This window comes from Rhinatrema bivittatum, chromosome 14 (genome assembly GCF_901001135.1).
Source record: "Rhinatrema bivittatum chromosome 14, aRhiBiv1.1, whole genome shotgun sequence".
NCBI classification, from domain to species: Eukaryota; Metazoa; Chordata; class Amphibia; order Gymnophiona; family Rhinatrematidae; genus Rhinatrema; species Rhinatrema bivittatum.
The window spans coordinates 38,627,258-38,699,346 of record NC_042628.1 but is presented as its reverse complement, the minus strand read 5'-3'; the positions used below and the strand labels follow the sequence as shown (position 1 = coordinate 38,699,346).

Sequence of the window (72,089 nt, the reverse complement as noted above, 5' to 3'; positions counted from 1 at the left end):
ATGGAGGGCGAAATTTAAATTTAATGGATTGTTTGGCTTCTGTATCTGAGCTATCGATTAGAGTTAGCTTAGTGTGAATTAAGAAATGGTCTGACCATGGAACTGGTAGGTACTGTCAGTTTGCATTGCTTCTTATTTTTGAATTAATGAAAATAAGATCCTGCTTTATGTGTGGCTTCAGTAGTGATTAAGTCAAAACCTAATGCTGAGAGTGTTTCTATAAGTTTATGACAGGTATTGGAAAGGGATTTAACATCCATGTGCAAGTTAAAATCACAAGCAATTATTGTAGGTTTGTCTGGGTTAAGATTAGATACAACAAATTCCATGAGAGGTGATATATTCAGATCAAGTAAACCCGGAGGGCAATATAAAAGACATAGCTGTAGATTAAGTGCATCAAATAAAGCAATTTCATAATTTTGAGAAACGTTATGAGGGAGAAGTTTAAAACTGAGTTCTTTTTTTGCAATGAGCGTAAGTCTACCTCCTCTGCAATGCTCTCTTGGTATCGAGAAGGTCTCATAATTTCCTAGCGCAATTTGATGTATGATAACAGAGTCTGTATTCTTTAACCATGTTTCAGTAATTGCAAGGATGTCTGGTTTGTCATCTTGTAGTAAATTTGAGATAATTGGCCACTTTTTTGCAATTGATTGTGCATTTTCTAGGAGAAACGATATTAATAACATATTACCGATGAAAGCAGGTCCTTTAGTGTTGATGGATATTAAGTTGCTCATATTGTTTTTTTCCTTAGCGCGATTCCATATCTTTATTTTACTTGAGTAGTGATTATTGTATATTCCTTGATTTACACATATCATGATTGGCATTGCAGATTGATTATTACACGACATTGTTCAGTCACTTACTTCGGTGTAGCAGATGATGAAGGTTCTGTACGAGGGGGCGTAGAAAGGGGCCTGCCCCTTTGTCGCGCAATGCCGCCTGGCCCTGTGCTTTGCTTACAACCCCCTCGGCGCGCTTTGGTGACGTCAGTGGCAGCAGCCGAAGGGGGATCGGCGAAGCACGATGTTTACCTGTCCAGCGCTCGCTCTCAGAGGTAGGCAGGCAGGCAATGGAGAGCCTCAGTTATCTGTGGAGGCAGAAAGGAACAGCAGTAAATTAGCTTTCCCATGGCCCTGTGCTTCGCTTATGACCCCCTCGGCACGCATTGGTGATGTCAGTGGCAGCAGCCGAGGGGGGAACGGTGAAGTGCGGTGTTTACCAGTCCAGCGGTCGCTCTTGGAGGTAGGCAGGCAATGGAGATCCTCAGTTGTAGTTCAGCAGTATTCTCTTTCTCTCCTCTGGCTCTCCTGTTCCCTCGACTAGTTATACACCTTCCCAGGGACCTCTGCCTGGACCAGGATTCCCTTCCTGCTCAGCATCCCCCAACATCCACTCCCATCTCCCCCAACCTAGCCACCCCACACCTCCATTTCTCCATTTCCATCTCTCGTCCCTGCCCAGCACCCCCCAACCCCTCCCTCCTGTGCCTTTCCCTACCCAGCAACCTCAACCTCCTTTCCCCCACCCCTGAATCCCTACTTCCCCTTGCCTACCTGCCCATCAGACTCTTGAACTCCTATCTTCCTATGCCTTCCTGCCCAGTACATTTCCCCCTCATCCTGAATCCCAGCCAGCAGAAAAGTCTTGTCCAATCCAGTCTCCCTCCCTCTTTATTAGAAGCAGATGAGGGCAAGAAGCATTGAGAGAAAGATGAGAAGACAGCAGCAGTGGATCTACAGAGCATGCACCTTTCTCCCTTATGCTCCTGCTTTCACAATCAGGCCCCATGGGGTGAAGAGAGCATCAGCAGCCTCAATGCCAGGCAAAGGAAGATAAAGTTGGTGTCCTGGTGAGAGTTGGTAATATCGCACTTTGATCTGGGTGAAGGAGGAAAGAACAACCTCCCACTAGCCAGGAAGAGGTGAAGGAAGCAAAAAGTTGATTCCTGTCATACCCAGTCATTCTATTACACTGTTATAATGTGAATGTTACAATGTATAAATAGTATGACCTCCAGTCATACTATTACTCTGTTATAATGTGAACCGATGTGATGTACGCCAACGAATGTCAGTATATAAAAGCAAATAAATAAATAAATTTTATTTATTTAAGTCAGCCAACTCCTGCCCAGACTGATGAGGAAAGATCAGTCTTCTGATGGCCTTGCGACACACCTCCCAGGATTTCACAACACACTAGTGTGTCTCGAAACACCTGTTGAGAAACACTGGTCTATGGTACCTAAAGACTGGAGGGTTGCTAATGTAATGCCAGTGAACCAGGGGTGATCCGGTAAACTACAAACCAGTGAGTCTGACATTTGTACCAGCAAAAGAGTAGAAACTATCATAGAAACATACAAATGATGGCAGAAAAAGACCAATCTGCCCATCCAGTCTGCCCAGCAAGCTCCCACACTTATTTTCCCATTCTTATCTGTTTCATCAACCACTAAGTTCAGGGCCCTTGTTGGTAACTGTTTGATTCAAATTTCCTGCCATCCCCTGCCATTGATGCAGAGGGTAATGTTGGAGTTGCATCCAAGGTGAGCATAAGAACATAAGTGCATAAGAAATTGCCATGCTGGGTCAGACCAAGGGTCCATCAAGCCCAGCATCCTGTTTCCAACAGAGGCCAAAACCAGGCCACAAGAACCTGGCAATTACCCAAACATTAAGAAGATCCCATGCTACTGATGCAATTAATAGCAGTGGCTATTCCCTAAGTAAAATTGATTAATAGCCATTAATGGACTTCTCCAAGAACTTATCCAAACCTTTTTTGAACCCAGCTACACTAACTGCACTAACCACATCCTCTGGCAACAAATTCCAGAGCTTTATTGTGCATTGAGTTAAAAAGAATTTTCTCCGATTAGTCTTAAATGTGCTACTTGCTAACTTCATGGAATGCCCCCTAGTCCTTCTATTATTTGAAAGTGTAAATAACCGAGTCACATCTACTCGTTCAAGACCTCTCATGATCTTAAAGACCTCAATCATATCCCCCCCTCAGCCATCTCTTCTCCAAGCTGAACAGCCCTAACCTCTTCAGCCTTTCCTCATAGGGGAGCTGTTCCATCCCCTTTATCATTTTGGTTGCCCTTCTCTGTACCTTCTCCATCGCAACTATATCTTTTTTGAGATGTGGCGAGCAGAATTGTACACAGTATTCAAGGTGCGGTCTCACCATGGAGCGATACAGAGGCATTATGACATTTTCCGTTCTATTAACCATTCCCTTCCTAATAATTCTTAACATTCTATTTGCTTTTTTGACTGCTGCAGCACACTGAGCCAACGATTTTAAAGTATTATCCACTATGATGCCTAGATCTTTTTCCTGGGTGGTAGCTCCTAATATGGAACCTAACATCGTGTAACTACAGCAAGGGTTATTTTCCCTATATGCAACACCTTGCACTTGTCCACATTAAATTTCATCTGCCATTTGGATGCCCAATCTTTCAGTCTTGCAAGGTGGTCCTATAATGTATCACAGTCTGCTTGTGAGTTAACTACTCTGGCTTAATGGTTAAGGGTAGTAACTGCCGCATTAAACAAGTTATCCCAATGCTTGGTTACCCAGACTACACAGATCAATGCCTTGTTGGATGTTGTCTGAATGTAAATCCTGTTTTCCACATTTCCCCCTACCGTTGAAGCAAAGAGCAGTGCTGTATATGCATTTAAAGTGATGTATCAGGCTTAATTGGTTTAGGGTAGTAACCACTGTAATAAGCAAGCTACCCCTAAGCTTATTTGTTTACCCAGATTGTGAAGTTCAGTCCTTGTTGATTATTGTCTGAATGCAAATCCTCTTTTCCACATTTCCCCTTGCCGTTGAAGCAGAGAGCAATGTTGGAGTTGCATTAACCGTGTGAAGGCTTATTGAGTAACGGTAGTAATAATCAGGTAGTAGCCTCCACTCCAGTACTCCACCCCCAGGGCTCTTCTCTTCAATCCCATCCTCTAGCCTTTATGGATCCATCATAAAGAACAATTGACTGAGCAGATAGATAGGTATAGTATAATGGGACAAAGCCAACATGGATTTAGCCAAGAGAAGTCTTGCTTCACCAATTTGCTACATTTTTTTGAGGGTGTAAATAAACATGTGGATAAAGGTGAATCAGTTAATACAGTGTATCTGGATTTCCAGAAAGTGTCTCTCATGAGGAACTTTGTGAAATGTCTTAGGAAATTAAAAAGTCATGGGATATGGAACAGTGTCCTATTGAAGATTGGGAACTGGTTAAAAGAGAGAAAAGGGCTAAATGGTAAATTTTCTCAATGGAGAAAGGTGAATAATGGAGTTCCCCAGGGATCTGTTCTGGAACCACTGCTTTTTAACATATTTATAAACGGCAGCAATGAATGAGGTGATCAAATTTACCAATGACACAAAATTATTCAAAATTGTTAAATCACATGAGGATTGTGAAAATTTGCAAGAGGATCTTGCAAAACTGGGAAACTAGGTATGCAAATGAAATTTAATGTGGACAAATGCAAAGTGTTGTACTTAGAATAATCTAAATTATAGCTATACAATGCAAGGTTCCACTTAGGAGTCACCATTCAGGAAAAGGTTTTAGGCATCATGGTTCATAATACGTTGAAATCTTCTGCTCAGTATCAGTCCCATGGTGGGAAAAGTCCTTGAGGCACCCTGTGATGATGTTGGCATGGCTGGGTATTTAAACCCCAGTTGCGCTCTTAGCCCTCACCTTAATAACAGGTCCTCCTGTGCTCCACAGTGTGTGTTGCCTTCCAACCTTGCCTTGTCCAGCCTTCTAGGCTTGCCTCATCCAACCTTGCTTTGTCCAGCCTTCCTGCTTTACCTCTTCCTTGTTTCCATTCCTTATCTTGCTTGCCAGTATCAACCTCTGCTATGACTACTGACTATGCCTTGCTTGCCACCTGCCCTGACCCCGGCCCATACATGGTATCTGATTGCTGCCTGCCCTGACTTTGGCCTGTTCCTTGATACTCTCTGACTGCCCTCAGGACCCTCCTAAGTCCAGCCGGCCCCTGGAACCCACAGATCAACCTGCTGGGAAACCGGGCTGCTACAGGCAAAGCTCCAGCTTGTCCCAGACCAGGGTATGTTCACCAGCTCTTGGTGTGAGCCTAGTAGGTTCACTTACTAGGCTGCGCCAACCACGCCACAGCACAAGAGCTCATAATAAGTACAGTGAATCAGTTGTTTACTCTTTCAAAAAGTTCAAAGACTAGGGGACACACAATGAAGTTACTAAGTTGTACATTTAAAACAATAAAATATTTTTTTACTCAATGCATAATTAAGCTCTGAAATTCATTGCCAGAGGATGTGGTGAAAGCTTTTAGTGTAGCTGTGTTTAAAAAAAGGGTTGGTCAAGATCCTGAAGGAAAAGTCCATAAAGCATTGTTAAGTTGGGGTTGCAGAAATCCGCTGCTTATTCCTGGGATAAGCACCATTGATTCTATCTACCCTTTGGGATCCTACCAGGTACTTATGATCTGGATTGGCCACTGTTGGAAACAGGATACTGGGCTTGATGGTAAATCTTATGTTATTATGTTATGTTCTAAGAACTGGGTGTGAGAGACACTAGCAATGGATCATGATATATTTCTTGGACAAATTAGTTCAATCCATGTCTTCATCCGTTTAAAATTAGGGATAACCAGCAACTGACCTCATTTGTTAAAAGAACTGGTAAGTGTGTAAACTAATCAGGCCGGATCCAGGTAATTTAGAGCCTTGCAGAATAAAAGTAAGATACTCTTTTTTTTTTTTTTTTTTTTTCTTGTTCACATCCACATTACATTGCATCAAGCATCCATTGAGGTAACTTGTACAGAGCAGGTTTTTGTCATCCTCTAGGAATGCAGGATACAAGCAGACAATTTTTTTTTTTTTTTTTTAAATAAAGCAATAAATATAGGGGCGGATTTTCAGAGCCCTGCTCGCGTAAATCCGCCCAAAACCGGGCGGATTTACGCGAGCAGGGCCCTGCGCGCCGGGAAGCCTATTTTACATAGGCCTCCCGGCGCGCGCAGAGCCCCGGGACTCGCGTAAGTCCCGGGGTTCTCGGAGGGGGGCGTGTCGGGGGCGTGTCGGGGGCGGGCCCGGTCATCGCGGCGTTCCGGGGGCGTGTCGGCAGCGTTTTGGGGGCAGGTACGGGGGCGTGGCTACGGCCCGGGGGCGTGGCCGCGCCCTCCGTACCCGCCCCCAGGTCGCGGCCCGGCGCGCAGCAGGCCCGCTGGCGCGCGGGGATTTACGTCTCCCTCCGGGAGGCGTAAATCCCCCGACAAAGGTAAGGGGGGGGGTGTAGACAGGGCCGGGTGGGTGGGTTAGGTAGGGGAAGGGAGGGTAAGGTGAGGGGTGGGCAAAGGAAAGTTCCCTCCGAGGCCGCTCCGATTTCGGAGCGGCCTTGGAGGGAACGGGGGGAGGCAGCGCGGCTCGGCGCGCGCAGGCTATACAAAATCGATAGCCTTGCGCGCGCCGATCCAGGATTTTAGTGGATATGCGCGGCTCCGCGCGTATCTACTAAAATCCAGCGTACTTTTGCTTGAGTCTGATGCGCAAGCAAAAGTAGGCTGATCGCGCTTCTTTTAAAATCTACCCCATAATGCATCAGGCTTCCAAAAGGGTTTGGGATGACCAGCAAGGGGAGGAGACCTGGTTAAAAAAGAAACTTCAATGAGCTTGGGAAGGCTGGATTGGAAGGTCAGGTGAATGATATGGGGAGTAGGGAACTGGTCTTTCTTTGCTTATGGGAATGTATATGAGCAACTACCCAAGAGGATGAATCTCAGCTGGGCAGACTGCCTCAGCTATTTTGGTCTTTGTCTGCCATCATACACTACGTTACTATGATATACATTCCAAATTGCAAATGTTGAAAGCATTTTGGATGTGAAAAGTATCACGCTTTTAATATTGTGTTGTAGACTTTTGAGCAACTTACTGCAATTATAAAATGGATGAATAGGAAAAAAAAATCCAAGCCAATATTTAACTGTTTAAATTAAGTTTACATTACAAGTTCAGTTCTTTGAATTTGAGCTTGAGGGAAGCATAGTTGCTTTGTAATGTGATCAAGTCTTGTTAAAGCGATTTTCAGATTGGTTAGTGGCAGTAATGAGCATTACATGTTTGAACAGTGCACTGTTGCCATTATAAACACCATCCAATCTATAAGTGTGCCCATATCATAGTGGCGTAACCGTGCTTGATGACATTAAAAAGGAAAATAACTGGCTCAAACTCCTATTCATACTGTTCCTATTCATCCATTCTACCATCTAATTGTAACAGAACAATTTGATACCTCTATGGTAATGGAATTTTGTCTGTTTAGGTTTAGTCAGCTCTGTTCATCCTGTGGCTTTGTGCCTAACAACACACCAGTGAATGCAAAATTAGGTTGCAGTACGCAGCCACTGCTTGAGCAGCAAGCAGTCTACAAAGATAATCTTGTTTTTCGGCTTCACAATTACATAAAGGCATATTCTTTTAACTTTTACTGCCTCCCCAGGCCATGTGCTTGTCAACTCCAGACTGGGCTTTTGCAGTGAAAAACCTCTTTCCCACTCTATATGGCTTGAGGTCTAGGAATGCTGTCACGGGGAACACTGAATATTTCATCCATCTCCAGAACAAATCTAAGGCTTGAGTTAAAATCCAAGATAGGTGCACATGCCAAATTATCCATTCACACATCACATGTGATTACACACTCCAAAAACTGTTAGGACACAAAAAGCAATTAAAAATCCATTTTATTAGAAAGATAGATAAATAATAAGACAAAACACTTTAGAGAGACATGTTGCATTGAAGACCCTGGCATGTTTTGACAACAAGCTTCTTTTTCAGCTGTAATATATATCGGATAAGTGTGGCTTGCTACCACACATTTGACCCCCTAGTTCACATCTAGCCCTGACTAGTAGTAACCAAACGTTTCTAGATTCTGGTAGTTTATGTGAAATGCCTCAGTTTGTTTCCTAGTTCATAAATGTCCTCATTATTTGAAATGATCAAACTCCTTGTCTCGTTTGGCAGTTTCATTGTACAGGCAAAGCTTGAACGAGTGAAGGGATTGAACTGCTCTCAAACCCTCCCCCGAAAAAAAAACATTGACAAGTCTTTGGTGAGGCAGCAGGCATGCTCTGCTTGGGCTTATTCTGAATCTCTTCTCTGGATAAACGGAGGACTTCAGTCTCCAGTGCTATAGCATTCTGGCACCCTTCGCTATCCCCATACGCAAATCATCCTAGTAACTTTACCTCGGTCCTCCAAATCTCCCTCTGGCTGTGGCAGATGTGTGCTTGTCCTGAGCAAACCCACCCAATCCCAGTCGTGGTAAAGCGTGGATTTGTTCAGGACAAGAAGAGCACATCCCGAATACCCTTCAGCAGCAGAAATAAATACCTGCAATGTATCACTTTATACTTTGAGTGATATCCTTTTGCCATTTTGGACAGGTCAGCTCTTTCTTTACCTGCTATTAAGTTCACTTAGAGAATAGCCACTGCCATTAGCAATGGTTACATGGAATAGACTTAGTGTTTGGGTACTTGCCAGGTTCTTATGGCCTGGATTGGCCACTGTTGGAAACAGGATGCTGGGCTTGATGGACCCTTGGTCTGACCCAGTATGGCATGTTCTTATGTTCTTACCTTCCCCCTTCCCTGAATTACTTATTTAACAGTTGCTGCTATTCTTGTTCCCACTTTGGGGCCTGTGTGTGTGACTGGATATATTAATTTATACGGTGCCAAACTTTAGGCAGAGCAAGGATGGAACCACAGGGTTCTTCTAAGTCTCGAACGACAGTCCTTCTGGTTTCCCAGTTTCAGATGTTTCCATTCCTTTCACCAACAGTTGAGTGGCCCCACACTCTACTCAGAGACCATGTGAGCAAAATCTTGGATTTGGGTCTTCTGGCTGCTTACATTATTCCTTCTCCTACTTTAAGGTAAAGATAAAAAGAAACTCTGGCCACCATTACCTCCCGGAGGCTGCCTTTAAGAACATAAGAACATAAGAAAATACCATACTGGGTCAGACCAAGGGTCCATCAAGCCCAGCATCCTGTTTCCTGTTTCCCGCTCTTGCTGTAGGTGGTAGCTGACATTTCTCTCCCCCCCCCCCCCCCCCCCCACCCCGGTTTGTCAATGGCCGGGCCTGCCTGCCTCTCACAGCAGCAGGAGCGTCCTCGGCCCTTCTGCGAAGAAGGAAAAACCGTAAGATTGGGGGTGGTAGGGGAAGAGCCTTTATTACGGGAGCTGCTGGAGCCTCTTAAGAGTTCCAACCAGTAACTTGGGCGCGCCCCCTACCCCACTCCCACCTTAAATCTCCTTTCCCCTCCCCACCTCTTCCTGATAATGAGCTGTTGTCTTGCCACTATTCGAAGCTAAGCAAGCATGAAAAACCCAGACAATACAGAAGCAGTTAAGGGACAGATAAGCCCCTTGTTTGACAAGGCTAATTTCCACCCCCACCCCCCCTCCACCCCACCTTTCATTTTCTTTCAGCCCCCCCCCCCCCTCCTTCTTTTATTAAATGAGCGAGCTTTTATTAGGATAGGGGGGAAGTTATTTCCTTTGCTCGCTTTCTGTTCACATGTAATTTAGAGACTTAATCGCAGGAAGCAAGAATTCTTTCATTCCTTCGCTCATTCTGCATGTCAGTCTCTTTGGGGTGGGTTTTTTTTTGTTTTTTTTTAATTGGCGTCGTGCGGAATCGAAGGGGATGATTTGGAGCCAGCAGGTCCGAGGCAGGAAATAGTGTAGGGGTGCGATATAGAAACTTAACCTCTCCATCTAGAGAAATAATGTGAAGGCTTCATGCGGATTTGCTTTATGTGTCTGAAGCTTGCATTCTCTCTCTTCCATCTTATCCCACAGATTTGTTTCTTTTAAGTAATTGTGTTAATTTTGGTTATTTTAAGTTTGCATTAACTTTTATTGTGATGATGCATTCTTATATGACGGCTTCTTAATGGTCATAAACTGTAAAATGCATCTGGTGACTCTGTGGGACAGGATAGTGGTATATAAATTGAATGAATGAATGAATGAATAATAACTTTTTTTGATGAACTGATGCCTGAAAATTAGATGATTTCTGGAGCACACAGAATATTAAAGTAGGTGCTGATGTAAGACCTTACCAAACAGGAAAAGCTGCAATAGAATCCAGAAAAGCTGCAATAGAATCCAGAATTCATGGTCTAAAAATATATAGGTACATTTATATTACAAAACTGTGTTTCTGATTATTTCTTACAATAATAGTAAAATAAACAGTGTGTTACAATAATAAAAATGAGCATCCTAGCTTTGCTCAGGCATTTACGTATTATTGGGGGGGAGGGGGAAGGTCCTTTTTCAACCCCTGCTGCAAGCTTACATGACTGGGGAGATTCCCTCTTGAAAATGTGAGGCCTGCTTGGAGTAGGTGCCAAGGCTGCACCAGAAATCACGCACCGCTCCACCTTTGCCGTGCCCCTCCATGGCACAAGGAAAAGTACCGCTGCTGTTTATCTACAGAGGGGCAATTCTCAGCCCCCAGTTTTACCTAGTGGGGAAAATCTTGTGAAATTTGCCTTCTAGAAGTTTTCCCATTTGAGGGGCAGGAGGCCCCTAATTCTTTAACGTCTGTGCCATGAGCTTTGAGTTCCTCAAATGATAGCTGATTCCTATTTACTGCTAAACACTACAAGCTGTAAGAATTCAGGCAGTCAGAATGCAGTGCTTCATGAGTGGTGTTGCACAAACACCTGATTCTATTCTCTCAGATTATACTTGACCAGCAAATAGTGGCAGATCTTCAGGTTGGGTTGAATATCATTCTGCTGAAAAGCAGGCATTCAGTCCAAAAAAACCAAAATACTGGACTTCTCTGAAAAATAAAAGGGAGGGATCTATATTCAGGCTATGTTCGGAGGTATTAGCTATATCTGAGGAGTGCCATTTTCAGGCAAATCATTTTACCAAGATAAATACTTATCTACCCAGGTAAACTCCTTTGAAAATGGTCCTCTGTTAGTTATAAATTTAAATGAATCAAGTGCTATACTTTCTGGAATGACATACTAGCCAAATGGATTTGGGGAAGACAATAATCAAAACCATGTTTATGTGATTGTTGCATTCGGCGATCTGGGGGGGGGGGGGGGGGATATGCCCGTGGACGGTTGTTCTTACCTCCAGCCCCATGCCCTCTCCAAAAGCCTACGATGTCGGGGACAGCCCCCAAACGACCACACAGCTGACCACTGCATCTGAGAGGCCAGCGCAGTGGAAGGAAGTGAGACGCTGACTCCAGGCTGCCCTAGGCACATGCGCTCCCGCCATCCTACAATTTAAAGGGCCTGCAGCAGGAACTTCCTGTTGACATCAGGGCTCCCCTCCTATTTAAGGCTTTTTCTTCTTGCACCCTATGCTTCAGCAATAGGCCGTCTCTTCAGAGAAGTGCATTGCCTCAGCGTTCTTCATTCCTGCTCTGTTCCTGACTTCCTGTGTCTTGGTCCTGGTTCTGTTGGCTGTCTGGTTCACCTTGAGTTCTTGTCTTCCTGGTCAGTTTTCCTTGTCTGTCTTCAGTGTCCCTCCTTGCTCGATTGGCCCCTCATCCTTCTCTTCATTCTTTGTCTCCTTGGCACTTCTGGCTTGACCTCGGATTGGACTTTGACGCTGCTTGACCTCTGCCTGCCTCTTACCAACACCTGACTGAACTCTGCCTGTCCAACCTGTCTGAATGTTGACCGTGAGAGAACTCTGCCCGCCTTGACCACTATTACATAACATTTCTATAGCGCTACACAACATACGCATCACTGAACCGACTCGGATTGCCTGCCGCCTGCCCTGACTGCTGCTTGACCTAACTCTGATTTCCTCTATGTTGGCCCACAACATCTTCCACGTGATGTGTCTTCACACACACACACACACCCCCCCCCCCAGAGGCCTGCACCTAAGTCCAGCTGGCTCCGGCACCCGATGGCCCAACTTAAGGGGAACAAGGGCTGGTATTGGTGAAGCTCCAGTTGGGCCTCTGCTTCAGCCAGTTCCGCCTGCCAGTGGTGGGGACCTGCAGCACTCCTCCTCAGCCAAAGTTCCACTACTGCAACAGAGATAAACTGGTGTTTCTGAAAATTGACTATCCTCTTTGCAGGTAAAGGTCTGTGCATGCTTTTCCCCATATAAAGTTGAGGCATCCCTGGGACTGGGGTGATATTGGGTGGGAGGGAGTGCAGTGGCATACCTAAAGTATTTGGCACCCGGGGTGGATACTTCCTTTGGCACCCCCACCAGATTCACTTCTCCGCCCCTCTTCCCCCCTCCCCCACCCAGTAATCTCCAGTTCTCCTCTCCCTCACACAGTCTCTCTCTCTCTCTCTCTTGCGCACACCCCTGCACACAGGCTCCCTCCATTTCTCTCTCTCATATATACATACCCCTTCACACAGCTCCCTCTCTCACACACAAACATGCACCCTCACTCTCATACACACACACACAGTGACATACTCTAACACACACATAGAAACAAATACACTCTCACTTCCTACCCCGTTCCCCATCAGAAGCACAGCAGCAGTTTCCTCTTTCAGTCCCCGCGTCAGACAGGGACTCTTCATTTTTCTTGAGGCAGCACGGGGACTAGTGCGGCTCTACTTCCTTCATCTGCAGTGGGGAGGATGGGGGCCAGCACTGTTGCTCTTCCTCCTGCTTTGGGCCATAACCGCATGACCTTTCTTTCTTCCTGTCCGCGCAGACCCACCACTTCCTCTTCCGGGCCATTGGGGGGGGGGGGGGGGGCGGGAAGAAGAAAAGGCTGTGCAGTTGCTGGCTCCAGACCCGCAGCCGCCCAGTGCTCCCACCACTTGTGGCCCAGAGGCCTCCCTCTTCTTCTAGCATGAGCAGGATGGACTCCGCTCGCAGTCGCCGACCTCCCGGCTGTCACCCAAGGTGGGCTGCACCCCCACACCCCCCCTTAGTACGCCACTGGGTGGATGGAAGCAACAATGTGCATAGTTTGGGTCAGAAAACTGCTAACAGAAAAAAGCAGGTAGAAATCTCTGCAGGCACTTGTCCAAAGCAAAACTCCCCATATAGTTTTGATTTGATGAATGGTGCAAAACCCACAGATTAAAAACTACTTGCAGAGTATGCACCAGTGCAAGCAGTTTGATTGTTGCCCCCTAAATCTGAATTGCTAAAAGACTGTCTGTGTTACTGAAATTTAGGATCAAGTTCAGAACATTTCTGTAGAAATTTATCTTGATGACAACTTAGTCTCTGCTGGCTGTTTTAAAAAGCATTTCCTTACCACTATGAGTCAGATATACTGAAGGGTCTATAGGAAAAATATTTAATACATATGGTTCTATGTGTTGTAAATCAGCTCTTAATTGTATTATTGTTTTCCATTTCTTTATTAAATCAAATGAAACTGCGATAGCTATTTTCAGCACTGTGTGAGTGAGGCAGTCTTGGCAGGATCTGCATCCTCAGACATATAAAAGAAGTGTATGCCGATTGGCTTTGGATTCAGAATGACTCATTTTTCAACAGAGAGGCGTCTTCTTGGTGGATCTTAATCAACACCGAAGAAGAAAAGAAAAACTGTTATACTCTAGGTTTTGGCAGCTTCTGAGTGTAAATGGTAGTTTTTTTTTCATTTACACTCCACTGAGGCTGAATACGTGTTGTGTTTAATTTAGTCAAAAACCATGAACTAGTCAAACAAATATGCAGACGGATATCTTTGAATGTCCTAAAAATAAAGTCTGGTTAACCAAACTACCATTCTTTTGCAATCTTTTTATGTCTAGGCATTTTTCAAAAGCACGGGCAAAGAGATCATTTGTGGAGAAAAAAGGATTTTCAATAAGATTTGGTGGATATTAACATATAAATATAGATTGGAAGTGCCACATAAAGTGCCCCTTGATGGTATTATAGGGTGGCTCTCACTCCTAGTTATACACTGTTTTATCAGCCTTATTTCAATATGCATAAGCCTCATTACCCTTTTCCAACATGTGTCTGTGCTGTGAATAGGGCCAGAGAAGCATATTAAGACCCTGTTGTCAGCATGGAGGGTAGAATGGATTTCCACATGTCATAAATCTTTTTTGTTCTTTCTACACACAGTTTCAGCTACACAATTCCATAGATACTATTAGGAAGGAGAGAAACCAACGCATGGTTCGGAGGGAGGTATCTTCAAAGGATACTAATGAAGCATTAGAGTTAAGGCATCCCAACAGAGAAGTTCCAATAATAAGAAAAGCAGTCCAAGTGCCTATGATTAAAAACTCACCTGAGCTAAAAGATTTCAATTTATCCCTGTCAACTGAAAAGCAGAATGTAAATACAAACAGAAGTCTAAGAAGTAAGATGGGAGAAATAGAGTATATAGCAGTGAATGATGACTTAGACTTAATTGGCATCTCAGAGACATGGTGGAAAGAGGATAACCAATGGGATAGTGTAATAGGATACAAATTATATCACAGTGACAGAGACGAGCATCTTGGTGGCGGGGAGGCGCTTTATGTCTGGTATGGCATAGAGTCCAACAGGATAAAGATCCTGCATGAAACTAAGGGGCAGATTTATAAACCTGCACGCGGGCGCAGATTTGTTCGTGCAACCCGACGCAAACAAATCTACGCCCGATTTTATAACATGTGCGCGCAGCTGTGCACATGTTATAAAATCCAGGGTTGGCGCGCGCAAGGGGTTGCACAATTGTGCAACTTGTGCGTGCCGAGCCGCGCAGCCTGCCTCCGCGCAGCCTGCCTCCGTTCCCTCCGAGGCCGATCCGGAGCGGCCTCGGAGGGAACTATCCTTCCGCCCCCCCCCCCCCCTCCCCTTTCACTCCCTTCCCCTACCTAAACCGCTCCCCAGTCCTACCTAGAACCCCTCCTTACCTTTGTTGAGGTAGTTACGCCTGCCTCCTGGCAGGCGTAACTTACGAGCGCCGGCCAATGGCCGGCCCTCGATCCTGGGCACAGCGGCAAATGGCCGCTGTGCCTGGAGGCGCAGGCCACACCCCGCCCCACCCCGGACCAGACCGCCCACGCCCCGCCCCTTTTTGAAAGCCCTGGGACATACGCGCATCCAGGGGTTTGCGCGCGCTGCCGAGCCCATTCAAAATAGGCTCGGCGCACGCAGGGGTTTTTTTTAAACGGTTACACGCGTAACTCTTTTAAAATCCGCCCCTAGATGCACAATTGAATCTTTATGGGTAGAAATCCCTTGTGTGTTGGGGAAGAGAATAAGTGATAGGAGCCAAAACAGTGAGACAGACAGTGAAATGCTAAGAGAGATTAGGGAAGCTAACCAAACTGGTAGTGCAGTAATAATGGGAGACTTCAATTACCAAACACAAAAAATCTCTTAATGAACAATCCCACGATTGGAATAACTTGGTATAGAAAAACGTGGTATTTGATAGTTTTAGCCAATCACAACGCTATATAAATCTTTGTCAATATTTATACTATGTGTTTGAAGACAGAATCTTTGTCAATATTTATACTATATATTTAAGGACCATCATACCACCCCCAGTGCTTACAAGTTATACTTGCACTTTCTGCACTTTCACAGGGTCATGTTTAATCAATTGGTCCGACCAATATCAATGTTCAATTTTTTCTTTTTCTTTTTCTGCTATATAGTAAAAAAGGCAACTTTCCTTATTCTCGGGGTTATTAGTCCCAGGGCTATCGGAGGCACTTGTCCCAGGGCTATCGGAGGACAAGTGCCTCCGATAGCCCTGGGACTAATAACCCCGAGAATAAGGAAAGTTGCCTTTTTTACTATATAGCAGAAAAAGAAAAAGAAAAAATTGAACATTGATATTGGTCGGACCAATTGATTAAACATGACCCTGTGAAAGTGCAGAAAGTGCAAGTATAACTTGTAAGCACTGGGGGTGGTATGATGGTCCTTAAATATATAGTATAAATATTGACAAAGATTCTGTCTTCAAACACATAGTATAAATATTGACAAAGATTTATATAGCGTTGTGATTGGCTAAAACTATCAGACTTCAATTACCCCAATATTGACTGGGTAAGTGAAACATCAGGGCATGATAGAGGGATAAAGTTCCTGGATGGAATAAATGACAGTTTTATGGAGCAATTGGTACAGGAACCAATGAGAGAGGGAGCAATTTTAGATCAAATTCTTAGTGGAACGCAGAATTTGGTGAGAGAGGTAAAGGTGGTGGGGCCGCTTGGCAATAGAGATCATAATATGATCAAATTTGAATTAATGACTAAAAGGGGGACACTAAGTAAATCCATGGCTCTAGCGCTAAATGTTCAAAAGGGAAACTTTGATAAAAATGAGAAAATTAATTAGAAAAAAACTGAAAGGAGCAGCTACAAAAGTACAAAATGTTCAACAGGCATGGACATTGTTAAAAAATGCCATCCTAGAAGCACAGTGCAAATGTATTCCACACATTAAGAAAGGTGTAAGGAAAGTAAAATGATTACTGGCATGGTTAAAAGTAAAAGGGAAGGTGAAAGAGGCTATTTTAGCCAAAAGATCTTCATTCAAAAATTGGAAGAAGGATCCATCAGAAGAAAATAGGATAAAGCATAAGCATTAGCAAATTAAATGTAAGACATTGATAAAACAGGCTTAGAGAGAATTTGAAAAGAAGTTGGCCATAGAGGCAAAAGTTCACAATAAAAACTTTTAAAAATATATCTGAAGCAGAAAGTCTACAAGGGAGCTGGTTGGACCATTGGATCACCAAGGGGTTAAAGGAGCACTTAGAGAAGATAAGGCCATTGCGGAAAGATTAAACAATTTCTTTGCTTTGGTGTTTGCTGAGGATGTTGGAGAGAGAGCTGTTCCAGTGAAGGTTTTCATGGGTGATGATTCAGATGAACTGAACCAAATTATGGTGAACCTGGAAGATGTGGTAGCCCTAATTGACAAACTGAAGAGTAGTGAATCATCTGGACTGGATGATATACATCCCAGGATTCTGAAAGAACTAAAAAATGAAATTTTAGACGTATTTCATTTAATTTGTAACCTTTCTTTAAAATCATCCAATGTACCTGAAGATCGGAAGATGACCAATGTAACCCCTATATTTAAATAGAGATTCAGGGATGATCCAGGAAACTATAGACTTCAGTGCTGGGAAAAATCATGGAAACTGTTATAAAGAATAAAATCTCAAAACATTTAGATAGACATGGTTTGATGAGACACAGCAACATGGATTTACCCTGGGGAAGTCTTGCCTCACAAATCTCCTGCATTTTTTTGAAGGGGTGAATAAACATGTGGACAAAGGTGAGCCAGTGAATATGGTGTATTTGGATTTTCAGAAAGCGTTCGACAAAGTCCCGCATGAGAGGCTTCTAAGAAAACTTAAAAATCATGGGATAAGAGACGATGTCCTTTTGTGGATTGCAAATTGGTTAAAAGACAGGAAACAGAGAGTAGGATTAAATGATCAGTTTTCACACTGGAAAAAGGTAAACAGTGGAGTGCCTCAGGGATCTGTACTTGGACCAGTGATTTTAATATATTTATAAATGATCTGGAAAGGGGTATGATAAGTGAGGTGATCAAATTTGAGGATGACACTAAATTGTGCAGAGTTGTTAAATCTCAAGCAGATTGTGATGAATTGCAGGAAGACCTTGTAAGATTGGGCTTCCAAATGGCAGATGAAATTTAACGTGAGCAAGTGCAAAGTGATGCATAAAGGGAAAAATAAAATGGAGGATGTCATAACGCCTCTGTATCGATCCATGGTGAGACCGCATCTTGAATACTGTGTGCAATTCTGGTCACCGCATCTCAAAAAAGATATAGCTGCACTGGAGAGAGTGCAGAGAAGGGCGACCGAAATAGGGGCATGGAATGATTCCCCTATGAGGAAAGACTAAGGAAGTTAGGGCTGTTCAGTTTGGAGAAGAGACACCTGAGGGGGGGATATGATAGAAGTCTACAAAATCATGAAAGGACTTGAGCAAGTTAATTTAAATCAGTTATTTACTCTCTCAGATAATAGAAGGACCAGGGGGCACTCCATGAAGTTAGCAAGTAGCTCATTTAAAACAATCTGGAGACTTATCATGGTGGATCTAGTGACTTTCTTCAAGTTGGCAACACTGCATTGGCATCAGAACGGGGTGGCCACCCAGGCCCTGGCCTAACCAACTTTACCTCAGGGGTAGGCCATCCCTGCCTGAAGGCAGAAAGAAGAACGCAGTTGCTATGACAGTGGCACCACCAAATGAGGACCCACACTTGGGATTCCCACCCCCCCCCCCCCCATGGGTAGGAAGAGGTCTCTGCTGCAGTGCAGCGTAGAAGAAGACCCTGTAGATGGGTGGGGGTGTAAGGGAAGAGACGGGAAGGAGTGAAAGAGAATGAGAGTGTGTGTGGAGAGGGAATGGGAGTGGAGCATGTCAGTGAGTAAGAGTGGAGAGGAAGAGATGGGGTGAGTCAGGATAGGATGGAGGGGATGGGTGAGTGAATGAGAGGGGAGAAAAGGGGACAATTGAGGAGGAGAAGAAGGAAGGGAGATGTGAATGAAGCGATGAAAGGGAAGGGGAGATGTGAGTAAGAGGCAAGGAAGGGGGTATGAGTAAGGTGGGCGAGGGGAGTAAGAGGAAAAGGATGGGGGTGAGTAGGAGAGGGTGCAGGGCCAGTGGAATCACTAGGCAGCTACACAGAGCACCACAGTTTTGGTGGTGGCACAGCAGAGGCAAGACTGCAATGATTGTGATTCCTTGTTCTTTTCTTCTGTATGGGCCCAGAAGAGGAAGTTATGCCACATGGACCTGTGCAAATGGGAAAAGAGAGTGCAAGGAGGAGGAGGTATACAAGCAGCTCTGTGGGCTAAAGATGGAAACTGCTGCCACTTGTGCATTTCAGAGGGGGAGAGGAGTGAATGTGTGTGTATGAAAATGAACGTATGTGTTAGTGTGTATATGAGAGAGAGCAGACAAAGTTTGGGTGCAGCCCCCTCCCTCCACTAATGCAGAACAAGCTCAGGGTGACTGGAAATCAAAAGTTCCCTGGTGTGGATAGCAGGAAGGATTTTTTTTTTATCCTTATTAGCTTTAATTATTGAGTGTTTTGAATTTTTTTATTGATTTTTGTGAGCTGTTTAAACATTTTTTATGACTCTGTTATTCTATGTGTCAGCTGTTTTGAAATATTTATTCTTTTTATTAGTATTATGTTTGATTGTATTGTTTGATGTTTTATGAGTAATGGTGATGTTTCTATTTTTCCATTGTTGGACTGCAAACAGAGTCTGACTTATTGTGATTTTAGTTTTTGTTTGCATATTTCTATTTGTACTTTATGGTCTCTCTATTCTGTTTGTTGAGGGTCTGCCTGTGCGCTGCATGCGTGACTGAGGTGAGGTATTCTGCTACTGTGTAGTTTCTGGGTAGGGATCTATAGCAGCCTAACTTGTTCTGTTTTCCTAATAGGAGGGGTATTGTTGCTTTAAGGCCTGGAATACCATTTGCAGTGTTGCATTTTCATGGGTAGGGTTCTTACTGTTTGAATGCTGACAGTGTTGTTTGGTATGGGAGGTTTAGTATATTGTAATTGTAGTTCAGTTTACTTATGGCTTTCTGAGGACCAAGCATCAAACCCAACACACTTTATAATAGGCCTGATACCATATGAGTTCTAAGTGTCTTTTGCAGGGTTTCCTCGTATACTTATAGGAATGTATGTAAATATAATATACAGGTTGTTATAAGTGATGATTTTACCTCAGAAGACTGTACGTCAAATATCCTTTTTCATGTAACATCTGAAATTATTAATTGTGTGTGTTGGGAAGGGTGGGGCCACAGGGCTGTAAGGTTCAAATACCTTTGCATTGACCCTATGAGAGTTCACCACACAGAAGCCCTCACCACGCACCCATCTCCCACTTCCTGAGGGGGCAGATGCTGGGGTGACACATCAAGATGAGCTTGGATGCTCTTCTGAAGCAGGCGTGTGGGGCCCAAACAATTAGGCCACATTTTCTTAGTCTCTGATTACATCTCTTGGTACTTGATGATCATCTCTCTCTCCATACATAGTACAGAGTAGTCGCTTAATACTGACACATCTATTATTGGTTTTCTCAGGGGCTGGCCAACCCTGCTCGCAAACAGAAAGAAGTCTATGGCAGTTTTCTAGAATCAAGTATTTCACTGGTAGATCTGGGAATGAATAATTCTAATCTATGATTTATGCAAAAAAAAAAATACATAAGAAAGAATGACATTAACTGTAAAGTAAAAATAAGAAATTGGCAGTGGCGCAGAGTTAGGGGTGAAGCTAGGAGTGGAGCTTGGTTGCCCCCCTCCCAATCAAAAAGTGTTCTGCTGGTAAGGTTTACGTCAAGGCCAAAGAAGTATTCTATTCACGTATACTTCTGTGGTTCTTTGGTTTCACCCTGTTCTTAGTTGAATACAATAATTCTTACTTCTCACCTTGCGCTTCCCTCCCACTAGCTCCGGCTCCTCTTCCCTTGCCGCGGCTGTCAGCTTCCGACGTCCCTGATGCTCTCCTTGGGCCTCTCCGGCTTCCTCCATGCCACAGACCTCTCAGCGGAGCTCCCGAGGGGGCTCCGCGTCTTCAGCATCCTCGGCCCTGCCCCTAGTAGGAAGTGGGCAAAGAATAACCATAAGAATCATCTATGTATGCCCTTGGGATCATGGTTCCAGCTGTCATTCTGCAATCATCACCTTGTTTCTTTCTCTTGACTGCCTGACAATGGTAGGAGCAGTAATTCCATCGGCCTGCCTGAAGAGGGGGCACTGCCTCCTTTTATATAAGATCTAAAGGGGCGTATCTCAACCCTCAGGATTTTCCCAAGAGTGACCACCTTCCCATTCCTATAAGTATACACAGTTTGCAAAGGGCTTTGTGGACAGATCAGGTATTATTTAATGTTAGTAGTTTATGGGTAGTTGATGAGGACTTCTGTTTCAACCATGCAAGGGACTGCCTAGCAGGAGGGGCAGAGGGTTTAAAATACTATGTAATATAAAATGTACATTTTTATTTATACTGTACTTTTAATAAAATGAGTAAGGGCATAGCTACTACCCAGCTTTTGGTCCAGGGAAGGGGATTTGATGCCCTTCGACCCCATTATCACCACCAGACCATAAGAGAATGTCCACATGGCTTGATCAGAGTTTGTGGTGATACTTGAGCCCCAGGAGCCAATCTGGTATATTTTTGGGGGGGACAAAGGGGTGATATTAAGAATTTGTCACATACAAATGAATTTCCACAAACTTCTGCATGTAAAATGGTATATTTGCATGCACAATTGTGTACCCTCTTGTAGTAATGAAAGTTACGTGCATATGCTTAATAGGGATGTGCTGCCATTGAAAAACAAAATAGAAAATGCCATTATTTCCTATTTTCTGCTTTGTTTATGAAATGAAGCAAAAAAAAAAAAAGACATTTTATCACTTTTTTTTTTAGTTTCATTCAAGCCTGTCCCACCCCCACCAATTAAACTCATGACTTAAAGTTGTAAATCCATGTCACCCCCACCCCCTTGATTTACCCCACCCCAGGATCCAAATGGTACAGGAGCAATCCCCAGTTACTCCTTTTCCATTTGGACTCCAGGGATGGGATAAGATAAGGGGGGATCCCAAAGGGGTGGCAGAGATGGAAAAGCCTTAGGGGTTCTTTCACAACCTGTAGTGATGAGTTTCAGTGCTGCCAATATCCCATACTAACTAGCCTTTTCGCTTTGCACTGGTTAGCAAAGGGGAATTTGAGATGCATCTCCTTCAAGATACACATTTTGGGGTAGCAAGCACGCTAATTTTACATGTTCACTAGAAAGGCTGAATTATAGCAGACACAAAGAAATATTAGTGCATCACCTATTAAGGAGTGTTGCAAGCATGCTAAAACACTTTTAGCTCAGAATTTCTTCGGTGTGTTTTTCATTTAAAAAATGTTCTTTTTTTTTTTTAATTGTTATTTAAATTTATTTAATTTAATTATTTAATTTATTAATTAATTGATTTAATTAATTTAAATGTTATAAGGTGAATAAGAGACAGAAATACCAGGACCACCACCACAGAATTTTATGTCCCATAAATTAAACAAGACCTGGGGTAACATCACATCCAAGGGGCCTAGCATTTTCAAAACTACAAAGCATTTCATCCCCAACCGCAAGAGACATCAGCATTGCAGATGCAGCCCAGAATAACTTCTCTACTGCTGCATTGTCGTGTCAGCCTTCACTAGGAGCTGACGTAATAAGGTGCGTGTGGCCAGGCGCATAGTGTAACCCGCAACTGTGTACACATTTTTTTGTATGCAACACTTTACTGCCAATTCAGCAAGGAGCTTTTGCACACAAAAAATACATGCCTAACAATATTCATACTGGTTAGCACTCTGTTATGCTAATCCCATGCTAATGATGCTATCTCCCCTGTTCACCCCTCAACATGCAGAGAGATGCACCGGCACACCTAAGCACTGAAAAATTAATTCCTAGTCTGAGGTGGAATAAAGTTTCCAGGGTTAATGCTAGTCTATGGGCAGAAGCTGGAGTTCTGGTGCTAGGACCTGTATTCGGGATTTTATATACAAAGCATGTTTTCTGTGCATAAAATATGATTTCCATGCACAAAAATGCTTTCTGTGCTAAAAACATTTTTTGTGTGCATGAATCATGTTTTCTGCACAGAAAACATGGTTAATCTGCATAAATCATGGTTTTAGGCTTGCTAAGTATTTTCTTTGCACACATTTTCATGTCTGTGTGCATTTTTTTTAACTCCTGATGCATTAGCATACTATCAGCTTACTGCATTGGGAGTTGAATAAAACTTTTAGTGTGTGCATTAAGAAACTGTGCAGTCAACTTCTGCATCCATTTTTAACATTCAGCTTATTACATCGGCCTTCCAGAGTTTGACATCTCCAGCAGTGCATCTCCCCTCATTGAGCAATTCATGATTTTTTTTTTCCTTGCTGCACAGAAGCATTAGCATGGGAAGGCCACTACTTTCAACCGGTCTCCATCCCCTGTACAACTGCCCTGCAGTGTCAGCATTCAAATTCAGACAAGGCCCTGACGTTAGACTTCTGCCAATAACACTTGGCCCAGGGATGAGTGTTAGTAGTGAACCAGACTGGGACTAGTACGTTACAATAATAGTATATAACCGCCAGCAATGCACTTTTACTGCTCCGTCATCTAAACCATCATGGAGATGACTTGTCGGGAAAGGGTTAACAAATTCCTTTGCTCTGGCTATCTGGAGCTATGATGTCATGCTTTCCAGTTCTCTGCTCCCCACCCCCCCAGTTCCCTTTTCTGACTGCCTGTCATTGCTCTGAAAAGGGAATTAGTTGTGCTTCTGTTTGGACCTCTTAATTAGCTATTCTTTTTGCTTGGCTTGGGGAAGGGGAGGGTTAGGAGCAGAGAGAGAGAGTCCCGCTTCTTCCCCAGCTGAGCCCTGGCCCTTCTCCTAGAGCCAAGCAACAAAGGAAACCCAGCAGGCAGTGCCATCGGAGGGCGCTGGAGACGCCAGGACCTGTCAAAGCATGTTTCCCACCTTCCAAACGCAACCTTTTCTCTGTCCCTGCCGGGAGTGCTGGCTGCTTTAATTGGGCTGCAAATCCAATCAAAAGCAACTCCAGTCTGAGAAGAGGAAAGAGAGGGAAGAAACAAGGAAAGGAACAACAGGGAGCAAAGCAGAGAAGGAAAGTGATTTGGATAGGGAAGAGAAAGCAAAAGTGTTTATATATAAAAAAAAAAGACGTGCTGTGGTGTTATGAAAAAAAGAAGGAAAGGAAAGTCAGCAAAATGAGAATTGGAAGGAAAACCAGAAAGAGAAGGGTTTTCAAAAAATATCCGCAAAATCAGTATTCACTCATTTTTGCCCATAAATTGCCAAGATATTCATTTAATTACTAAGAAAAATTCAGTGTTATCCTGTTTTACGATAACAATTTGTACTTAAGAAAAAGAACTTTCTCTCTCTTTTTAAGCTTGTTTTTCTTTGGAGCTATTGCAGACGGTTTATTATATTTATTATAGGCCTGGTTCATATTATTTGTGCGGAGACGTTGGCTAGTAATATTAGCGATATTTAACAGAGAATGGACAAATCGGTTGATTTCTGGCAAATATCACTGAAATAGGTAAGTGAGTCAGACAAAAACAGTACGTGTCCAGGTGCTGGCAGAAGGAACTGCATGGCTTTGCCTTTTGTAGTGCTACTGGATAGTGACTAACTTTACAGTTCATGTATTTTGCAAGGCTCAACCTTGTACCAAACTCCAGAGCATGGCTTGCGGGAGCAATACACAGAACCGAAGACTTCTGGGAGCATCTGTGAAAACAAGTTTTCATACCGTATAATGTTTTATTCAAAATAAGACAGCATTTATCATTTTCACTAGTTTACATGTGTGTGGGGGGGGAGTTAACAGTTTTAAACCCTCGGGAAATGCTCTGTAGTTGATAGGAAAAAAAAAATTTTGTTGATCTGTAGTTAAAAGGCAGATACTGTGAAAATAGAAAGAAGGCAATGGGAAATAAAGACGAAATATTTAAAAAGATTAAAGAGATACATGATGGGATAGAAAAAAGACGAAGACACAAAGTACCAAAGAAAAAGAGGAAGGAGAGAGGGAGGATAGAAGATCTTTAAAGTGGTGAAAGAGGTGAAAGCACATACAGTGGTTAAAGAGGAAGAAACTGAAATCCAAAAAATGGAAGGGCATATAGGAAAACGTGAAGAAAAAGGCTTAAAAAAAAAAAGAAAATTTATGGAAGACAGAAGTGTCAGAAAAATTGATCAGGGACAGATAACACTGTTTGCTTTATGACTATGGCAAAACTCTTTTCAAATAGGGTCTGAAAAACACTGGCAAAAAAAAAAAAAAGTACTCTCTCATCATGCTCCGGTCTTCTCTTTTTTTTTCTTCTTTGTTAAATTCCGGCACTTTCTTAATTGATAACAAGCCAACATCCTGCAAGATTCTTTGACAAAAAGTTTTGAACGTTTTTCCACAGTTAACAAAGAACTATTTATTTTAGGCTTTCTCCCTACCTCTTGGTCACTTAAAAAACACATCTCCTTAATGACAGCATTAACACTTGTCATGAAACTGGACTGTGCAAATGTGTGACCAATACGAGTATAACATTGCAACAGTTAAGAGACCGGCCCAGGTTAGGTTTTACGGAGCTGAACTTGGTGTCCAGAGTAATTTTGCAGTGGTTTAATCATATCTGATATGCTGCCATATCGCCGTAGCATCTGAGCAGGTACTATTGCTTCTTGCAGCAATTTCAATATTCTAGTGTGTGGGTGCAATGCAGAAGTCACACCTCAATTTCATGGCATGATGTAAAAGGATTTGCAAATGGTTTAGATCTGACAAGGTATCGTGGGCAGGTGAATGACAGGGCTGCCAATGTGAGAGGCATATACCAGACGTGCAAGTGAGAATTACAAGGAAAGGACCTCATGCATCATACATATACTGCGCTGTGCCCAAACTTAGCTGTCATTGATTCCATCAGAGGTATTTCAGAAGCTAAACACTTTTCTGAAATTGAGAAATTGTGTGCTTTCTATGGACCCGGTATTACAACACAAAGGGTAATCTTTAAAATACCACTCTCTATATCACTGTCATAAACTAAACCACAAATCTTAGAGAGACACCAATTTTGACCAATATATTATTTATTGGAAATACCCACATATATACCTACATAGACATTTAAAACTAAGCTAGCACATACTTAGTGTATGAATGTGTGAATGTGCTAGCTTAGTTTTAAATGTCTATGTAGGTATATATGTGGGTATTTCCAATAAATAATATATTGGTCAAAATTGGTGTGTCTCTAAAATTCTTTCTATGGACCCAGCATTCAAAGGTGGGCTATGTTGTCTTCATTTGTGTCTACTTCAGAACATCAGATTGCCCTGATATAACTTTTTAAAAAAAAGCTTTGTCTTACCTGGTGGTCAGCCTGCTCTCAATCACTAGTTGCTCTGAGATTCAGTTTGTGGATGGCATGAAGGCATCAACAAAAACAGTGATTTTACATGAAAATGTTGAGGAGCGCAGCATTTCAGAATTTCAGAAATCAATAGAGAAATTATATTTTAGTTTTCTCAAGGTTCTCTAAAGAGATACTGGAAAGGGTTAATGTCATTTAAAAAAAATGCTACAATCTAAAGCACAGACCTTCAAAAAGCAACACATTTACTCACTGGTGCTTTCTGAAATGACTTTGAGGAGGCAAAAAACACTGCAATGGCTTTATCAGTGAAATGGCGGTGGTAGTTGGGGGGGGAGGGGAGGTGGCGAGAATCAAAGTTTGAGGAAACATAAAGGAGAAAAGTTAAAAAAAAAAAAAAAAAAGCATTTTGATGAAATATGCAAGGACAAGCGACCTGCTGACTCTGAAAGTTACTTTAGAGTTACGGTGTTTTATGGATGTCTCGATAAAGTGACTGAACAGCTCTCAAATAGATTCCAGAGCTTACAATCAGTTGTAGAACTGTTCAGGGTGATCAAGTCATTCACTCTTATTTTTTTTTTAAGTATTAATGAAAGTATTAAGTATGAAGACTTGCAGCTCATTTCAGCAAAGATATGTCCCCTAATTTCCCTGGACCACTGCTGCTGTTTAGATCATGTTTGAAAACAGACATATCAAAACAATCTTCACTGAAAAATTTGACAAAAGTGCCTATTATTCAAAGCAATACCATCACTGCCAGTTTTCTAGAGGTGTGCATTATGCTTCTTCTGTCTCTTACCAACAGAGGAACACACATCACTTCTTCTGTCTCTTACCAACAGAGGAACACACATCACTTCTTCTGTCTCTTACCAACAGCTTCTCTTACCAACAGCTTCTCTTACCAACAGCTTCTTCTGTCTCTTACCAACAGAGGAACACACATCACTCCCATACTACAGAACCTGCACTGGCTGCCAATCAAATATAGAATATTACACAAGGCTCTCACTATAATCCACAAAGTCATTCACAACCAACAACAACTAGACCTCCAGATTCCCCTCAAATTATACTCATCAGACAGACCGATTCGAGAAGCATATAAAGGCACCCTGCAACCCCCTACAACGAAATCTACTCGTCTATCATCAACCAAAGAACGAACCTTCTCTACAGCTGGCCCAGCCATCTGGAACAAGATGCCCACAGAACTCAGATTAGAACCATGCCCGCTTACCTTCCGTAAAAAACTTAAGACATGGCTCTTCATCCAGGCCTTCACTTAACCTACAGATCCAGCAATTCCTCACTAATTCAGACACTGACTCCTACCTAAACTCTCTGACAAATGTAGCCTATACACTTATGCCTCTTCTCATCATATTATTGTATTATCTAACTTGTTCAGTTATGCCTTCTATCGCTCCGGCTATCCTAGCCCTCCAGGTTAATACCCCTTGTTATATGTAACTTTCATTTCTTGTTATATGGTTGACTTTGTTATTCCCCTCATGTTATTTGTAAACCGATCTGATATGAATTTCTTTCATGAAGGTCGGTATATAAAAATGTTAAATAATAATAATAATTACCATACCTATGATGATGGCAACTGCTGCTCTAAAACTCATAAAGAAATATCTGAAGAACATAAGAAATTGCCATGCTGGGTCAGACCAAGGGTCCATCAAGCCCAGCATCCTATTTCCAACAGTGGCCAATCCAGGCCATAAGAACCTGGCAAGTACCCAAACACTAAGAAGATACCATGCTACTGATGTCAGTAATAGCAGAGGCCATTCTCTAAGTCAACTTGATTAATAGCAGTTAATGGACTTCTCCTCCAAAAACTTATCCAAACCCTTTTTAAACCCAGCTACACTAACTACACTATCTACATCCTCTGGCAACAAATTCCATGGGCAAAGACAGCTCTATGAACTAGGACTGTTATCCATTGAAAACGAACATGCCAGAAAATTGAACCTCCAGAACATTATCAATAAAGTTGCTGAACAAAAATCACTTTAAAAGACTTGTGTGGGAGTTGATATTCACATGCATAGGGGCTAACGTGCTTCTGTGCATAAACTTTATATTGTGCATACACAAATACACATATGATATAAAATATGCACAACTTTCACATTAATGTTGCATGTGGTTTCTTGTTTGCGCACAATTTTCCACATGTTCCATACATGTGTATACTTCTGTGATGTGCAGCTTCCATTTCTTCCAGGGCAGGTATATTCAGCTATGCTACCACCAGCTCAACAATCCAACTTCAACATCCAGGACATCACCTGCCTGGCGTCCCTGGTGGTGCAAAGTAAGAGGGTGCTGTTCCCCACCCAGGATGTCAGAAGAAACGTTAGAGAAAGCAAGCAGGTCTAGAAAGGTTTGCAGAGAGATTTTAACCATCAGGTATCATACCCATGTGGAGTAATTAGATAGCAGGTAGTAGAGGTGGGGGCAGGTTAGGGTATGCATGGGGGTCATTAGGGAGACCCCAAAGTGGCCTACAGGTAGGGCAAGAGTCAATAGGTATGTCTGGAAACAATAACAGATGTACATTCTATCATTGAACATGTGTTGCCAATGTAATATAATGCAACACTGAAATCACAGGCAAGAATAACAAGGGATAACTTAAACTAAAAATCACAAGTATACTACAGTTCAGAGATGACCTAGAACTTTCTCTCTGTGCTCTCTGTTGTACCAGATTAATCCATTTTTTATTAGCTATTACCAGAAAGAGATATTCCCACTGGCAGGAATACTCAGCTTGCTCCTTCGTGAAAAGGAGTATCAAAGCGGTTAATGGAGTATCCATATTCTGGGGTACTTTTGGGTCTGGTGGCAGCACACCATTTTTAGGTGAATTCAGGGAATGCAAAGAGCAATGATACTCCAGATATCAGCAGAAAACATTAGACACATACCAGTATGGAAGTCACAGTAACAGCTACAGTGCACACTTAAGTTTGTATTCCTATTTCTCTGTATAGACTGAGGACCTGAAGAAGAAGGCCTGGAAGTGGTGGTGAAACAATGGAGATTGCTGGACAGGCTGCATGTAAGTTTATGAAATGGCTATCTGAGAGATTTTTCAACTGGTCAGTCTATGTTTCCATTACCACTCACACTATTGGCCTTCACTCAGCACAACCCTGTCTCTGCCTTGAGTTTAAACAAACCATCATGCAGGCCAGTTCACCATCTTTTGAGTTGGTAAACTAGTAATCAGATAAATTCCCTTCTGATATATATATTTTTCAACTGTTTTATCACTTTCATCTCAAGTTACATCTATAGATCTATTTTCTATTGTGAGTGAATTGTTGTAGACAATAGTTGGGTTTTTTTGCCCTTTCAGTGAGAAAAACATTTACATGATCAAAGGACTATCCTAAATAATAATGAAGCCATGATCCTGATATTTATTTATTTATTTATTTATTTGCTTAATTCATTAAACTATCTTCTGCTATTTCCATATTAGGTATGCATCCACACATGCCATGCTTTCCTAACATCCAATATATATCTTATGTAGGTGGAATAGCAGCAGGCTCAATGGCATCTAGGACAGGCAGGTCCAGTCCATGTTTTTCCCACTTAGCAAACTCAAGGAAGAAACAATAGACTGGATCCTAAAGTCCCAGAGCTGATGGATCTAACTGTTATCCCAAATTTCTGTTATCCCACAGGTTTCAATAGAATATACACGTGTAAGGTAGCCATATTTACACTAGTAATAACAAACACATGTATAATCGCTATTTTAATTATTTACAAGTGTTATATTTTTTACTTGCATATAGCCCACACTTTTTCATATGCAAACCAGTGCAGTTTATGCATGTATGCTGGTATAAAAGACTGAATACCAGTGCATGCCTTCCTACTTGCACCATGCCCTAAAGAAGTAGAGCACTTATATAAAAGCCCAACTTCCTACCAAGAAGTGGACCTTCTGGTCCAACAGGTAATGAAGGTCCAGCATCTCCTGTATGGCCCCATCCAGGAGAGTGGAGCCCTACAGGAAGGAGATGATGTGGGAGAAGATCTGTCACAGCGAAAATGTGGTTTTTCATCATAACTATAGTGTGCATGAACTAAGCCACAAATAATGAGACCACTGACATCTTGTCAAGAGGAAGCAGAGCAGGATGAGAAACAGAGGAGCCTGACTGCCAGGTCAGTTTCACTACAGCAGAATGGTTGGTACTGAACACTATTTTGGAAATGAAGAAAAGGGTGCATGGGGGAGTAATCCACATAAAGCATCAGTTGCCACCCTTAGCAGAGGGCATGGGGATTTCTATCCTTAACCAATTAGCCTTGGTTTTTTGTTTTTTTTACACAACTGCAACATAACTCTCTGCTTCAATGGCAGGGAGAGGGATTAAAGGGGAATTGGATTCAGATGACTGCCAATGTTGGCCCCAATTTTCATAGTCTGGAATATTGATACAGAGACAATAGGAAAAGCATAGGACTGAATTATCAAGAAAGCTGCTCATTCTGTAAAAATGTTGCTAGCAGTAATTTTGATATGGTTTGACAATTGCTTGATTTTGACTGTAAATATTACTACCCTTAATATAAGACTTGGGGATAACCAGCACCGAGTGGCAGTACTATCCTTAACATAAGGCTTGGGGGTAACCTGCATGGAGTGGCAGTTAATACCATAAGAAACTTGCTGGGTAGAATGGGTGGACCATTTGGTCTTTTGCTGCCATTATTACTATGTTATTATGGAAGCAGTTGTTGGAGAAGTTGACTGATTGGACACCTCCCAACCTGTATTGTACCATTTTTTGATATATCTAGTCCTTGTCCTATGAAGGTCTTGTGCACTTGTGCATACAGATAGGGCCAACGAGCATCCTAGGCCTCCTGACCTCCTAGGGTTTCTAGACAGGGTGAAAAGCTGAGTATTATTGTATTAGCCATAATGTACTTGTAAGCACTTAAACTTTTCCACATCCTTAGTCAAAACTGTCCAAACAAACCCACTCTGAACATCTATGGTATGGGAGAAGCTTTAATAGATGGTTTGGAAAAGAATGTCTAACTAGGAACCTTTTCTGTATCATGTTGCCTCAGTATTTGTATTCAAACAAAAACAACTAGAACCCACCTGCCTGACGCCTGCAGACAGGCGTCAGGCAGGAAAGTGGTTTTTCGACTTGTGCCAGCTTTGGAGATGCAACTTCCAACATGTATTTACTAGCAGATGCTGGTTTGTAAATATATAGGACAGTATTAAACCATGGTATAGACTCATTATACAATACTTTTAAGTATTATGGAAAGAAATTTATATTGATTTCTCCACTGAATTGGTAACCAGTGCAAGGATGCTAAAATGGTAAGTGATATGATCACGCATCCTTGCATTGGTTAACAAACACACAGTGGCGTTCTGAATAATCTGAATCACATGAATAGAATTAGCAGGAAGTTCAAGATACTCAGCATTAAAATAATCAAGGATCGAGTAATGGCTTCAGTTTTCTCAGTAGATACAACTTGTAGAAAGAATTCTTTACGACAAGGTTAATATGATTTCTCATGGATAAGTTGGTTTCTAAACTCATTCCTAAATTCCATACATGTTGTCTGATTGGGATGCTGTGATCACTGAAGTTAAATACAGAGCTCATACACAATGAAACAAGGTTAAGTGTGGCTGACCATGTTAAACAATGAGGGGTGAAAAACTGAATATCATCGGCATAATCTCTATAGTTAACACTGAGACATGCAAGTACTTTTAAACAGTAGAGTAAAATAAATATTGAATAATGTCACAGATAGCACTGAGTCTTGAGGTACCCAGTAGACACAGCAAACCAATCAGAGGCCAAGCTTCCAATCCTGATTTGATAGGAACAACAAGACAAATAGAAGAATTTAGCATAGCATAATCTATTATTATAAGTGGATTATATATATTTGAAATACATAAATGAACCATTTCACTACCACTTCTGATATTCCTAAGGACTGAAGCCGATGTATCTCAAAAATTCACTTTTTTAAACTCACTTTCATGTAAATGTTTCTGCTCTTATTTGTGCTGATGTTCACCATTTTATTTTATTGTTGTAGGCACAATATAAATTGTCTAGTGTACAACAATGCTTCTCAGCTGTGTCCATATACTGGCATGAATGTATGAGATGACATACAAAGGGCTTTAGAGCAATCTTAAAAGTAATTACCTGTGTGCTAGCCCACTCATGTATATACCTTACAATAGGGATGTGCAGCAGGGATGGATTCTTCCCATTTGGTATTCGTATTCGTCGGGACCCAAATCCGTTGCATCCGTTCTCGGGGGACCCCGATCCGTTCATTAGTTACATATGTATTCGTTTCCCAAAAAAAACCCCCATCCCAACCCTTTAAATTTAATTTACTGCAACCCCCCCCCCACCCTCATGACCCCCCCAAGACTTGCCAAAAGTCCCTGGTGGTCCAGCGGGAGTCCTGGAGCGATCTCATGCACTCAGGCCGTCGGCTGCCAGTATTCAAAATGGCGCCGATAGCCTTTGCCCTTACTATGTCACAGGGGCTACCGGTGCCATTGGTCAGCCCCTGTCACATGGTAGGAGCAATGGACAGCCAGCACCATCTTGTGCTCCAATGGCACCGGTAGCCCCTGTGACATAGTAAGGGCAAAGGCTATCGGCGCCATTTTGAATACTAGCAACCCACGGCCCGATTGCAGGAGATCGCTCCAGGACCTCCCCAAGACTTGCCAAAAGTCCCTGGTGGTCCAGCAGGGGTCCTGGAGCAATCTCCTGCAATCGGGTCATCGGCTGCCAGTATTCAAAATGGTGCCGATAGCCTTTGCCCTTACTATGTCACAGGGGCTACCGGCGCCATTTTGAATACCGGTAGCCGACAGCCCAAGTGCAGGAGATCGCTCAAGGACCTCCGCTGGACCACTAGGGACTTTTGGCAAGACTTGGGGGGGGGGTCAGGAGGATGGGGGTTTATTTGTTAGTGATACGTTGTATTCGTGGGGGTTCGCCATACGTTTCGTGACCCCCACAAATACAACAAATATGGCATATACGTTGCGGATTGCCAATACGTTGCAAATGAATGCACACCCCTACCTTACAAAAAGAAGGGATAGTGTGGCAACAGTATAGAGGCGAAACATAGAGATTTTAAGTACTGCGAGTGCTGTTTTCCTTTGAATGTCACTGTTGTTCAGCTTAGTTCTACAGTGTGAAATTGTACGCAAGTTTGCTGGTTAAAGTTATTTTTGTTTGGTTGACAGATGCACGTCATGTGACAGGGTATGTTTACTCTAAATTTGGACACAAAATGCTGAGCGTCTGGGTGCTTCGGAAGCTCCGTTACAAACTTTTGAGATCGGAAGATCCTGGCCAGAACAAGAGGCTACGTGAACTACTAAGATAAGTTCCCCCTGATGCATACATTTCGAAACATCAACTGACATCGGGGTCATTTTGTCTATTTTTGTCTGTTCCAAGTAAGGTCTCTCTGTTTGTTAAGGTTTAAGACTAGATTTAAGCTTTTGACATTTATTGTAAAAAAAAAAAAAAAAAATGTTAAAAAATCTATTATGAGTGAATGATTGAGAAGACCTGGTTACCTCCGTCCAGAGATGTCTTGCACTTTCCTGGCTTGCTGACACCTGTATTAGTACTGCATACTTGCAGTGTTAAACTTTCTAAGTTTCGCCGCTATACAGTTGTCACACTATCCCTTCTTATTGAAAGATATATAAACAGCTTTACCTGATCCAGAATCCTAAAAACATCCTTCTGTTAAGTTAAAGCTTGATTGATGTTCCTGAAAGCAAATCGAATAAAGTGGTGGAGAAGAGCAAAGAATGGCAGGACTGTAGAATTAAACTAAGGTTAAAGCATGGATACATATATTCAAATAACATTCAAAAATACTATACCTGTAATTCCATAAATAATCACATTAAACATATTCAATAAATATTTTATGCTCAAGCATAAAAGTCCTGGGTGTTTGAATTAACTCCCATTTAAAAACATTTTCATCATGATGTTAAGACCATGGTTAAATCAGGCTTTTTCAGTTTGTGAGTTTTAAATGGCCTGAAACATATGTTGGATAGAGCTGACTTTTGAACGGTGGTCCAGGCATTTATATTTAATATTACCTCCCTGGGCACGTTTTTACACACAGTTTATTGCATCAGCTCCGATGTCTGTAGTCTTAAGTCTGTGCTCGTGAAATTGACAATTTATGCTACTTCACAACAGCTTTTTCGTTTGCTGCCTAACAAGTCAGCTATACTGATTATTAGAGATGTGAATCGTGTGATCGATCGTCTTAACGATCGATTTCGGCTGGGGAGGGGGGAGGGAATCGGATCGTCGCAGTTTTGTTTTTTTAAATATCGTGTAAATCGTAAATCGGGGGAGGGCGGGAAAACCGGCACACTAAAACAACCCTAAAACCCACCCCGACCCTTTAAAATACATCCCCCACCCTCCCGAACCCCCCCAAAATGTCTTAAATTACCTGGGGTCCAGTGGGGGGGTCCCGGTGTGATGTTCCACTCTCGGGCCACGGGTGCATTTGATAGAAATGGCGCCGGTGCTATTTTGGTTCCTGTCCCCCGACGTCGCGAGCGTAGGAGATCGCTCCCGGACCCCCGCTGGACCCCCAGGGACTTTTGGCCAGCTTGGCACCGCCCGTATGGCCATTTTGCATTACGGCAACACGATTTGAGTGCAGGAGGTCGTTCCCGGACCCCCGCTGGACTTTTGGCAAGTCTTGTGGGGGTCAGGAGGCCCCCCCAAGCTGGCCAAAAGTCCCTGGGGGTCCAGCGGGGGTCTGGGAGCGATCTCCTATGCTCACGACGTCGGGGGACAGGAACCAAAATGGCGCCGGCGCCATTTCTATCAAATGCACCCGTGGCCCGAGAGTGGAACATCACACCGGGACCCCCCCACTGGACCCCAGGTAATTTGAGACATTTTGGGGGGGTTCGGGAGGGTGGGGGATTTATTTTAAAGGGTCGGGGTGGGTTTTAGGGTTGTTTTAGTGTGCCGGTTTTCCCGCCCTCCCCTTCCCCTCCCCCTTCCCCTCCCCCTTCCCCCGATTTATGATTTTTCACGATAAATCGGGGGAATTCCTATTATATATCGCCTCTAACGATTTTTAACGATTTAAAATATATCGGACGATATTTTAAATCGTCAAAAAACGATTCACATCCCTACTGATTACAGCAAGAGGAAGGCTCTTCTGTCTGTGTGTGAGTTTCACAGAGGATTGGGGCACAAAGGAGAAAGGGGATGAAAAAAGAACTATGAGAGAGCGAGAGGATGAGGCAATATGGGGAGCTGGAGTAGAGACAGAGAGATGGGGGGGAGGTCTGTAAAAAGAGAGGCTAGTTGCAAGGGGAGGGTATGAGTTAAGTTTATTGTAAAGTGAATGGACAGAGTCACTGGGTAGTTTTTCTGCACATTACCCAGGGCTGTATATTAACAAGTCATTGCCATCTGAAAATTGTTTTGTGGCCTGTGACACGAGTTGGTAGTGTCACTCCAGTTCCCAGTGGACGTGTGTTCACGTCACAAATATAGAATTGCCATGAGAATCTCCACTAGATTTGGGCCCTAGTATAGGAGCTGGAGGGGTGTAGGAGTGGGGTGTAGGAGTGGGGTGCGAGGCTACGGCAGTGATAGACTCCTGCTGCTTAAGAGAAGGTAGGGCATAAGATTGGGGTAGCATTTTTGTTTGAGAAGAGAGGATATTTTTCTTTGCTACCCTGTTCTAGTTGCCTGGGTCTTATATCTCTGGAGTGGATACCATGGAATAGGAAGTGAGAGAGAACTTTGTAGTCCCGAACCTAGATAGTAATTGTGATTAAGAATTTTTGGACTTTACTTTGGAGATTTTTTTTTCTTGGTTCCTCTAGTCCTACCCATGAGGGAAGGCCCCTGCTCTGGGAAAGGTTAGGAAGAGAGAAACCTGATTTTTCCATCTTACATCCAGTGGGTGGAAAGTGGTGACTCTGCCTTTTGTGAAATTTTGGAGGATATTTTGGGCGGTTTTGTCCTTTTGGTTTTGGGAAGAAGTTTTGCCTTCCCACCTAGGAGTGGGGAAAGAGAGGAGATGATAACATACATTTTCCTTGATGTTTTGTTTTTGGGACTTTTGGCTAGAAAGAACCATCTAATAATTAAGAAGAAAGTTGGAGAAGAAAAGGATTTCATCTGGGGGCTATGCAAAAAAAGAAAAAAAAAAGCATCATAATTGCTAGGCGCAAGGTATGTGGATACTTTTGTACTGGCAAAATGGATTTTCAAAGAGAAATTATCCATCTAATTTTTCTTTAAAAATTCACTTAACAATTATATGGGTACAAAAGATTTCTCAGGCTTTGCACCTGCTATTTATGCATGTGTACATTTAGGAAATGAATTGTAAGTGTGTTTACGTCCCAAGCTACGCATGCCACTAGGAATACCTCTTTGCGATCTGGCTAACTGTATGAGTGGTGTGAAAGCACCAAATATTTTTAGCTGCTAAGGGTGGCAGGGGTTGCAAATTTTCGCCTGGGAGATCTAGCGAACTTGGTGTAGTTATCTAGTTAAATCCCTTTGAAAACTGACATCTAATTGTCACTATTGTTAAAAGCCACGGTTGAGGAACATTGGCAGGGCAGTTGGGCAAGCTTCCATTTCCAGTGTCCATGCTGTACCTCTTTTGTGGTCACCTGGAGGATTTTGCTATTCGGTGCTGCCATCTGGCAACTTTCACAAGAAATAATATAAACAGCACCTTTCATCCTTTACAATTAAATGTTTCCGTGTTGGCTATTCAACTCTTGTTACCTCTAGTTTGGATGTCCTCATTGACCTGGCAGCACATTTCCGTCACCTGGACTCCATGAAAGCTTCCAAACCAGAGATAGGAAAATTCAAATTTTGTGTTATTTGGGGCAAGTTGCGGCCACTAAAGAGTAATAGCCTAGAAAACGTGGTCTTGTGCAGAATGGTGTTGTGCTCGGCGGCCCTCGAGACCATCCTGCAGACAGCCATTCTTACTTCCAGTCTCGACCCGATGCCAGGAACCCTCAGCTCCGTGGCAGACCCCGCTGGACGAAGACACGGCCAACTGCCATGTCTGATCAGGCCTGACGCCACGCTGGAGAGAGTTACTGCCGGCTGCCCCTAGGTGTGTGTGTGCCCAACCTGCACTAATTTAAAGGGGCCGCAGCAGGTAATCATCCATGGTGCCTCCCGATGATGTCAGGACCACCAGCACATAAAGGGCTTCTCACTGCAATACCTCCTTGCCTCGGCAATAGGTCAACTCCTTCTGAGAAGGGCATTGCCTTTGCATTGTTCCTGTTTCTACTCCTGGTTCCCATTGTGTCATGTTGCTGATTCATGCTCCAGAGTTCCTGGGCTTTATTCTTGGTTCCCATGTCGGAAGCTGGTCTGTGCTTTGAGTTCTTGTCTCCTTCTTTGTGCTCAGTCTTCTCCTCGTCTGTCTTCAGTGTCTTTGTCCTGCTTCCATGTTCTCCATCCTCTCTGTTCCCCGTCTCCTTTGGATGAACTTCTGGCTTTGACTTTGGACCAGACCCTGACTCTACTTGACCTCTGCCTGTCACTGACCACTGCCTGGACACCGATTTTGACTGAACTCTGCCTGCCACTGACTTCTGCCCGGACACCAATACTGATTGTATCCTGCCAGCCTCCGACCACTGCCTGAACCTGACTTTGATCACCTGCTGCCTGCCTGACCACTGCTGGACTCTGCATTGCCTCTCTTCTGCTTGTGCTGACTTGATACATCATCGATTCCTCTGATCTTCACCTCTGCAGAAGCTCATGCCTGTCCAGCTGGCCCCGGCACCCGAGGGCTCAACCTAAGGAGAATGAAGGCTGGTATTGGTAAAACTCCAGTTGGGCCTTTGCTTCAGTCAGCTTCGCCAGCTGACAGTGGACACCTGTAGGGCTCCTCCCTGCAGGTTGCACCAACTCCATCTCAGTCCAAGGCTCTACACCCTCAACAAATGGTTTCCTAAGGTGGAGATTTTTTTGTCTTAAGAAAGCCTCCATCAGAGGAATTCCTACATTGGATTAAAGACTGCATCATGATTATACCTATGAGGCCATTTGTTGTGGAGTAAATGTATATCCACAGTTTAATATCTGTCAGGATGATAAATTGCATGGGAGCTACCAAAGCTTTAGAGCAGTACTTGGTTGCACATGAGAATAATAACAAAGCCATTGTTCTAAGCATACATTCTCCCTCAATTGTTTTTGTCCTATATCTGAAGAATGTTCTCTGCATTGTATGGCTCATCTGGTAGGTGAAGGAACTAGTTGCCCTGTATTTAGCTAATAGGTCACAATCCTTGTAGTCCTAAGGGAGAAAAAATATTAACCCCCGCATGAACAGGACAGACAGTATCTTTTCAAATATAATAGACACAGACAACGTCATGCACATAGTTCTCATTTGAGACCTGACCAGTGTGCTATCGTTTATCAAAATCCCTGACAGTTTCCTTAGAACTTAGTCTCCCATGCTCAGCTTCAGACTACCATTCATGTACACCAATAAAATATGAATGAAATATAAACAGGCCTATACAGGTTTGCTTGTCTACGAGTTAATGCATTCTGTTATTCTTGGTCCTTTTGATTCTATTTTGGGGACTGTAAGTCCTAAATTGGATCATGCAATCCTATTGGAACTAAGAGCTTCTTGAATGAAATCTGTGACTGACATTCTGTCTCAGAAAACAAAATCTATTGAAATTATCCAATTTAGTTTTCTTATCTTTAATCACTAGTTTCTGTAAAGGATAATTTTCAAGAAAGATAATTTCATAGAGGTCAAGGCATACGTAGTATGTTTGGTGTATTTTGCTGGTTAGCTACAGATAAAGGTGGTAGGGTTGCGCCTGTATTGTTAAGAGATTCACATAGGTCAGCGGGCACTTATTAGGTTCAAATTAAAACATGCAAGGAGCACAAACCATCAGTTTAAGAGTGACAGTGGCAGAACTCAGTACATTAGCTCATTGTACTATGACAAGTTGCTGTGCTGGATCTGATAGGCTGTCAGTTACACTAGCTTTTGGGAATGATGGGTAGAAGCGAGAATGTGCCTTCAATGCCGTCAGCATCAACAACCAGCTGTGTATCCAATTGTTGGCCTTAGTTCAACGTTGAGCTAAGTCATTGGAAATGCAGGGGTTATGGAGGAAACAGCTTATTGGGATTTTCTTTTTTATTCCTCCCAAATACAGTATCATTTCTAGGAATTCTCTTTCAAACCTTTCAAAGACGTTCTTCCAGGGTGATTCATGTCTCAGATGAAAAATGTTGTTAACACCTCAAGAAAGTAGATGGGTGAAGATAGGAAGGAGACTGGCAGCTATTTGTTTCTTTCAGAAATGTCCTTATATTAATTTGGATGGTGGAGGAAGATAAGGCAGATAATGTACTGGTCAATTAATAACTAATATTAATGAGGTTGATGGGTCCATATCATTAAACTGTATGTAGTAACATAAGTTCAAATTCTGGGCCCTCAAGCTAAAATTTCTGAGAGGCCCCCTTCACAATAGCTCATTCCTGTGGAGCGGAGAATAGTGCCTTCTGAAGTTGTGATACATGGGGATGGCTGCCCCCTCCAAGAGTCTCGCTCTTCTCCTCAACATCTGGAACCAGCCCCATCATCTCTGAAGATAAGAACATCCATTTGATCCCTTTAAAAGCTCTTGGGCTAGCAGAGCTGACACAAGGACAGAGTCATTTGTGTGCCAGTGCTCTGTGGTGCTCCTGCTCCTCCCCCCCCCCCCCTTCTCCCTCCACCCATGGCCCCTTCCCAGCTCTTCTCCTTCCTACCCTCCCCCAATAGCACTTTGCCAGATCCTCCCTATTGACCCCTTTCTGGGTCCTCTATTTCATACCCTTCCCAGCTCTGCATCTTCCTGGGTCCTCTCCCTCCTATCCTCCCCACCCTTCTCAGGTCCTCTCCCTCCTACTCTTTCCATACACGTACATGACCCCTTGCAGGGCCTTCTCCTCCCCTCCCAACCAGCATCTCCAGCCCTCCCCTCACTTTCTCACTTTGGATCACCTCATTTGAGTGGTGCCAGGCCTGGTGGCAGCAGAATGAAGAAGATCAGCTTTGGGAGGGGGGGGGGGGGGGCCTATGAGACAGTGTATGATGACAGGTTCTGTGGTGGTCCTATATATTCTCTTCCAGCTCAGTAAAATGGGGGGAGAGTTTGAAAGAAGTGAGAGTATAATTTTACAGTTTAAAGGGCTGATATCTGATAACAGATGAGCAAACCAAAGTTTTTATTAGTAATTTTGTGTTTGTTTCAATGTGTTTGATTATCTTAAATTCTAGTGTTTTTTGCATTCTTATAAGAGCAAACAAAGACAACAGCTGTACTGTTAAACCCAGTGTAACTGCTGCTTCTTCACTGATCTAATGAAGAGGACATAGCCATCAAAAGTAGGTGCAGATGAATGGAGTTAGTCCAATAAAAAAGGTCTCACCTACAACTTACCTGTTCATCATTATTTCTACATATTTAAATGGACTAATGTGGCAACCACAATACTTTTTTTTTTTTTTTAATTGTGGCTTTAGCAGTGAATCCTGGCAAATCATTGCCTGCTGGATTTTGCCACTTACTGATTAGCAGGAATATTCCATATTTATTTATTCTATGGTTTCAAGATGCTGACCTGCTGATTATCCAGGTGAGGGAGTCTACCTGTTAGGAGGATACAAGTTATAAACATAAAGTAGTTTGCCAATAAAGTGAATGGAAAGGAGTGCATCCATCCTGTGCCCAGCAAAAAGCAGACCAGATCAATTCATCCCCCATTCTGCTGACGGCTGGGGGAGGGGCTGGACAAGATGACATCACCACTCCCTCTGCCAGGGGAAAAAAATGGATGCGCCCAGCAGATGAGAGATGGGACTTTCGTGCCAGTATGACTGGCAAGCAGCTTTATTTTTTTATTTTATAACTAGTGCCCAACCAGAGAGAGACTCTTACTTTGCTGGATGCTAGGGCTGCATCTTGAAAGGTTGTAATATCTTTTTAAAATCTGTTCTAAATAAACACTAATCCATTTACTTTTCCTGAATTTCTTTACTATTATTATTATTTTTCCTTCTTTAGCTCTCTATCAAAAATAGCTGTGCTTAAAAGGAAAGGATTACCTAGTCACGTTCTATCCTTCTCCATTTTCTTGTATTTCTTTCACCGTGGTTGTATCCTCGTCAGAAGTCTGTGATATCAGAACCAGACTCAATGAATGATTGAGAAGGAAACAGAGACCCCTAAATAAAAGTAGGAGGAATACAGAAATTATTGGGAGATGAAACTGTTATTTGTTCACTTTTTTTTAATTTTGATTTTACAGAAATAGAAAATTCTAACTTGCAATGCTTTGGCTTAGTCAAACTTTGTCAGTACTAAATAGTAGGACATATTTTTGGCCAGATTTGCCAAGAGGCACGAAAATTTGGGCAGCAAAAGTTTGCAGCCTTATTTATTCTGCAAAAGCAAAAGTAGCACCTGCTGAAAGGCACCTGCAGCAATGCTGTAGGCTCAGTTTTTCTGTGTCATGCAAATGAATGCCATATTGGGCTACATCAGTACCAGCATCCCCAGAGAGCTATATCTGAGGACAGGAATTCTTGTAGGGTTTGCTCTGGCCAATTGTATAACGCGCGCGGTTCCCAGCGTGCGCACATGGATGTGCCGATTTTATAACATGCGTGCACCAGCGCACGCATGTTATATAATCCGATGGCCACATGCAAATGCACGCCAGATTTTAAAATCTGCGTGCGCATGTGTGGGCGGTCTGCGACTCGCACGCACAGGGGTGGCGCAAGGGGGAAGGAATTTTACAAAGCAACACGTGGTGATGTAATCGGGCCTCCCCCAGGACGATGGCTATTGGTGCTATCCCGGCCCGCTCCCTGCCCAGAACACGCCCCCGGCCACCCCTTTTCCCTCGGCTGACACTTCTGCACATACCGGGCTTTACGTGTGTGGCCGGGCCCATTGTAAAATGTGTGCGGCGCGCGCAAGGCCCAGCCTCGCACGTAAACTCTAAAATTGACATGCGTAGCCCTTTGAAAATTGACTTGATACTGCACAGCTTTGCATGTAGAACTGAGGCTGCAGTGTTTTTTTGGCTTAAAGTGTTTCAGTGTCTGTTTGACCACCACAAATACTTTAGAATATTGAATGCAATATTTTGGATCCCTACAGACAGACAAGTATTGAAAAACATACTTCTGCTAATGAAAAAATACCTATGCTTCCTGAGATATCTTCCAGTTTCTTCCTGGTCCTATTCCAGCTGCCCTCTGTCTCAGACCCATATGTGCTAGCACAAACAGGAGTTTCTTAAAATAATTGCAAACGTCTGTTGAAAATTCAGTCAAAAACAAGGCACCAGCATCACTGTTAAAGAATCCCCCTTCTGTTTCACAGTTTAGACAACCACTTGTTAATTCTCATGATCTGCATGTGGCAGCATTCAATGGTAAAATCAACTCCAGAAGAGGTAGACTGCTACAGGATCCTGCCACAGCTGGATGAATACCGGGAACTGTTGTCATGCTTTTGTATTATTTGCTAGTATTTTTTTTTCTTCCTTGTTAGCATTTATTTGCATTCAGAAATGTATAATGTTGGGTTGTCCAATGATTAAGTGTATAGGAGATACAGATTCAATTCTTGAACTGGGTTTCTTTCCTTTGAGTCCTGGAATGGTGGCCATGCAGTGGGAATAACTCGTAAAGCTGAGGCCCTTACAATTCCTATCACTCCCTCAGAGATCACCTGTATTTATCCCGTGCTTTCTTGAATTCAAATACTATTTTGTCTCCACCACCTCCTCTGGGAGGCCATTCCACGCATCCACTACCCTCTCTGTAAAGAAATATTTCCTAAGATTCCTCCTGAATCTACCCCCTTTCACCCTCATCTCATGACCTCTCATTCTACAGCCTTCTTTCCATGGAAACCTTTGAGATATGTCAATGTCTCTATCATATCTCCCCTATTTCGCCTTTGCTTTAGGGTACACATTTATTTATTTATTTATTTATAGGGTTTATATACCGGAGGTTCCTGTATAAAATACATATCACCCCGGTTTACAAGAAACAAGAACCATCGCTTCATTTAGCGGTTTACATTGAACATTGAACATATTAATTAACATTGAACATGTTTAGATCTTTAAGTCTATTCCCATATGCTTTAGAACGAAGACCACTGACCATTTTAGTAGCCTCCTTCTGGGCCGACTCCTACCGATTTCTATCCTTTTAAAGGTGCGGTCTCCAGAATTGTGCACAGTATTCCAAGTGAGGTCTCACCAAGTCCCTGTACAAGGGCAATATCACCTCCCTTTTTCTGCTGACCATTCGTCTCCTTATGCAGCCAGGCATCTTTCTGGCTTTCGCCATTGTCTTAGCCACCTGTTTGGCCACCTTAGAATCATCCGATACAATCGCCCCAGATTAAGCTTTCTGTTGTGCTTAGAAGAATTTCACCTCCAAAATTGTACCTCTCCTTTGGTCCTTGCAGCCTAAATGCATTACGCTGCATTTTTTAGCATTAAATCTTAGCTGCCATTCCTCGAGCTTCTCTGGAATCTTCCTCATGTTTTCTACATCATCCGCTGCAGATTTTGGTATCATCGACTAGAAGACAAACCTTTCCAGACAATCCTTTCGTTATCTCACTCAAATTCAATAAAAAGATGTAGTGGTGAAGGTAAATATTTGTTGGAAATCGGTTTCAGGCTTCCGTTTAAGAGTCCAGTTCTTGCAAGAAATATCTTTCAAGTAAATCTGTTATGGCTCTCTTTTTACTTGTAAACTAGTCAACTTTCGGGGAAGGCTTTGCTTTCATACAAGGCAGGGGTGTCAAAACATGAGGGTCACAAACCTGTTCGGGGTTTCAGGATATCCCGAATGATTATGCATTGATTTATAGTTGCATGCAAATCTACTTCATGCATATTCATTAGGGATATCCTAAAAACTTGACCAGTTTATGGCCCACAAGGCCAGAGTATGAAATTGCATTTCATACTCTGGTATGAAATGCAATTAATCAGATAAAATGGAATTCAAATTGGAATGTAAAGGCTTACTTTTTAAAGAATTAATCTGAAAGGATCATCTGCATCAAAGACAAAACAATGAAATAATTTACAATAGTTATTTTTCTACAAGATGCCTTTAACAAAGCAGTAGACTATCTTAGGCTTCTTGTCATTTCTTTAGTTCAAGATAAAACAGATATGACTGTTTCATGCAGCGGAATCACTTTTCTCCCACACTCTTTCTCCTCATTCCTATCCAATAGCCAGCCAGCCACAGATAATCTGTAATAGATTAAGCAAGAAGTAATCTGTAACCAATTATTATTTAAACCATTACAGTATTAAGCCAACAGCAGTGGTTTTTGACTAAGGCTGATAGATGCTGGGAATACATACTTTGGCCTTTCTTAAAAGGCTGATACCAGGGAATGAAAAATCATTGATTACCATATTTTGTATGCTACTATAACTTCTTTGCCCTGGATTTATTTTTGGGGAGGAGGAGGATAAACTCTGTCCTGTTTATCACTGCATTCAGAGCTATGACCCTACTTTTCACCTTCAAATAATGAAAAGACCAAAATTAAAAATTCAGAAGATGATTACTGGCTGAGAAGAGCAGACTTTAGCAGCCTCTAGTGGAGAGAGGTCAGAACTGCAGGTTGGAGAGTAACTGTTTCCCTGGCACTGTCTAGTGGTCTCATTTTCCCTCATTATAACAGGGCTACTGTTTTTGGACCGTACAGTATCTGGATTTAATCTCAGTTGTCCTAATTGAACACAGCAAGTCTCTAGATGTTTCCACTAATTGTCCAATTTTTTTTTATCTAGCACAAAAATTTTGAAGGATATAGTAGTCATGAAACAAGCCCCAAATTAGAAAGATAAACAATCAAATGCAATAAAAACCAGAATGGGGTGATGGAATTTAGTTCAAAAAAAAAACAACCAAAAAAAAACCCCCCAGTTATGTTTAAATAGCAATGATTTTATTTTCCAGTGTGATTCAACCCCTTTAGATTGTTCATTGGCATTAGAGACAGGTAATCCTTTGCATCGCTCCCAGAACTGGGATTTGTAGTCATACTTATCTATGGTATTTTTTTCTTGTGACTGAGAAATATTTATATTACAGTTTTTATTATTATGTTCTTATTACTTATTGGGGTTTTTTGTATGTTGTAATCCACTTAGCTCGGCTGGTTCGATATAAGAGGGCTATAAATGTTTTTAAATAAATAAATGGAAAGCTAGACTACACGTCCCAGAATGCAGTGGTGGGGGGAGGGATTTAGAAAGCCGGGACCTTTCTGGATGACTTGAGTCTTTGGTTTGGTGACCTTTCCCTTCCCCCCATGATGCTGCAGAGAAGCTGCATTTAGACAAGCAGAGCGTGACAGTAAGCCCTGGTGAGGCAGCATTGCGAGTTTCTTACTAATTCATGTGGAACAAGTTCCCCCCCCCACCCCCACCCCCCCTACAGTAGCAGGACAACTATACATTAATCAGTAATTGCCTCAGCCCTGCGTTTGTTTGATAAATATTCTGTAAGTGGAAAGGGTTTCTTTACCAGGCAAGGTAAAAAAAATAAAAATGGGAGGGTCATTAGGACCCTGTAGCATCCTCTTCATTAGGGCTGGGGGGAGGTAGGGCTGTCAATCACAGAGCACGGTGAAAGTGACAGCAGTGGGCAGTTCTAGTTGACACTTCGCACCATCAGAGGGGGGATATTTAACTTGGGATCGAAGGGGAGAGCCCTGCACAGTGTGCAGTGGGTAAAGAGAGAAAGAGGAAAAAAAAAAAAAAAAGCGAGGGAGCGAGCCGGACTGACAGAGCTCTGCACACACGCATCAGAGGGGACTGAGGAAAAAAAAAAAAAAAAAGAAAGCCCATGCGGAGGCGCAGGCAGGTACAGCGCTGAGAAATCTGTGCCGCAGACAGCAAGCCATGCGGACTGGGAAATTATAAAAGAAAAAAGAACCACCTAATGCGGGAGCCAGGGGGAGAGAAAAAGAACGAGGAAGACTTGAGACTTTCCTCCCCCACCCCTAAGGAGGACCGGGAAAGCCAGTGACAGACTTTCTGGCTCCTCCGCTAGGATTGTTTTTAGAGCCTCCTGCACGACACAGGCCCCCCCCCCCCCCCCCCCCCCCTTTGCTGAAACCTGCTACTGTTACTAGTGCTGCTGCTGCTGCTGCCTCTTGGATGGTTTTACACCCTGCTGCCTGCTCCCGCTCCGTCCAGGAAAGCAAAGCCCGAGGAGGACGGGAACGCCAGCACATGGGAAGCCTCTAAAACTCGCGGAGAGAGGAAGGGTTTCAGCCTCCCCCACTGCTGCAGAATGGATCGCAGTCATTACCTTTCCTGGGAATTGTACGTGTAAATCTGTTATTTCTTCCCACCTTTTGTTTTTCCTGTTTTCCCTTCAAGTGGATTGTTTGGGAACTGGGGTTTCTACTTTTTTTTTAATTAACTTTTTTTTTTTAATTATTATTATTTGGAGGGTTTTTTTTGTTTGTTTGTTTTTTATTGTTGTTTTTTTCCTAGGGTTTATTTTTCTTACCAGCTCATTTGCACCCAAAAGGCATTCTTCCTGATCTGCAGAACGCAGAGAAATTGTTTCCAAGGATTCCTGCATTGGAAGGAAGGGCGATTCCCCCCCCCCCCCCCCTTCCAAAAACACCAAAGCAAGAGAGAGAGAAACAAAACACTCGGCCTTTTCATCAAGTTTTGAAATCATTCGTTTGCTGCTTTTACAAAATTGGTGCTTGCAAAGGACAAGGAGTTTGCAAAAGTTGATTATTTTTGCATCTTGTTTTTCTTGCTAAGGGGCTGGTAGTAACCTTTACTGCTGAATCTTGTTTTTTTTTTTTTTTTTATGAATGAAGGATACGTTTTAAAAAGAAAAGAAAGAAGAGAAATGAAGACCAAATTTGGTGCAGCTTTTATGCAACTTGCTTGCAACTTTGGGACAGTTTGAACATCTTTTCTGCAAACTTTCAATTTATATATATATATATATATATATATATATATATATATTACTTTCTGCGGTTCCTTTTAACTAGCAAGAGACGGCGAGTTTTTTTTTAATATATTTTGCCTGTACAGTACTTTCTCCTCTCCCTCCCCTCTTTTCACAGTAACCTCTATAAAGAAGTTTTTATTCTTGGGCTCCAATCTCACGCCAGACCCTGTCACACAGTCTAGACAAGTTGTCGTGGATGTAAGTCCAGCTGTCACCATGGGGATGGAGACTAGTCCTCTGTGAATTTTGTTTTTTTGGAGGGGAAAGAGAGCAAGTAAGAAGCTAAAAAGTGAAAAAAAAAAAAAAAGGGGGGTATTTATTTTGTGCCTTTTTGGAAGAAAGTTGCTTGACTTTGCTTTGCTTGTCAATTAGCTTGCTCCCCTGGCTTTAGGAGAGGGCTAGCATGCAGCGGTATCGCACAAGCCTTCAGCGAGCTATTTAAAGTAACAGTTCTCTCCCTGGACTCTGTGTCTGCCTGTTAATGACCTGGCGTTGGCAACCACAGGGACTTGATACTACTCGCTGCAGCCGCCACCTAAAGACAAAGAGCCGCAATAGTTATTCGAGAGCGGAGGCATTTCTGCCTGGAAAGGGGAAGTTGGCCACCAGCGGGCGAGGATGCAGTTCTGCCGGACTCTCCTGCTCTGCTGCTGCCTGGCCGTGGTGCAGCAGGGCGCCTGCCAGCCCTACCTCCGTCTCCGGCCCTCGCCCAGCGACAACCTGCCGGTGAAGGACATCATCGAGCACCCGGACCCGGAGCAGGACCCCAGGGAGCAGGACCTGGACGACCGGGCCCTGAGGAAAAAGCTGGGCAGCAACTTCGATCCCAGCTTCATGGCCGTGGTGGCGCCGGTGCAGGTGAACCTGTCCCTGCAGGACCCACTGCCCAAGCCCAGGGCGCCCGGCTCCTTGCCCGGCGACTTGAAGAAGATGGATCTGAGCGAGACGCCCTACGGCGGGAGAGTCAAGATGGGCAAGAAAGCCCGGAGGAAGTTTCTGCAGTGGCTGTGGGCTTACACTTACTGCCCCGTGGTTTACACCTGGAAGGACCTGGGGGGCCGCTTTTGGCCCCGCTACATCAAGGAAGGGAACTGCTTCGCGGAGAGGTCCTGCTCCTTCCCGGAGGGCATGTACTGCAAGCCGGTCAAGTCCGTCACCAAGACTTTCCTGCGCTGGTACTGCCAGGGCTGGGCGCGGCAAAAATATTGCACCTGGATTCCAATTCAGTACCCCATCATCTCAGAGTGCAAATGCTCCTGCTAACCGAGTAGGACTGAAACTGGAAAAGGACAAAAAAAAAACCCCCAACAACAACAACAACAAACAAACCCCATACAAACACACACACACACACACACAAAGAACATGTGCAGTGGGACCCTCTGGTAGCGATCAATGAATTTTCGGAAACAACTGCTTTGCTTCCCCCCCCCCCCCCCCCCCCCCCCTGGTCTGTAAATCTGCAGCATGAGGAAAGCCTGCTAGAGAGAGGTGCTTTGCCTGAAATAAGGAACCTGTGCAGGCAACTCCTGCCTCATCCATCACATTGTACTATAAATGCAGTGGGGGTGAATTGTGTTGGCGTTTGCTGCACGCAGAGCAGGCGAGGGATGACTCTTGTCAAACGGGATGTGTCCATTAAAGTAGCCTGTGCTGCCCCCGTGATTGTTCCCTACAACAGGAAGCTTGCGGGGGGGACGACGACGACGACTTTTCCGCCGTGAAAGGAGACCATCAGGAAAAGTTCATTCTATCAAGAGAATTCAGAGTTTCCACTGTTATCTTCCCTTCCCTCCTCCTTGCACTGTTGACTTTTGATTTTTTTTTTTTTTTAATTTTTATTCAAAGATAGGCAGAGGAACTGCGGTGCAGTAAGCCAGAAGCTACTAAAGCTTATGCCCCGTGTTCAGATGTTTTATTTTTATACAATGTATGTAGAGCATTCTAACAAAATGAAGAAAAAAAAAAGTTGCCAGCCTTGTAAATAGATAGATTTTAAAGGAGGCAAAAATAATAATTATTATTATTATGACAATGGTGCAGATGCAGCTGTTGGTTGCTCTTGTTGTTGCTGTTTTGTTTAACGACACAGGACCATATTTTGAACCCATCCTAAAATGCAAAGAGAGAGGGGTTTCTCTAAATAGCACTTGCAGAAATGGAGAAAGTCAGGAGATTAATTTCCCCTTTAAGATAAAGCTGAATTAAAAAAAAAAAATCCCTATAAGATGTTAATGTCGTGTGTTGCTATATGTCACTTTTCTCACATTCTTTAGTACTGACTTTTCAAGGACTTCAACTAACTTACAGAGCTGCCTAGGGGAATTTAAAAAAAAAATGTATAATTATTATTAATAATAAGGAGACAAAGTACAAATTTTTTAAAAAAACAAACAATTTATAAATGAGTGAAATCTTTGATGTTTTTGGAACACCTATAGTATTGTAGAAATGAGAGAAGAATATTTCTGTGTACAATTTATTTATTTTCATGTTTGTGTATAGATTTAAAAAGAAAGCTAGAGCTTATACCAGAAAATATTGGAAATGTCTACTTGAATATTCCTTAAAAACATATCAGTGTAAATATGAAATATCATTGATTTAAAAAACAAAAAACAATTTTAGCAATAAACTCTATCTTTGAACTATGCCTGCTGAGGAGCTGGAAATGTTGGCCTTCTGTGTGTTTCTGTGCACCAAGCTACAGCTCTACCACTGTTCTTTATAAACATTTTTTTTGGGGGGGGGGGGGGGCAGTAAAATCAAATGCCTTTCCTTTTCATTTCAGATAACTACAGCAAGGATTATCAGAGCAATTGGGTGACTCCGAGTCTCCAAATTCTCTGGGATTCATCAAATCAAAAGCTCTTGGAAAGGCAATAGTGTTTTTTGCGTATCTGCAAGTTTATTTTTCCTCTAGGTTGCTGCCAGCAGAAGCCCTGACTGGACAGGGTCTGTCTGTCTCTCTTCTCTCTCTCTCCCATCTGTGTAACTTAGTTTTAAAGTTTCAGATTTCTTGCAGTGACAGACAGAGCAACAGAGGGAGAGACAGGAGGGTAGGGTGCAGGGTTAGGGGTGGGGGGAGTTGGTGCCTGATCCTTGGAGTCATTAAAATGTTTGACAGTATTTTTATTACAGCATTATCACCATCCCCCAGCACCCCCAAAATGACAATATCCATATCAGCTGAACTACACAAATTATTATGCTGCCTCTGTTCTCAGTTTCTAGGTTTCACTCTGTTCTCTGAATCCAAATTGCATTGTGTTACCAGTGTTGTCATCTTGATTTTTACTGGTGCTCAGTGGGTGCTTCCAACAACTCTTTATCCAATATGACACAGGCCCTGGGCATCAGCTGGAGGCAGCCTATTTAGTAATGTCAGAATATCCAATTATCAAAGACAGCATTGGAAAACAATTTAGTCTTTTAAAAACAGCAAAAGCCTCTGTTCGTTTAACAGCCTTCAGCTTGTCCGGGAAAATAGCGACTGACTCTACAAGTGATGTAAGGAAATCAAGGCAAAATCATAGATACAATATATAGTGCTGATACTTCAAAAACAGCTCTGTGTTTGGGCAAAGGAGATTAAATTCATTGTAGGGATGCTTTGGACAGGTAGGTGGTTGCAGTGATGTATTTGATCTTGTAGATGAAGGGGAAGACTGCTGCTCCCTGCTTTGCTGACCCCTGCCAGCCATAGACTGGCACCCAAGGGGGTAAGTCTGAGAGCAAACTTTCCTCTAGACCTCCAGGCTGGCAAGGGCTGTAACCTCACCTGGTTGTGTCATCTGGGATGGGAGTGAGGGTACAAAAAAAAGAAAAATATGAGAGGAAGGTGTTTACAAAGAAATCCACATTAAAAGTATGTTAGATTGAGGCGATAAAAAAACAAAACAAAACAGGAAGAAAAAAATATTCTCTGAAGTTGTGCGTATATTTGAGTGAGCTTGAGCCTGACCCAAAGGGAACAGCTCTTTCCCCAGGTTTAAATTTGGCTTGAATAGTATTGGAAAACAACAAAAACATAACTGCAAGAAAATTAGAGCCTTTATTCAACCAAAACACAGAAAAAAAAATTGCAATTTTCTTGCAGTTGTGTTATCACCATGGCAGGTACTGTTGGCCTCAAGCTGACAGCATAGTGCTTACTTTTGACTGGCTGAGTCTGCTGTGCCCTATTATACCTTGTAAATATGCAGTGCACATGAAAAAGGGTCATGGAATAACGGAAAGGTAGAGCAATGTGTGCTAATAGCAGCACAGATCAACAGAATACGTTATTTTAATACACTGCTATCTTACACCCGCCTAGGCTAGAGGGTTTGATATATCTTATTGCGCCAATAAAGTTTTCACATATGGTGTTACTATACAATACATACATTTTCAGTCTTGCTGCATCTAAAGAAAGGGCCTGTAGATCTTCAAATCCATTATGCAGTAACATCTAGAATAATCATTATTTATATAGCACAGTCAGCACTCATGGCCTGGTACAAGACAGCGGATGGGGTTGTAATGTTGCTGGATAAAATAATTTACAACCTGAATTTGAGCACAAGGTCAAACAGGTAGTGATGGTTATGGGGGGTATCCACGTTTGTAATGCTGGGTTCTCATGTATAAAATCTCCATGCTTGTCTGTGACACGATATTAACAGATTGGACAGTGTTTATTTTTTCATGGTACCAACACAAAAAAAGAAAGGCACAAAAGATATTTTTGCAGCTTACCTGAATTGCATAGTATAAAAGAGACAGTGGAGCTCAGTACAAGGAAAAAGTCACAAATATAAGAGGTGTAGGAATTGTAGGCCAACAGAGGAAAGACCTGATGAGTACTAAGAATGAATGAGTGCCACAATCAATCCTTAAGATAACGATGAGAAAAATAAAATAACTTAAAACCTGCGTAATGGCGCAACAGGTTAACACTATTTGGAAAGCCCAGAGAGCCACAGCCCAGAAGTGTGCAGACCCCGACCAAGACAGCTCTAGACCTTATCCTAGACTTTATACATTTCTTCCTTAGGGGAGATTAAACTTGAGGGTACCTTCTGCAGCTACTTCTGTTGCTGTTTCCCCATGACTAAATGTGGCCCTTCTTGATTGATTCTTGCACACAAGACATGCAGAAGTATTCCCTCTTTGCAAGAAAGTTGGTGTCAGTACAAGGGGAGCTCGACTTTCAAGCACGAGCTGAGGAGGATAGATTAACGGCTGTGGCCTCTCCTCAGCTACGAGGCGACAGTTACAGTGGGAATAAAGTCTCGGGGGGATATAAAATGTCACCAAAGAATTTGATGTATGGTGAGGGTGGGGGGGGGGGGGAGAGAGAATGGTCACGCTAATTAATTATTCCATTTACTTTGCAAATATATTTAAAACTTCACTATGGCAGAGTGGTCTCTCCATGAATAACAGGAGTGTCTTTTGTGCATGACACCCAATGAAAATCCTGCCCCCCCCTCCCCCCAAGCACACCCAACCGAAACATATTATTTTGGTTTTATTTCAGAGACTTGTTCTGTCTCCTCTTTGACCTCAGAAAGAAGCTCAGGTCCTAGCATGTGAAATGTCAAAGCAGGAATTACAAAGGTTCCTCCTGTGAGAAACAGAACATCTGGGGTTATGGACACTGAACATCTGTACAAGAGGGCTTTTCTTCACCAGGGCATTATGGGAGAATTACAGCGTTGCTGACCTCATCCCAGCAGTATCTGGTGTGCATGGATGGATTTAGTTACAAATTGTCATTTTCACGTCTTAAGTGGATTTTTGATTTGGCAGGGTTTCTGGGGCCTTTGGCAGACCACAACTTCTGAGTTTTTGAGTTTAACCTGGGAGGTATGGACTGGCTAACAGGGAACATATAAAGGCGGGAGAAGAGGAGAGAGAGAGAGTCCTATCACAATGCATTGATATATACTGTATGTCTATAACATCTTTCATGTAAACTGGATCTCAATGTGTTTTATCTTAGCATATCAGAACCATATGTGCAGCCACATCTAGAGTGGATGTCATGGCAGAATTTAGCATTTTTAAAATCTTATTTAAAAACATTCTTGGGGACTGGTTCAATTTGTCCATCTGTCCAAAGGTATGAAAACGTCTGTCAAAATGTACTGATTGGGTCCAAACTTGGTTGGGAGTCTAGAGCATGGATCTGGCATCTACCTGACTGAAAATGACCTTGATCCAATAAGGATGAGGTAATTTTCAATCGAGTCAAAGTGGAAAAGCTCCAGAAAATCCATGTATGTGCAAGGTTTTCACATCCTTTCTTGTTTCAGTGAAGGATCCTGCGTGAAGAAGACGGCACAGTCACTGAAATTACCCTATTGGAGTTGGATAGACTGAGATGCAGGGAAAGTCATTGCCAGAGAGTACCCAAACGGTTAATCTTTACTCATAAGTTCAGGCTTAAGTTTTCTGCAAAAAGTCTGTAAATTGGTTTGCTTGCAGAATTTTGAAACAGCACAGTTTTGGTCCAGAATTGAATCACCTGCAAGTTCAGGAAAGAAAACAATCTACAAAAGAAGAAAAAAATCATTCAAGTTAAAGCTTGAACGAAAAGCAAACTTTTTCCCAAAAGTTCTAAATTCAAGGGTCAGGCAAGAATTTTGCAGTGCTTTTCGTGCACGTTTTTGGTTGCAGGCTTTTTTTTTTTCTGCAGTTTCTTTTGCTTTTTGAAGTTCCAGGATATTAAATCTGGAAGCAAATGCTGTGCTATGTGAAAATTTTAAAAAGCAAATTGACTTGCAGGCCTTTTGCCCTGTTTTTCGGACCCGCTTTTTGGCTGGAACCTATATTTGGCCCATTGTACTGTGATCAGATCAGTAGACCACACCTCTTCCCGAGGTCATTCTAGAAAATCTGCCTTGGAAGCCCATTTGCTGGCACCTCATTAGGGCTTTCCTAGCAAGAATGCAAGGCAGAAAGAATGAACCTTATTGGCAAGAGGAATGTGAGAAGGTGAGGGAGAATGCTGATGGGTTCAAGAGAGCTTTTGCAACACTTCCTGACTTGCCCTGATTCTTCTTCCCCTGCTGTTCTTTTCACAGCCTAAAGAGGGTCACTGAGGTGGCATTAATGGTCCAAAAGCTCAGATTGGCAATGGTGGATCCTTCGTGGTGGAGGCAGTTTTCAAAAGTATTCATGCGTATAAATGGGCTTTTGAAAATTGCTATTTTTACGTGCATAGCTTCCTTGAAAATTCATTCCATGGGGCTGAGTTTTCAAAAGCTTTTACCTGTACAAATGGACTTTTGAAAATTGCTATGATCCTATGCTACTTTTGCGCACGTAACTCCTTTGTAGTGAATTTTCAAAGTGTCTAACGGTCATCGGTTTCGGCATTTCCACAAATCCCCCCCCCCCCCCATTCCTCAACATATACACATTCTCCCTTATATTAAATGTCTGCCTCTGCATATGATTTCCCTACATATGGGCTCTTCCTTCGTCTAAACATGTTTACATACACAAGTGTGTTTTGTTTGCATACACACAAATGTGCACAGTTTTGTGCATTAGTTTGTCAAGCACGTATGTATTCATTTTTCAATTTCTTACTTTTTATATTTATTCCAGTTCTCTTTTCTGGGGTGTGCGTACACATTTGTTTTCTCAAACATATGCTGTTGTGACTTCTACCCCAGCAACCTTTAAATTCTCTGACAGGTGCACAGGATTTCATAGTGGTCTACATGGAAATACCTACTAGGCTTTACTGAAATGCAGGCTTGCTGCATATTTGCAGCCTATTTGCTTCTAGGCAGTCTTTGCCTCAGAAATGTGTGAAGCAGCAGCAGCATGGAGAAATTCTATTCTTGTTATGGAGGTTGTGTGTGTGTGTGTGTGTGTGTGCGCGCGCATCTGCTGCTCTGTTATTTGCAGAAATGCCTACAGACTGGCAATGAGATGCACAGGGGGAATTTGGTTCCTTGTTTCACACTGCTTAGCTAGTGTTACCCAGTTCTGATCTGCAACGCAGCTCCTGTTACAGCAGTGTGCCTCCAAACAACTCTCTCGCTGCATCTCAGTTCTGACCAGCAATGCCCATGATTCCAGTCCTGAGTGAGCTTTGACACAACTCTGCTAAAACTGTGTGGTTGAGCAAGCTAGATAAGTCGTATGGTCTTTTTCAGCCGTCTTGTAGATGTGTTTCTATGTTTCTGTCTTGAGCCTCTGCTACCCCTATGATTTGAGTTCTGGGATCCCGCACAGCTCTACCAATTGATCTTAGTCTTGACCTGCAGCCATCCCACACAGTCTTGCCAACGTACCTCAATCCTGACTTGTAGCAGCCTTATTATTTTATAATTTATTTTACCTCCTTTTATCAATTATGTATGTCTTTTTGTAACCCACCCCGAACATTGGAGGGTGCGGGAAATAAATACTTTTAAATAAATAAATAAATAAAATAAATAAATAAATAGTAGTGCCTTGTACAATATTCAGCTTATACACAAGTTCTATTCATGCACCAAGCCCTGATCTGCAGCACCCCCTGTGATTTTATTGAGAAACATCCCCCACCCCCCATACACACACAGCTCTGCCAATGAATCTCACTCCTGATCTGAAGCACCCTCTGCTATTTCAACAGTATGCCCTCATTCCCTCCACCACTTCTACCTCAGTCCCTCCACGCTCCACACACCCGTAAAGAGCTTCGTCAGTGCACCTGGGTGCTAACTTGTAGCAGTCTCTGCTATTCAAGCCCTGAGCCCCTCACAAAGTCCTGCTCTTCCAGCAGTATGCCGTCTAACCCGAGGTGGCCAGGAGTGCTGAATTGCTTGGTGGTTTTGTGGTGCAGACAAACATCCACTATGGTGACTGCTAATCTCCGTTGACTTCGAATCAATCTGGGGGTAAAAGGTTAGCAGTGAAGTCCCAGCGCTGGCACTTTCCTTCTGAATGGAGTTCTGAGTGTAGCGAGGTCAAGTGATTTACCAAAAAGGATACACACAGTTGAGTCTGGTAAAGATGGGATTTGAACCTGGGAGCCTGAGGGCTCCCCAGCTTTATGCTCATGGCTGTTAAGTAACACTGCTAGCCTCCTCTTGTCTGTCTGCATGTGGTTTTTTTGTTTTTTGTTTTTCTTCTTTTCTTAATGCAAACCCCTGTTTAGCATTAGATAAATCCCCAGTCTTGTACATATTTATGTGTGCGCTTTGAAACAGTGGTTTCTTCTTTAAAAATGAAAACTTTGGGATGGGGCACCGTGCCAGGGAGGGAGGGAGCCCTGGCTCTCCACGCTTATTTGGCTGGTGAAGTCTCTGGGGGTTGCGAAGCCCCCTCGCTGACTCAGAGGCGCCACTTAGCCGACAGAACAGGATGAAGCTGTTAGCTGGAGGATCAGCTGCTTTAACCCTCTCCTGAGCAGAGGAGCAGAGAGCTTTCAGATACATGGGGAAGGGACAGAGTTGCTTTTCAAGTCTAGTAGCTTCTGCGGGGGTACAATACGGGATTTTTATTAGGCTAGGAAAGTAAAAAAAAAAAAAAAAAGTTCATATATATTTTACTGACAACTGCTGTAAACAAATTACTGTTCATAAAATGTATAACTTTAGAACTTCTATTGATAGTTTACTTCCCTGTCCAAGCCATTCCCTTCTTGCTAACACCAGATGTTGTGTTTTGGCTTAACTGGTTATGGACAAAGCCTTTCGTCGCCTAGAGGAGGCACCACAGATTCCCCCTGTCCCTGCCAAATTACATCAAGTTATTGATATGGTTCAGGAGCCCCTGATGAGGAGTCTGCATGGCCTAGAAGTACTAATCATTTTCACGTTGGGACAAAAGAGAAGCAGCCTTGTGGTTTATCTGAACCCATGTCTGTTAACACTTGAATTCTGGGTTTGAGGTTCTTTATTATATATATATATATCTGATCAAGATTTTCACGTGTACCAATTGGAAAGCAGTAAAATTTGTGATCTCTTTCAGACTGAAGAGCCTGAGAATGTAGATGGCCTATACCAGTGGTTGCCAAACCCAGTCCTCTAGGTCAACAGGTTTGGTTTTCAAGCAAAGGTGTCTCATGAATAATCATTGTGGCTATCTTGAAAGCCCAGACCTGTTGGTCATGCTTAAGGATCAGATTTGTGAACCACTGGTGCACGTTACCATCTGAAACAACGGAATCACTGAAGATGTCCTATTCAGCTTCAGATATTGAGTTGCTCATAATATGCTACTTCTTGAGGGATGGGAAGAAGCCACAGATTTGCTATGAAAAATGCTTTATGTGACATATAATATGATTGGCTAACAAGCCCTTAAGTGTTTAGGGACAGCACGGAGATTAAACACTTCCTCTCCCCCTTCAATGGATGACTGCATAAACGTCTTTCATGTCTAACTTTTTTTTTTTTCATCCTATCTTTATATACTTGTTTTATAAGACTGATACCCTTCCATGTGGCAGATTATGTAATATCATATATGCATCCTTATCACAAGGCGAAGGTACTCAGTTTTGCCTCGTGCTTCACAAATCCTGGAGCTGTCCATATGTATTGCATTCCAGGGCACCCCACTGGGTCTTACAACAAGTAGATCATATATTTAATCGATCCACTAAATATTTTTGTAGCTTTTTGCTCTGTTTCCCACAGAGTCCTTTTTTAGTCTGTTTTCCAGCTGTACTTTCACAAGGAGACACCGTGTGAAGTGTTCAGTTGTGTTCCTGTTTTCTGCCATGGATAGGTCTTGTGGCATCGTGCCTTTGAGGATGCAGGATCTGGTTCATGCCATAAGGATAGATTTTAGCTATATCTTCCAAGGGTCTGTGCAGGGCCAATTGAGGGGGGGGGGGAGGGAGGAGGATGAGCACCAGGAGGGGCATTTGGTCTGGGTTTCAAATACTTGTTCATTTTTTATGTCGTCATATGTTGTAATCTTTTACATTTTTTTTTACGGCTAGGGGCCTCAAGTGGCCCCGGTCTCTCTAGACCTCTGAAGGACTGGTCTGTGCAAGTTGGTATTTCAGTGGAATTCCTAGCCTTGTCCTGTCATGAGGACCAGAAGTTCAAACTAAGAATCAGAGATCAATATTCTACTTCGCAATGCTGACCACTTATCATCGGTATAAAGGATCTATCTCTCTTGCTGTGTTTCTTCTCATTTTTGGGGTTAGATTTACTACAATTTATTTTTTTAAACCTGCAGATTCTGTGACATAGATCTTATGTGCTACTTCTTGATGCATCTTGTTGACATTTGCTTCTGATCCCATGGATCAGATTTCTTTATGCTGTGCCTGAATACATCTCATTGGATAACTGTTTTAATCTGAGTGAACAGTCTACTTTTGCTATAGTTTGGTGCCTGTTGACTATGATCCAGGAAAACACATTCTTTATGATATACTTAAATGAGTTCTATCAGGCACTAGCTTTGATTCAGTGGGATAGATTTGTAGTATTATATTTGAATATATTCTATTGGATGCAGGTTCCAATCTGTGAAATATTTCTTTCATGCTTTATCTGGGTATGTCATATTCCTCATGATATATATAGTTATCTCATGTTTTGCTTTGATTCTGATTCAGTGAGACAGATTTTTCATTCTGTACCTGGCTGCATCCTGCCAAGACTTAATTCTGATCTGATTGAGCAGTTATTTCTTGCTGCATCTGAGTATATTCTGATGGTATTCAGTTGGATGGATTCTTCATGTTTCATCTTGTTGTGTCCCAGAACATTTATTTATTTACTTATTTATTTATTTTTGGTTTTTATATACCGGGGTTCCTGTATAATATACATATCACCCCGGTTTACAAGGAAATAAAACTAACGCCTCGCAGGGCGATTTACATTGAAACAAGTAACATTGAAACAGGTTCTTATACATGCTTATACATGCTGGTTCTATACAGTGGTTAGATTCTTCATGCAATATCCTGGTATGTTTGACCTTTTATTTGTACTGTTCAGAAGGGCCATATTCTTCATGCTGCATCTAGGTGCATCCCATTAGATGGTTACTAGTTCTAATACAGCGGGACAGATCTTCATGCCATATTGACTGCATTCTATCCCATTGGTTCTGATTCCATGGGGAAGATAATTTGAGATGTATCTGTCATGGCTTTTCACCAGGGCCTTCTCATAGAATCCATGAAAGAGACTTTTTTCACACAAGGACTACCAGAATTCTTATCATGAGATCACCTTATCAACCTCCATTCTTTTCAAGTACCTTCTTATTCTAATATCACCTATTTAACATGTCTTCTCCTTCTGTACCATCCCTGCATGCTGTCAGGTGTTACAGAGTCTTCAAGTGAAAATAAGAATGGCATCCAGAGAAGGCCTGTAGGTTTACTTCTGAGCTGTAGCTCAGAAGTAAACCTACAGGCACTTTCCTCACCCAACCCACAGTCATTCCTTACAGGTTGAGCCCTCAGGTGCAGACCACAGCTGGGACTTGGAAATCTGTGGAGTACCTGAGAGAATAGGCAGTTTGAGGCTTGGGCCTAGGTGTGTCTCCAAAGTCAGTCATGATCAGGGGTTGAGCAGGAATCAAGGGTCAGTCGGAAAACATTTCCATAGGTAAGGCTTCAGAAGACTGTTTGGATCAGCAGGAATATGACAAGCAGGGCCTCCTTATTTACAGCTTCCAGTCAGGGCACACAGCCAAGGCTGGTCCAATAGGGAGCTTCCATGGGAATGGACCACCCCTGCCGGGTAGAGTAGGTAATTACTACTAGAATGTTTCAAGATCATCTGGTCCTGTGGCTAATCCTGACATTTTATGCTCTAACTTTCAAGAGTTACCAGTTCAAGACCTGCTATTCCTTACACATACCACCTGCAGTGCCCATACCTTTATTCTTCAACACAAATAGCAGACCAATTCCTATCACATGCTCTGCTACTTCCCACTGACCAATTTAATCTACCTTATACCTCTGCTCTATCTGGTTTTGCCCACATTTGTGGTCCTTACTCCTCGATGATTGTAAACCACAATATAATTGCAGTGGTAATTAATTTTAATTGTAATTTGCCTTGTGACCATTTTTTGGGATAAGGCAGAATATCAAATGTCTATAAGTGAAATAGTCCTTGAATATATTCCTTGTTTCTTCTAATCCATTAGTACAGTGGTCCTCAATGCAGTCCCTGGGGACCCCCAACCAGTCTGGTTTTTGGGTTACCCACAATGAATATGCATGAGATATATTTGCATGCATTCCCTCTGTTGCATGCAAATATATCGTATGTATATTCATTGTAAATATCCTGAATACCCAATTGGTCAGAAGATACCCAAGGAATGTGCTGACCAGTACATTAAGTCATGTTTTTAATGCTGAATCTATGTTTTCCCCATTAGTTGTTGGTTCTCTGCTGTGTCTGGGTCCACTGATTCTTGTCAATTGGTGCTACTTTAGAAATGTAAAAGTGTAATATTTGCTTTCCTATATTTACAGTTAGAAACATAAAATGTTCTGCTGTGCTCTTCATTTTATAGGCCAGATTTATCCCAGTTTTACACTATTGTAATTCCCACTTCCCAAATTTAGTGCTTGCAGAAATCAAATATATATGATATGAATACCATTTACAGTGGCATACTAATGTTACTGAAATATTTATAACAACATTCCATGCAAATAATATGGCTTATGGATTTAAAGTATACTGTGTATCCTGTTAGAAGGTATTTGGAGATACTATGGATGCCTAGATTTGCAGGATGTAAGCACTGTAAATAAATACAGGAACCTCAGATGGTTAGACTGCTACTGAACTTTGGGGCTCTGTACACACCATATTTCTAGTCTTGAACAAAATGTGCATCCAGATCTAACAGAGGTTTGTATGGAGAAAACTCTGCAGTTTATAGAAATGCAGAATATGACAGCAGATAAAGATCATAACACCCAGTTTGTCCATTTTTCATACCTACAGTAATATTGCAGAGACTACTTATTTCCACCTCTAAAGATCCTTTATACCTGGGTCCAGGCTTTTTTTTTTTAATTCTGTTATTCTTTTCTCCTCTGTGTCTCTTCTAGGAAGTGGTGCCTTGTATCTACCGTCCTTTCAGTGAAGACCTGCTTTCTTATGTTACTCCGGAATGTGTGTCCTTCAGTCTCATATTATAACCAAATGCTCTATTTATTTATTTGATTTATATATTCTGCCTTTCAGCCACTTCATAGCGGATTATATTCAGGTACTGTAAATATTTCCCTATCCCCCAGAGGGCTCACAAAGAACTTCCTGAAAATGCTTACCTCTTGTGCAGGTATAATTTTGAGGTATTTGAAAATGCTTACCTCTTGTGCAGGTATAATTTTGAGGTATTTGAAGCTCTCTCTCTTTCTCATTATCTGCCCTTCTCTTTGTTTCTTCAGATCCATTAGCGCACATCTGAATGCCATGCCCCATGCTATAATTGGTATGAATAATCTGTGTCTAATATGGGCATTTGAGTAATCGGGTAAAAAAGAAAAACTGTTAGTTTTATTTTTCAGAAAAGACCAATCCTCTTCCTCCATTACAGGTAAACAGAGAAGGAGGGAGATGTAAACTAAAGGATATCAAATAGTTAATATGGTCCAATTCTAATTTTAGCCCTATGAATTCTTGAAAAGTGCAGTGGACATTTTGTGCTAATACTCGATTGATTTTGAAGCTAAAAGAGCCTAAATTTAACTTCAGCCCTATTAAGTATATGCTGTTGAGATGCAAACAGTTGGTACATAGGATGTCCTGTGATATGCTCTCATATAAGGCTATAAGGATGTATATATATATATTCTGTGATATGGACCTGAATGGCTCATTGGATGTGTGAATACAGCATGTCCTGTCATAGGCACTTATGTGCCTTTGGATGTGTGTTGGCATGCAATGTGCACTCATGGTTTCATAGATTTGCGTGGCTAATATGGACACTTTTGGCCCTGTGAATGTGAATATGTATTGTAATGGGCATTTATGATCTGTCAAGGCCCTATGAATAATACACGTATATCCTGTGAAGAGTAGTGAAATTTATTTTTCCTAAGTCTGAAAATCGCTCCGTGCAGTATACAAAGATGCATATCTGCAGTTGCCTCTTGGTTAAGTGATCACAAATTACAACTCAATCCAGATAAAACAGATATGTTATTTCAAGCTTGAACCAGCCATTAACTAATTTTTCCATTTTGCTGATTGGAACACTGAAATAAAAAAAATACAGTTGTGACATTTGGGAGTTAAATTAGACTCAAGACTTTCAATGAAGGGCCAGATCTCTGTTGTTGTTCAGAGATGTTTTTATTGGTTGTGCTTATTGTATCAAATCAGATTTTATTTAGCCAGGAAAAATGTAGAAACATTAGTTTGTTCTTTAATATTGTAATGCGCTTTTACAGGGTTTTACATTGCAGCTGATTAGATGTTTACAATTGATACAGAATACCACTGTCAAATTTTTGTTTGAGGCTAAAAAAAATATGATTCTGTTACTCTTTTTATGAGTAAACTGCATTGGCTTCCAATCATTTGTAGAATTAAGTTTAAGATTCTATGGGGCTGATGCAATAAAGTGCACTCAGTCTGGTGAACAGCATAACAAGCAATTGGACACGCTAGGCTAACCCCAGATGCAATAAGGGGATTAGTGCGTCCAAAATATGCATCCAAACTCATGATTAGCTAATAGCGCTCATCACATGTAAATGCCATGTAAGAACATAAGAACATAAGAAATTGCCATACTGGGTCAGACCAGATGAGGCTATTAGCTATTACTGCCCTCCCAATGTTAAAGCAGCAAGTTTAATGCCAGCCCCAGAGCTGCGTGAACTGCATTAGCTTCCTTATTAGTAGGAGAATCAGGTGTAAAGTTTTAAACCTGCTGTAAAAATGTTTGCATTTTGCAAGGCTGCAAGACTCGACAGATAACCTCAGGTGATATCAGTCAATATTAAGATGCTGAAATCTTTGCCGCAGGGGTGACTCTGTCCCTGTTCTGAGCATGGCTGCTCTTTGTCACTGCAGGGGCTTTCACACGGCAGCTTTTCTTTTGTGGGGTGAGAAAACAGATGCTCAATACATTTTCTTAACCCGTGCACCGCTGCCTCCTGGACGCCCAAGTGCTAGAGATGCACAAGTGATCCTCAGCGCATCCTTTTTAGCACAGCAGCTCATTATAATTCTGCATCGGGCGCCCAGGAGAGGTGTTTGTGCATGCTTTAGGAAAATAAGCGCTCAATCTGAACGCACATTTTACCACGCATCATATTGCATCGATCTCTGTGTTTGGTCTTATGAGCCTTTGCTAATGGATTCCCTTTTTGCATCTTGTGAATCTTTTAATTCCGTATCAGCCAGCACATGCATTGCATTCTGCTCAGCAGCAGCTTCTTGTTGATCCCTCTTCACTTACAATTAGATACAATCATAGCTGACAAACAGCTTTTAGCTATGTTGCACCTGCATTATGGAATAGTATTCCATTGGCAATCAGGAAAGAGAAAAATTACCTGAAATCGCATAAGGCTTTGAAAGAATGGATGTTTTCTCAAACATATGAGGATTACTAAGTTTAGTTTAGAAGGTATCTGGTTTATTTTATTTGATTTATTTTTGGGAATATTTTAACTTGTTTATTTTATTTGAATTTATTATTTTATAAATGTATTGCTTTTGTATTAATGTTTTATTTTTAACTGCTATGATGGTGTATAAACTGAATGACAGCCAATAAAATCAAATAAATAATAATATACCTAGCACATACCATTCATAAGAGGCATCCCACCCTCCTCACATTCCCCCCACATTCCATTTATATACCAGAATCTAAAACTCAGAAACCCATAAGCAGGTGCAGGAAGTTTGGTTTTGTAAGGGGAAGGGGGCAGATGAAATATGCATCAGAGGAGTTTGCTCTTGTCATTGTGTGCCCTGGAATATTTGACCTGACCACAAGGAAAGGGTTCACATGGCATTTTGTGGGAGATTATTAGACATCCTTGAAGGATGAACAAGTTTCAGTATTGGTCTCTATGGAGAAAATATTAAAGAGTTAAACATAATTCAGCTTAGATCACAGCCCTTTCTCCTCAGTGTTCATTGCATATTAATAATGTTTGTGTATGGGAAAGGGAGGTAAAGTAAAGCTGGAGAGATATAGTAGATCTGTTTTTTAAGTCTACATTCTGTTGTACAGATTTCATGCATATCTATGCTTCCCCCTCTAGGCTGTGGATTGCAGTATCTTCATTAGGATGGAGTGAGTGCCATCTACTGGCAAACACTGTATATAGACATTATCTTGGGTATTACTGAGATGTTGATTGGAAAGACAGATGATGCAGAGCAACTAATTTTTGACTCTCTAAGCAATGTGAACAACAAAGGGGTATGTGAACATTTCTTGATGCCTCATTTCCTTTTTTTTTTTTTTGGTATGGAAGTTTGCACATGGTTACAACAATATTTGTTATGAGAATTTCTCTTTAATTATAAGTACATCATTAAACAGTTTTGTTGTTCATTTAGAAAAATAGGCAAAAAATAGGCAGCTGGTGACCATAGTTTTATGAATGCTCAGTGACATCATAATATGCTCTAACCTCTAAGAAGCAGGAATTCCAAGTGCCGGGAACATTGAGAGAACATGAAAAGTGTGAGCTGGAGGAGATGGTTACTGGGCACTCTACTGTGGCACAAATTTGAAGGGAATTGGATAAATGGTTCAAAATTCATTAGGGGGACAGAACATAGAGAGACTTGAGGATAGGGGTACACAGACATACAAAGCTGATGATCTTATAAGGCCAATTTTTTCATAGGAAACTATGCAAAAAATGAGAAATCCCAGAATTCATAGGGAAGGGAGGTTTAAAAAGATAACTAATTCCAACTCAGGCGTGAACCTGACTGCCGAAACCACCAACCATTAGTGTCAGATTTCTTGATTCAAGGCAAGAGTGGACACGCCGGAAGGAGTGGAGAGAATGAGATGGGCTTTAAGGAAGCTGGAAGAGTAGTCGAAGATATGGCAACTGAGACTCAATGCCAAGAAGTGCAGATTCATGTATATGGGTTGTGGAAGTCCGAAAGAACTGTATTTGATGGGGGGTGAAGGGCTGATGTGCATGGAGTAGGAGAGAGACCTTGGGGTGATAGTGTCTAAAGATCTGAAGTCGGCGAAACAATGTGACAAGGCGATAGCTAAAGCCAGAAGAATGTTGGGCTGCATAGAAAGAGGAATATCTAGTAAGAGAAAGGAAGTGATGATCCCCTTGTACAAGGGCCTTGGTGAGGACTCACCTGGAGTATTGTGTTCAGTTCTGGAGACCGTATCTGTTATGACTGGGTAGTGGACCCTTGGGAGGGCCGGGCGGAGTGATGGCCCAGGAGAGGGCCTTCCCATCCAGCAATGAGAGGATGTAAGCGACTTTCACAGAATCCATTGGGAACTGCTTGGGTAGCAACGCGAACTGGATGTAACATTGGGTCAAGAATCCACGACAGAGCTTGGCCTCACTTGAGTAGCATGGCGGCACCAGCAACTGTGGAGTAGCTGCAGACTCAATGATGGGGACCACTGGATGTACCGGTGGAGCCTCCGGAGGCTGGGCATCCAGACAATTGGCTAGTCGTTCCACTGTGGCTGCCAGGACATCCAAACGATGCTGCTGCTGTTGCAGACGTTGTGCCATTCCGGGAATGGACTGTAGTCCAGAAATGTCCGCTGGGTCCATGGCCTAGCAAACTGTTATGACTGGGGTAGTGGACCCTTGGGCTGGCCGGGCGGAGTGATGGCGGGACGTGAAGGAGACTCTGCAGAGATGGAATGGCCGGAAGGCGGCACGGAGCCGGGAGACCAAACTGGAGCTTCGCCCTGGAAGCCCGAGGTCCCCCCGGGAGGAGCCCATGAGGACCCGGACTGATGGGACTTAGGAGAGGTCTCCTGGAACAAAGGAACAGCAATGTGAAGGACGGTCCAAGTTCAGGGTTGGCGGCAAACAAGGGAAACCAATAGACAAACCGGAGTCAGGAACCAGGAAGACAGTCCGAGGGTAAGGCAAGGCTGGAACTGGAATGGAGACTGGTCAGGAGCGGAGGCTGGATCAGGAACGGAAGCTGAATGGAGGCTGGATCAGGAATGGAAGCTGGATCAAGGCTGGAGTAGGAACTGAAGCAGGATCAAGGCTGGAACAGGAATGGCACAGCAACTAGATACTCACACAGGAGTGAACCTCATTGCAAGGCAGTTTCCTGGTGCAGGGCCTGGGTATATATACCCTGCTGGCATCTGACATCACTCTGGGGACCGGCCGAGGTTTCCCGCGCCTGCAGCTTTAAAAGCTGATTCTTCGCGCGCGCATATGTGGTGGGCGGGGCCATGTCTGGGAACTCGACGGCGTCTCCCTCATGGAGACGCCACAGCATTGAGAGGCCCGTGCCGGCCTAGCATCGCATTGAGGGGGACCGGCAGACCTTAGGGGCTGGTGGAGCAGGTAAGGGCCCAGTCGCAGGAGCTGCGACCGGGATCGCAACAGTATCTCCAAAGGGACAGAGACTGGATGGAGGTGGTCCAGAGAAGGGTGACCAAAAAGGTGGCTGGTCTTCATAAAATGACTTATGAGGAGAGATTGAAGAACCTAAATATGTATACCCTGGAGGAGAGGAAGAACAGGGGTGATATGATACAGACTTTTAGATACTTGAAAGGTTTTAATGATCCATGGTCAACAACAAACCTTTTCCATTGGAAAAAAAAATCAGTAGAACTAGGGGTCACGATTTGAAACTCCAGGGAGGAAGACTCAGAACCAATGTCAGGAAGTATTTCTTCACAGAGAGGTTGGTTGATGCCTGGAATGCCCTTCTGGAGGATGTGGTGAAGACTAAAACTGTGAAGGATTTCAAAGGGGCATGGGATAAACACTGTGGATCCATAAAGGCTAGAGGATGGGAATGAAGAGAAGAGCCATGGGGATGGCTTGCTAGAATGGTGGCTACTACCTGGTGATTACTACCTTTACTCAATAAGCCTTCACACGGTTAATGCAACTCCAACATTGCTCTCTGCTTCAATGGCAAGAAGAAATGTGGAAAAGAGTATTTGCATTCAGACAACAACCAACAAGGTCTGAACTACACAATCTGGGTAGACAGATAAGCTGGGGGTAGCTTGCTTATTGCGACGGTTACTACTCTAAACCAATTAAGCCTGATACTTCACTTTGAATGCATATACAGCGTTGCTCTCTGCTTCAACGGCAGGGGGAAATGTGGAAAAGAGGATTTACATTCAGACAACATGCAACAAGGCATTGATCTGTGCAGACTGGGTAAACAAGCATCGGGGTAACTTGCTTGATGCAGCAGTTACTACCCTTAACCATTAAGCCTTATGATTCAACTTTGATGCAGCTCTAACATTGCGCTCTCTGCATCGGCGGCAGGGGGTAGGGGGAAGTTCGAGTAGGACAGTGGCCAACATGGGCCCTGAACTTGCTGGTCAGTGAGACAGATATGTGTGGTAACTTGCTGGGCAGACTGGATGGGCCATTTGGTCTTTTTCTGCCGTCATTTCTATGTTTCTAAGAAAGGAAGAAATGGGGCAGAAATAATTGTAAAACTATACTAATAAATGTTACAAAACAGCTGATGAACAGAATAACATCCAACAATTAAAAACTCATAAAAATTATTAAAAATTGTCCAAATATCAATAAAATATTTCCAAACAGCAGACACATCACATAATACCCAATAATTAAAATGGCAGTCAATCAAGAAAAATAAACTTTAAAAGCCACCTTTACTTACCCTCTCCAGCAACTCTCCTACTCCTTTCCCTTGCAGGCCAATAACACTCACCAGAAACAGCAGTGGCTGCTGAAGCTCTGTTCTCACAGTCCTCTTCCTGTTGCAATTCCGGTCACTAGCTCAGTGACCGGGCTTTTACTTTTTCCTGGAACACGGCAGTCCGTCGGGTCCCGGTCCTCTCAAAAACCGCGTGGTAATGGCGTCTCCTTCAGCCTCCATTGGAGGGGTACGCGCGCGCACGCACGCACGCACGCAAGAACCAATGTCTTTGAGCCGGCAGGATCAGATGCGAGGACACGCCCCCCCTGATGACGTCAGAAGCTGGTAGCGAGGACACGCCCCCTGATGACGTCAGAAGCTGGTAGGGGTTTAAAACAAGCTCCGGGAAACTGTACGTTGCCTTGCAACGAGATTCTTTCTTTGAATAGTTTGTTGCCGTTTTGTTCTCCGTTTTTTGATTCCTGCTGTCTGTTGTCAGTTTTCTGCCTGCCTGCCTGATCCTAATTCCTGCCTGATATCTGAGTCTTGAATTCCTGCTTGTTATTTGTGATTCTCCATCTGTCTGCTTGCCACCTGTTCTGACTCCGGTCCGTGACTCCATCTTCAGCCTGCCTGCCATCTGTCCTGACTCCGGTCCGTGACTCCATTTTCAGCCTGCCTGCCATCTGTCCTGACTCCGGTCCGTGACTCCATCTTCCGCCTGCCAGCTGCCTGTCCTGATTCCGGTTCGTATTCTTTACTGGGTTCCTGCTTCTCCTCGCCTAAGTCCCAGCGGTCCGGGTTCCTACGGGCTCCTCCTGGGGGGACCTCGGGCTTCCAGGGTGAAGACTCCTAAGTCCTGGTGATTCGGGCTCCCACAGCTCCTCTGGAGGGGTCGCGGATTTCCAGGTGAAGCCCATCCGCCCAGTGTGATTCTGCCTCCCGGCCGTTCCTCCGAGTCGGTCGGCCTAAGGATCCACCTCTGGATTTGGACAGTCATAACAGTTCCTTAGAGCCCACAACCATTCACTCACACACAGCCTCTGTCTCACACAGACCAGTAACCTCTCTAACTAGTCTCTCTTCCTCACACACACACACCAGTCTAGCTAACGGTCCAACTGACTCCCTCAGTTTGTCAAACAGGGAGTCAGTTGGACCGTTAGCTAGACTGGTGTGTGTGTGTGTGTGAGGACCAACTGACTCCTTCACAGGGAGTCAGTTGGACCGTTACATGATTGAGGGGTTAAAGGGGCACTTAGAAAAGATAAGGCCATCGCAGAAAGATTAAATGATTTCTTTGCTTCGGTGTTTACTGAAGAGGATGTTGGGGAGGTACCCGTAATGGAGAAGGTTTTCATGGGTAATGATTCAGATGGACTGAATCAAATCACGGTGAACCTAGAAGATGTGGTAGGCCTGATTGACAAACTGAAGAGTAGTAAATCACCTGGACCGGATGGTATACACCCCAGAGTTCTGAAGGAACTAAAAATTGAAATTTCAGACCTGTTAGTAAAAATTTGTAACCTATCATTAAAATCATCCATTGAACCTGAAGACTGGAGGATAGCAAATGTAACCCCAATATTTAAAAAGGGCTCCAGGGGAGATTCGGGAAACTACCGACCGGTTAGCCTGACTTCAGTTCCACGAAAAATAGTGGAAAGTGTTCTAAATATCAAAATCACAGAACATATAGAAAGACATGGTTTAATGGAACAAAGTCAGCATGGCTTTACCCAGGACAAGTCTTGCCTCACAAATCTGCTTCACTTTTTTGAAGGAGTTAATAAACAAGTGGATAAAGGTGAACCGGTAGATGAAGTATACTTGGATTTTCAGAAGGCGTTTGACAAAGTTCCTCATGAGAGGCTTCTAGGAAAAGTAAAAAGTCATGGGATAGGTGGCGATGTCCTTTCGTGGATTGCAAACTGGCTAAAAGACAGGAAACAGAGAGTAGGATTAAATGGACAATTTTCTCAGTGGAAGGGAGTGGACAGTGGAGTGCCTCAGGGATCTGTATTGGACCCTTACTTTTCAATATATTTATAAATGATCTGGAAAGAAATACGACGAGTGAGATAATCAAATTTTCAGATGACACAAAATTGTTCAGAGTAGTTAAATCACAAGCAGATTGTGATAAATTGTAGGAAGACCTTGTGAGACTGGAAAATTGGGCATCCAAATGGCAGATGAAATTTAATGTGGATAAGTGCAAGATGATGCATATAGGGAAAAATAACCCATGCTATAATTACACAATGTTGGGTTCCATATTAGGTGCTACAACCCAAGAAAGAGATCTAGTCATCATAGTGGATAACACATTGAAATCATCGGTTCAGTGTGCTGCGGCAGTCAAAAAAGCAAACAGAATTTGAGAATTATTAGAAAGGGAATGGTGAATAAAACGGAAAATGTCATAATGCCTCTGTATCGCTCCATGGTGAGACCGCAACTTGAATACTGTGTACAATTCTGGTCGCCGCATCTCAAAAAAGATATAATTGCGATGGAGAAGGTACAGAGAAGGGCTATCAAAATGATAAGGGGAATGGAACAGCTCCCCTATGAGGAAAGACTAAAGAGGTTAGGACTTTTCAGCTTGGAGAAGAGACGACTGAGGGGGGATATGATAGAGATGTTTAAAATAATGAGAGGTGTAGAACGGGTAGATGTGAATCGGTTATTTACTCTTTCGGATAGTAGAAAGACTAGGGGGGCACTCCATGAAGTTAGCATGGGGCACATTTAAAACTAATCGGAGAAAGTTCTTTTTTACTCAACGAACAATTAAACTCTGGAATTTGTTGCCAGAGGATGTGGTTAGTGCAATTAGTATAGCTGTGTTTAATAAAGGATTGGATAAGTTCTTGGAGGAGAAGTCCATTACCTGCTATTAAGTTCACTTAGAGAATAGCCACTGCCATTAGCAATGGTAACATGGAATAGACTTAGTTTTTGGGTACTTGCCAGGTTCTTATGGCCTGGATTGGCCACTGTTGGAAACAGGATGCTCGGCTTGATGGACCCTTGGTCTGACCCAGTATGGCATTTTCTTATGTTCTTATCTATCTACTTCTGCTAAAGAGTCTGGAACTGCAGGTAGAGAAGAATGAGTGTTCTAGTCTATATGGTAGCTTTTCACTAATTCTTCAAATGAGACAATATTACTTTCTGTCCACATCTGCCAATGGTACCTCAATCTGTTCATTTCCCAATCAGACACATCTGGGTAATAGGAGCAGCAAGAGAGCTTAGGGTTTTTTGCTAGAGGAATATTAGGTGAAAAATCCACATGCAAATCCTTCCTTCAGATGTGAACTGCAGGTCATTGAAATCCTCCAGCCTCAAAACCCCCATCTCTCCAGAACCCCCAGCTAGTGGGTATTTCACTTTTAAGATGTTTACAATCTCTTACTCCAGATAAAGAGAAGGTGTAAGTATATGCAAATAATCTGACAAATTTACTTGCATAAATTGCTTATAAAACAGCAACTTTCATGTGTAAATGTTGGACCTAGAAAGCAATGAGGAAGGCGATCTATAAAAGGGTTAGGTAGGGGAAGGGAAGGTGCTGGGGGTAGAAAGAAAGTTCCCTCCGAGGCCACTCCGATTTCGGAGCGGCTTCGGAGGGAACGAGCAGCGTGCGCAGGGCTCGGCGCTCGCAAGTTGCATAAATGTGCACCCCCTTGCACGCGCCGACCCCGGATTTTATAAGATACACGTGGCTACGCGCGTATCTTATAAAATCCAGCGTACTTTTGTTTGCGCCTGGTGCGCGAACAAACGTACGCGCGCGAGTATGTTTTTAAAATCTACCTAAGCATCTAACATCATGTGTGAAACCATGCATGTGAAGAATTCCCTACGCCCATATGGTTCTACAAGCGTGTTGTTTTATTATTTTTTAAATTATTTCTTTAAGTTTTATAAATTTTTACAGACAGCAGTTAGCCTGCCCAAGAAATTACAGGTAGTGAACAAAATCAA

The 72,089-nt window shown here is 42.7% G+C and overlaps 1 protein-coding gene across 1 annotated transcript; it reads left to right on the top strand.

Annotated features, from left to right (window-relative positions):
- Positions 1 to 46,073: 46,073 nt before the first annotated feature.
- Positions 46,074 to 49,580, top strand: LOC115076210 (noggin-2-like). Its single transcript, XM_029577431.1, has one exon. The coding sequence runs from the start codon at positions 47,908 to 47,910 to the stop codon at positions 48,550 to 48,552; it is 645 nt and encodes a 214-aa protein (XP_029433291.1). The 5' UTR covers positions 46,074 to 47,907; the 3' UTR covers positions 48,553 to 49,580.
- The last annotated feature ends 22,509 nt before the right edge of the window (positions 49,581 to 72,089 follow it).

What these genes read in the sequence shown, in the direction of transcription:
- LOC115076210 (XM_029577431.1), top strand. Translation starts at nt 47,908, where the DNA reads ATGCAGTTCTGCCGGACTCTCCTGCTCTGCTGCTGCCTGGCCGTGGTG.